This window comes from Vicugna pacos, chromosome 18 (assembly GCF_048564905.1).
Source record: "Vicugna pacos chromosome 18, VicPac4, whole genome shotgun sequence".
Classification (NCBI taxonomy): domain Eukaryota; kingdom Metazoa; phylum Chordata; class Mammalia; order Artiodactyla; family Camelidae; genus Vicugna; species Vicugna pacos.
The window spans coordinates 46,519,645-46,582,104 of NC_133004.1; the positions used below are offsets into that span (position 1 = coordinate 46,519,645).

At 61.7% G+C, this 62,460-nt stretch overlaps 3 long non-coding RNA genes and 1 other non-coding gene across 5 annotated transcripts in view; 3 read left to right on the plus strand and 1 right to left on the minus strand.

Annotated features, from left to right (window-relative positions):
• Positions 1 to 3,322, plus strand: part of LOC140686989 (uncharacterized) — a 9,112-nt gene extending 5,790 nt beyond the window's left edge. The window contains exons 2-3 of the long non-coding RNA XR_012061001.1: positions 1,752 to 1,904; positions 2,782 to 3,322. This is a non-coding gene — a long non-coding RNA (uncharacterized lncRNA). The remainder of the gene's footprint in view (positions 1 to 1,751; positions 1,905 to 2,781) is intronic.
• Positions 3,323 to 36,279: 32,957 nt separating this feature from the next.
• LOC140686990 (uncharacterized) lies at positions 36,280 to 36,966 on the minus strand. The gene is made up of 2 exons (XR_012061002.1): positions 36,895 to 36,966; positions 36,280 to 36,697 (listed from the first exon to the last, which is right to left on the minus strand). It is a non-coding gene; the product is annotated as an uncharacterized lncRNA (long non-coding RNA).
• A 1,043-nt stretch (positions 36,967 to 38,009) lies between these two features.
• On the plus strand, positions 38,010 to 60,625 carry LOC140686991 (uncharacterized). Of its 2 annotated transcripts, none has more exons than XR_012061003.1 (10): positions 38,010 to 38,398; positions 38,725 to 38,808; positions 47,907 to 48,360; positions 49,588 to 49,685; positions 50,461 to 50,984; positions 52,920 to 53,053; positions 53,442 to 53,555; positions 55,955 to 56,207; positions 59,548 to 59,628; positions 60,265 to 60,625. It is a non-coding gene; the product is annotated as an uncharacterized lncRNA (long non-coding RNA). The 2 variants fall into 2 exon arrangements; XR_012061004.1 differs by having other exon boundaries at positions 49,619 to 49,685.
• Positions 45,221 to 45,292, plus strand: TRNAT-GGU (transfer RNA threonine (anticodon GGU)). The gene has a single exon. It is a non-coding gene; the product is annotated as a tRNA-Thr (tRNA).
• Positions 60,626 to 62,460: the final 1,835 nt, after the last annotated feature.

Genomic DNA, 62,460 nt, shown 5'->3' on the forward strand with positions numbered 1-62,460 from the left:
AAAGACCCTCCTAGCACGTTGCCCTCCCTCTGCGTGCCCCAAGGACGTTGGTGGGGCAGGAGCTGGGTCCCGTCTGTTCACCGATGTGCCTGCCCCCGCAGAGCACAGAGCCAGGGGGGAGGGGCCGCTTGCAGAGGGTGTGATGTGTGAGTGACCAGCACTGGGGAAGCAGGTGGCCGCTCACTCGCAGCAGCAGACATCAGAGGACTCTGCCTGCAGGCTGCCTGCCTCCGTGGGCACCCGGTGCCCCCACTGACCTTCCTCTGCTGCCAGAAGCTTCCTCCACTGATGACCAAATCTCCAGGTGGGCAGCGGGGCTCTGGGGACAGGGGGCTGGTGGCTGTGCTGCTCAGGCTGGGCCTACTGACCAGAGGCCTGCTGATCGGGGGAGGCCTGGCTCCGCCCTAGCCGGCCTGCTCCTCCTGGCCTCAGCTTCCCTGTCTGTACAGTGGGCGCGTCTGTGATCCTCACCTTGCCGGGCTGCACAGAGTCAGACCTGTGGAGGTGCACCTGCTTTGCAAACTATAAAGGGCTGTGCACGGGGCAGTACCACCGATGGGCCATAGCCCGTTTCTGAGGGTAGGCCACCTCCTACGCCCACTGCCACCGCCACTGAGCCCCGGGCAGCGAGCCCTTCGCACCCCTCCCAGCCCCTGCAACCCTGCTGCCGGGCCCCCGGGGGGGTGGAGGGAGGGCAGGAGGAGGGCCCGGCACCCCCCGCCCCGGAGCGCTGCCGCGGGCAGTGCTTGCGGGCGGCCTGCCCGGCCGGGCTGGCGGGGGCTGCAGGGCGCGCAGCTGTTGGCGGGGCAGCGTCATGAACCAGACACGGGAACTGTTTAACGACTGAGCCACACTAATGAATATTGGGCCAGATATTTTCGAGGCCTGTTCCGACTGATTACTTGGAGAGCTGAGTGCGTCTCCCAATTACCCAGGCAATTAGGCGACTAATTAAACACTTACCCTTCGCTTCATAAACAGGCACAAGCGGGTGGGAGCCTGGCTCGGGCGCCTGCGGGAAGCCGGCTGTCAGGGCCCCGGGCCGCGCACGCAGCGGGGACCTCGGCCCCCGCGGGATAGGAGTCCAGGCCTGTCCACGGGTCTGTCTGGACCCCCGGGGGCAGCGCCAGCCTTCCCGGTCTCTGTCCGGCGCCCCCGGCTCGGGAAGCCCTCTGGCCTGCCCTGGCCCGGGGACCTCAGCGTGCTGGCCGGGGCCTCCTGGTCTGGCCCTCAGCCCTGCCCCCTGGCCCAGGGCGCCTCTCCCTTCCCTGGCCTGCTGTTTGCTCCCCTGCAAAACCTGCTCTGATCTGCTCAGAGGAGCAATGCTAACAGGCCTCCCGCCTCTGGCCTCCACTCCCGGCTCCCAGCCAGAGGGACTTTTCTGGCAAATCTGCCCAGCCACGTCAGCTCTGGTGGTTATGAGAGTGGCCCTCACTGCTCTGCTGTTCCTCAGGGAGGGTGTCTGAATCCCCTCCCCTTGACCCGAGCTGGCTTGTGACGGCTCCGAGCCCCCGGGGATGCAGGAGTGATGTCTGTGTCTCCTGGGGCCAGGTCGGATGAGGCAGGCAGCTTCTGCCCTGCTTCCAGGCTGTTCTGCTTGAAGCTGAACACACGTATGCCCACACGCACAGGCCCCCACTCACACATGTACGCACACCCACAGTCGTGTCGGCCGCCAGCAGACCTGGCCCTCTGCTCTGTGGGACCCTCTACAGCGCTCCTCAGGGAGCTTCTCATTCATTTGTCCACAGGCCCGTCTCTCTTGCTGGATGGACCGTCGTAGCTGGACCCCAGACACTCCAAGGCTGAGCACTGCCCCCTCAAGAGGAAACTGCCCCCCAGGAAGACCCCAGGGAGGCTCACGTGGGCATCCATCCCAGCGGGAGACACCCAGGAGGAAGAGGGTGAGGCCTGCTACGTGCCGTGATGGCCCATCGCAGAGGCTTTCCAGGCGCTGCCGGGAGGCATTTGGTAGATGTGGCTGGCGCGGACGGGCAGCTGCCTTTCAGGCCAAGAGATTATTCTAGACCCCTGGTGGGCCAGGTCTCATCAGTTAAAAGCTTTAGAGCAGAAGAGAGGTTTTGTGCCGGGGAGTTCCGGCTGCCCTCCTGGAGGCCTGCCTGCAGACTGCAGGCTTGCCTGCCAGCCCGGCCTCACATCAGCCGATTCCTTGCGATACCTGTCCACCTGCCCGTCCATCTGGCTGGCATCCGTCTGCCTGCGTTAGACGCAAGGTAACCTGCACTGTCGCTGGTGGGCCCTGGCTGGCACAGTGCTCTGCTCTCCTTCACTTAACAAGTGTTTACTGAGCGCCTCCTGAATGCGGGGATCCACGCTTAGGACCGGAGCCTGTGGTCTGGGGTGGGGGAGGGGGGTGGAGACTTCTGCTGAATAATGAACTTGGACATCATGCAGAGCCACAGATGGGCCTGTGCTCTGAAGGAGGAGCCTGGAAGCCTGGAGAAAGGCTGATGAAAGGGATGGGGTAGGGCAGAGAGGTCAGGGAGGGCTTCCCTGAGGTGGTGACCTTGGGCAGAGCCCCGAAGGAAGGAGAGTGGGTGTGAACCAAGAGACAGTGGTAGACGCATGTGCAAAGTCCCTGTGGCAGGAGGGAGGGTGGGGCGGCCAGGGCAGTGAGGGACGCTGGCACACCGGCAGGGCAAAAGTCAGGGGTCAGGCCTCACCCTGTGGGCCTTAAATGTCGGCTGATGCTTCATGAGACTGGGTGTGCTTCCCAAGGATGGCTGCAACAGAATTTTCTGGAACTCTCCCCTCCCCTAGGATGAGAAGGGGTCTCCAGGAGGCGAGGAGAGGCAGGACGGGGACCAGCACCAGGGACCCGACTACACCGGTGTCCTGGGTGGCCAGCCAGAGCAAAGCCCTGCACACTGGGCGAGTGAAATCAACAGGAATGTCTCCTCCCCCAGCTCTGGGGGCCGGAAGTCCGAGAGCCGGGTGTGAGCAGGGCTGCGCCCTCCCTCAGGGCTCTAGGGGAGGGCCCTTCTGCCCCGTCCAGCCTCTGGGCATGGCCGACAGTTCCGGGTGGCCCTCGTCATGGCCGCATCCCTCCAACCTGTGCCTCCGACATCATCCGGCCCCTCCTGTGTGTCTGTGTCCAAATCCCCTTCTTACGAGGACACCAGTCCTTGGCCCGGGCCCTCCCCACCCCCGTGTGGCCCCATCTTAACTCATTACATCAGCAAAGACCTTCTTTCCAAGTAAGGCCTCATTCACAGGTAGCAGGACTAGGGTTCTGATGTATCTTTTGGGGGATATGATTCAGCCCCCAACAGCCACGCAGCAGCAGGCATCCTGGGCCCGGCCTCCCTGCACCTCTGTTTTCCCAACCCTGTAAGGCTGAGGGGAGTGGGCCCCCGCCCCTTCTTGAGAGTGCCAGGAGCCCTGATCCCAGCCTTGATTTCATGCTCAGCCTGGGGTCCCCAGCCTCTCCTGTCTCCAAACATCCGTCACTTGGATCCATACCTCCTCTCCTGGGTGCCCACCCCGCACACCAGCCCTGAGGGGGCTGCATACCCAGCTAGGAAAACTCAACCAGTCCCTTCCTGGAGGCCAAGTGAGGACTGGGTGATAGAATGGCCTCCCAAGGAGCCAGGGAACAGAGTGCTGATTGAGCAGGAACTCACTGCAGCCACTTCCTCCAGGAGGAACGCCTGGCTTTCCTCCACGCCTCCCTGACCCCTCGACATCCCCCCTCCACCCCCACCTTTCCATCTCCGTCCTGCCTGCAGGAGACAGTTCTGGACATCTTGTCCTGGCATCTGGGCCTCCAGCACGCCGGCCCTCAGCCCAAGTCCTCCAGCTTTCCTGCTTCCAGGCCTGCCCCCTGCCCAGATGCCTCCGTGAGCTGCCACAGAGGGTGCTGGGGCCCCATTGAAGAGCTCCCTGTCCTGGGGCCGTGCCAGACCTGTAGGTACTAAACACAGCAAGGAGGGAAGGAGGTGGGGAGTGCGGGCTGGTGTGAAAGGAGCATGAGGGTGAATGAATGAATGGTGAGTGAGGGGGGCGTGGATGAGACTGCGGGGCCAGCAGGCAGCGCAGGGCTGTTCCGAGAGCTGGGCCTCCCTGCAAATCCAGGTGACTCAGAAAGTCACTTCTCACCCTGAGCCTCAGTTTCCTCATCTCTAAAATGGGCAATATTGTCCTCACTTCAAGGGTCCTTATGACCTGGTGAGATGGTCCAGAAGGGGCTTGGCAGGGCCTGGTGCCGGGCCCTCGGGGACGTGAGACTCCAAGTCGCCCCTGAAATGGGAGAGGGGTCCGGCCATCCCGGGAGCCGAGGTCCAGGGCGGAAGGGAGGCGAGTGGGCCTGGTGCTGGGCCATCACTGGGGTGGGCATGGCCCCTGGGCCGCTACTCCTGACCGAGGTGCAACCCTGCCTTCATTTTTGGGTTGTGCTTCTGGTCCCTCTTGGGCTGGGGAGCATCTGGGGGCCCCGGCCAGGGCCAGCCCACAGGCCGGGCAGCCAGGAGTCCCAGGGACAGGCCCTGCCCAGCCCTGGGGGCCGGCGGAGGGACGTGAGGCCAGACAAAAGGCTCTGTGTCGGCCCGGGCACGGTGAGGCCGGTCTTTACAGTGGCCGGGAGTTTAAGAAAACAGGGGCCTTCCGTCCACGGGCGAGCGCGGCCGGCGGGGGACGCCCGGAGCTAATTAAATCTGCGCGGCCGGGGCCACAGAGGCCGATTGTGCAGCGAGAGGATGTTAATGTGCATTTTAAATATTTATTGTAACTGAGGTAGGTTATGAAAACAGACATTCCTCCTTTCAACACTCCGCGCGTCAGATTTAGGGCTTGTCTGGCCGCTGAGTGATTTCGCAGCAGCCGGCGAGGCTGGGAGCCATCCATCACGCCCCACGAGGGGCCGGCGGACGGTGAGAGATTAGCGGGCTGATTTATGGGGCGGCAGGCCGAAGGTGGGTGGGGCAGCCGCACACCTGTCTGGGCCGGTGGGCGCCCGGGTGCCCGGCCAGCTCTGGGCCACAGAAACGTCGGGGAACCGGGCCTCCTGGCGCCCTGGTGATGGCAGCAGGGCTCCACGGCCACCCCAGTGGGTCCTCCGCAGCCAGGCGGGGAGACCAGGCTCTCTGCTCCCTTCTGGGCTTCAGTTTCTCTTCCAGAAATTGGGAGCAGAGTAGCACCAGTCACATTTATTGGAGGTGAAGTAGGACGGGCATGTTGGGGAGTGTTCCCACCAAGGCTGGTCCTGACTGCCATCATGACATCTCGGCAGCCAAGCCCTGGACAATGGGCTCTTTGAATGGTGCGGCCGGAGCGTCCAGGTTTGGAGCATCCAGGGTGGAGCCTCCCAGTGTGCAGACAGGCCTCAGCCAGCGGCTGCCTGGTCCTTCCTTCTGCGCCAGAGGTCCTGGATCACCCTGAGTGAGCAGCGTGGAGGACCCGGGGCCAGATGGGCTGTGGGCATGAGGCACACGTCCGGGGAGAAGTGGGGTCGGAGCAGTGGGGACAGGGCAGCAAGGGCTAGGCTGGGGGCCCTGGGGGGGCCAGGTTGGTCCTGCCGGCCTCCGGGCATCAGGGTCCCCCCCAGGACTGGCACTAGGGTGGGGGCTGCCTTGTGGGAGGCAAGGCCGGGTCCAGGGTGTTGGGGGATTGGGATGGGGAGCCCCCAGCCAAGCAGGCGGTGAGCTGACTGCAGGGTGAGGAGCCCAGCTGGTCCTCCAGCTTCAGGTCATGCCTTTAGAAGGGTCTCTGGGGACAAGGACCCAGTTTCCTGCATCCACCTTAGCTCTGCGCTCAGCTGAGCAGACCCCCAGGGGACACTCCTGAGGTCCACTGTGTCTACTCGAAGAGCCCTCTGCCTCACACAGAGCAGGCATCCTCTCTCAGGCCTCTGGCTTGCACACCCCCACTGACGGGTGGATCACTACCTTTCAGGCAGCTGTAGTTCACTGTCCCTCATTTACCCAAGTCCACAGCAGCTCCCCGAGGGAAGCAGGTGGGGCTTCATCGCCACTGGGGCAGGACACCGGAGCTGACAAGGCCAGTGCACCTTCTTGCACCTGCAGCTGCATCTGCCCCCGTCTTCCTTCCTCGTGCCAAGTAACCCCGGGTCCTCCTTTGCCCTCCTGTGCCCGAGGCCCTCGCCTCCCCCACACTGCCCCCCACTGGGGGATGGCTCCAGGCTGCCTCTGGGCTTGTGGGGTGGGGGACCAACCCGTCCTTCAGGCGCCTCATTAGTGGCCCCTTCTCTCCGCTGACATCCCTTCCTTTGGGCGTTTCTCCCAGATACCAGGTAGCCTCAGCCGGCAGCCTGAGGGGCAGGGCGCAGGCGCGGCGGCCCAGCACTGCTGCCCGCCTCGAGCTGGGGTGGCCGCGGCAGCCGGGCTCCCAGACAGACACACACGTGCCGGTCCTGCCAATTAGGCCCGCAGCACCATCGGATCAGCTTGTTAGGCAGCGCAGAGGGAGCCAGCAGACAGCGCGGCTGGTCGATGGGGGACAGTCTGCCCGCCTGCATGGACGGCACCCCGCCTTGAGGATCAATGGTCCCCCCGGCACAGGGCCGAGGGAGAGCGGAGACTCCCTGAGGCTCGGGCCCAGTGGGAGGCAGCCTCGCAGCCCCCAGGCCAGCCCTAGCAGACAAGGCTGGACCATGCCCCCGATTTACAGAAGGCTGGGAGACGCACCTGGCTGCCCAGCCTCTCCTCAGTGGCCAGCGTGGACACCTGGGCTCCGCCTTGGGCACAAGCCTTTCCTCTGGTGCCAACAGGGGACCATGCTGCCGGTGGGAGTGGGCATGGGGGAGTGTCGGGCTGCTCAGGAACCTGGGGAGGCAGGCCTCCCCTTGCTGTGCATCCTTGGATGAGTCTTCCAACCTCTCTGGGCCTCTCAGGCGCCTCCTGCTCTCCCTGGCTTGGACCTCGGGGGGCTGAGCCCAGCAGGCAGGGCCTTGGGTGATGGGCCCCTCTGGAACCACCAAGAGACCCCAGCCTGCCCTCTCCCAGCAGCCTGCCCTCTCCCAGCAGCCACGTCATGGGAAGAGTCCTTCCACACCTCGCTGTCCAATTTCTAGAAGCAGGGGGGGTGGCACCCCACAGTGTAGGGGGCTCTAGGTGCCACAGGGTCATGTTCTGGGCCCCCCAAGCCCTGGAGCTTGGGGACAGTAGATGGGTTCATCACAAGGTCCCTTGAGGGGTTGAGGGATGCTGTGCACCCTGGACGGGTCACACTTCAGGGCCCACTGACCCCCCCAGCCCTGAGCAAGTCCTGCCTCGAGGTCAGGAGAACTGAAACTTCTGGAGAACCCAGGACTGCAGCCCCCGCCGCAGGATCTGCCTGCCTCCCCCATCCTCAGTGCTGGCAGAGGCCTTGCGAGGCCGGGCTGTCGGGAGGGGCAGAGGCCCCAGTGTCCCCCAGGAGGGCGGGGCCTGGGGATCAGTGTCTTTTGGGACTGGAATGTAGTGACTCTGTGGGATCTCTAGCTCTCACTCCCCCCGCCCAGCATCACTGCACGTGTGCACACGTGTCACATGTATAGACACACATGTGCTCAGACACAAACTGAACACCTCCCACCCTGGGAATTACCTGGGGGCCACACATGTACATGAACATGCATGCACACACCCAGAGGTGCACTCCACGCCCAGGCCCACATGTGAACTTGCAGCCCCAGACATGCGAACACATGGGCCAATGCACACAAGCACGTGTACTCGAGCTTTCACCCTCTCTCAGGCACCCTCCGTGTACCCCAAGACCCTCAGCTCCCCCACAGTGTGGGCATGGACACAGACCACAGGTGTGTGGAAACCCACATGGCAGACACACACACGTGCCCTGGGACGGCTCGCGTGAACCGCGGCCCCCACCGCGGCCCCCTGCAGAGCCCCGGACTTGTGTCTGGGCGTGTGCTGGTGGGCTGCCCACTCAGACTGGGCGGCTCCCAGGCCCGTCTTCAGGACACCATCTGGGTCACCCATAAATCACATTCTGTGACACAATTATGTGATCAGTTTCACCTGCTCTTGACTTTTCCACCATGGCTCCTAGAACATTCTGAATGAGATACCTGTGTGGTCGTGTTGTATACTGGATGACCATGGACGGAAGTGAGAGCTGGACCCCAGAGGCTGGGTCATGAGAAGGCTGACAGCTTCTTCCTCTCAGGACCCTCTCTCTGGGAGCCTGAGCTGCCGCGGAAGAAATGTGGTTCCTCCCGGGGCCGCCGTGCTGGGGGGGCCGCGGGTGGGAACGCAGCTCCACGTCCCATCTGAGTCCAGCCTTCCGGCTGCCCCACCAGGGCACCGCCTGGACCAGCCCCATCCTGGGCAGCTGAGAACTGCCGAGTGACCTCGGATGGTGACCCGTGAAACAGGAGAGCCTGCTGGCTGAGCCCTGCCTGAATCCCTGACCCACAAAATAGGGAGACACCGTAAATGATTGTCTATCACATCTACTGGCCACCAGATTCAAGGGGAGGGAGTTCGCCTCCGCCTCTCACAGGACCAAGCTCCAGCCTGGCGTTCCCGGCCGGGGCAGCCCCCACCCCTGGCATCCCACACAGTCCTACCCACCTGTCCGTCCTGCAGTCCTGCCCTGGTTTAGATCATTGAAAGCAGACATGGTAACGTTACCCGTAGCGGCACTGTCCCAAGAAATATAGCACAAGCCACACAGAAATTGGGAATTTTCTAGAAGCCTTAGTGAAAAAAGCCAAAAGAAGCAGGTGAAATTAACCTGAACAATATTTACCGTAGCCCGAAAGCTCCCAAGTGTTGCCGTCTCCACGCGTGATGCGCACGAGCAGGGCTGCTGTGGGGCCTTCCGCGTCCTTTCCCTGCCCTGTCTGCGGAACCACTGTCTCCCGCACGGTCCGCGCGTCCCAGCTCACACGCAGCATTGCTGCGCTCAGCGGCCGGCAGCCCCCACTTTAGACAGGGCAGGCCTGAGAGTGACCCGTGTGTGGTCAGCCCCCCAACCTCCGCTCACCCCCCCGGGCCCGCAGGCTGGGTGCCGGGCGAGGCTCAGTGGAGGCCGCAGCGTGTAATGAGCTGGGCCGAGTCTAGTCCTTGGGAAAATAGCAAACCTGGCTCGGCGGGCGGCACACGCAAACACCCACTTGGCACGACGACCGGGGGTCGGGGTGGGGGCTTCTCCTCGGGCCCTGGGCTCTCGCCAGGGTCTCCCGCAGCACAGCTCACAGACGCGCTGGCCAGGCCCTCCCCGGGCAGTGTGGGGGCTCCTTGTCCGTCCCCGAGACGTCAGAGCAGACATCTGGTTTGCTCCAGGACTGGCTGGGGGGAGGGTGTGGTCTCCACCCGGGGCCTGCGCTCTCTTCCCCATCTGCGGAGACAGGAACTGAGCTGCCCGGGGTCAGCGAGCTGCCCGGGGTCACCGGCCTGTGAGCAGCGATGCTGAGGCTGGAGGCCAGGTGTGCACGATGACGTCCTTCTCCGGGGAGCGTGCAGGCTGGGTGAGGGGAGACGCCCCAGGCAGCTCAGCGCTGGGCAGCAGTCCAGCTCTGGCCCAGGGAGGAGACAACAGCTGGCTGGGGGCTGGAGGGGCTCCGGGCCAGCCTCCCAGGGGAGGGAGGAGCCGCCACCCCAACACAGGGGTCCGAGACAGACCCCAGACCTTCAGACAGGCCTCTGCACCCAGTGTGAGCCCTGGACACCCAGCAGGTGGCCCTGGGGGCAGGACGGGAACGCCTAGACCCTCCCCTGACCCCAGCTCCTCCAGAGGACGGACAGACAGACAGACAGACGGGACGGGCAGGCCAGCTAGACCGTCCACCTGCCATTCCCACAGCCCCCTGAGCTCCTGGCTTTTGGTCTTTGCTCCAAAACCAATCAATTTCTCGCCACTGCTGCTTAACAGGATTTCCTGATGTGGCCGTCAGCATTAGAAATACCCAGGTATCCCCAGCAGGCCACCCCTGCTCTGGCCTGTCCCTGTCCCCAGGTCCTGGCCCAGTGTGTGGCTCCAGCCCCAGGGCCAGGCGTCCCCAGCCCAGCAGACCCGAGGGCCTGCTGGTCACTGAGGGCCCTGGCGTGGCCGTGGGCAGCAGGTGCACTCAGCCCCTTCCCTGCAGAGAGAGCAGGGCGCCCAGAGCCCAGGGCATCAAACGGGCACTGGCCCGCCCTTCCCCAGAAACCAGCCACACCCATCTCCGCCTCGGTGCTGCTTCTGTTTGATTTCTTTATTGTGGTAAAATACATATGACATAGAATTTACCACCGTAACCATTTTTAGCAAACAGCTCAGGGGTGCTAAACACATCCACCTTGTTGTGCAAACATTCCCACCGCCGTCTCCAGAATGTTCTCGCCTCCCCAGACTTCGCTTCTGTCCCCAAAACACTGACTGCTCCCCTCCCCAGCCCCCGGCCCCGCCCCCTGCTGTCTGTGTCTGTGAATCCGAATCCTCCAGGGACTCACAGAAGTGGAGTCACATAGTGCCTGTCCTCTGTGCCTGGCTTATGTCCCTGAGCAGCGTGTCCTCGAGGTCCATCCACGGTGCAGTAGGCGTCAGTCTCCTTCCTTTTTCTGGCTGAATCACATCCCACTGTGTGGATGGACCGCACTTTGTTCATCCGCCCATGGACACCCGGGTAGCCCCGCCCTTTCTGGTGGTTGTGCGAAGCACTGCTGTGATGGGTCTGCACGGGAGTCTCTTTGAGTCCCAGCTTCCAGTTCTTTTGGGGGGCAAACCCAGGGATTTCTGGGTCATATGGCAGTTCTGTTTTTAATTTTTTGCAGCATCTCTGCACTGTCTTCCACCCTGGTTGTACCAGCTTACATTCCCACCAACAGCCACACAGGGTCCAGTTTCTCCACATCCTTGTCAATGTCTGTATTTTCTGGAGATACACAGAAGCCGGCCCGATAGGTGCGAAGCAGCCCGTTTGATTTCTGAGATAACATTTCTTCCAAAAAAAGTTCTGGTGCCCCTGCTTTTTGAGGGTCTGCTTAGCGGGCTCCCAACCCTCTTCTCCAGGCTCCGGAGAAACAGCTCCTTGCAGCCCCCCTTGCGTCTGGTGGGGCCTGTCCTCTCCTCCCCCGCCTCCCAGCGGAGTGCCCCAGGTGCTACCACACCACACCCGCGGTGGCCGGGCTGCCCACCGGAAGGAAGGACCCTGAGGGCGTGCAAGGCAGCCGGAGCAGAGCCCCAGTCAACTCGGACAGAACTCAGACAGAACTGGGACAGAACTGGGATGTGACCAAGAACTCACCCTTCGGTTCCACTCGGCCGCTGAGATTCGGGGGATGTTTGTTACAGCAGCTGGTGTTTCCGGCAGCCCCTGCCGTCAGGCATTGGTCTGCAGGGCTTGGACACACAGGCACAGCAGGTCACATGAGTCATGTGTGTGCATGTGTGCGTGCACGTGCTCAGAGCCACGCACACCTGTGCCCAGAGGAGCCCAGCTCCCAGGCTGAGGACCGGGGGGGGCAGGGTGTCCCTCTCTGGGACAGCCCTATGCCCTCTGCCTGCCTCGGGGGCCAGGGCTGTTGGGAAGGCGCCAACCCTGGCTGAGGATGGATGGCCAGAGTGGTGCCCGCCTCCTGTCCCCTGCCCCGCCCACCTCCCCCGCAGCCCACTAGGGGCGTGTGGGCCCCCGGGAGTGGCTTAGCTGCGATTCCCCGGGTCAGCGTCTCAGCCCAGCCGCCGGCCCGTCAGCCAGATGGTCGCTTCAGTGGGGAGAGAAAAACCTGACACGCCATTTCAAACCGATTTCACGGCAGGCCTCCGGAGAGCCCGGCGAGCTCCTGACAATCCGATCTGTTGTGAATAAATATGACAAAATTGCCAATTACGGGAGGGACGCTTCAGCGTCGGGCTGCCCGGGCTGGCCATGGCTGTGCGCTCGGGGGCCGACGCTTCAGGGAGACGGCCCAGCGGACGGGGCGCACCGGGGCTGGATGATGGGGAGCTGGGCTGAGGCCAGACACCGCGCCAGCCGGCACAGGGGTGAGGTGGCCGCTGCCAGGGGCTCTGCCAACTGGGGCGGGGGGCCCCCCGCCTCACTGCCCAGCTCTGGCTACTGCTCCCCTCGCCCCGCTGGCAGGACCACAGCAGGCCCCTCTCGCTCACTTCTGCTCACCCCCGTGAAGAGCTGGACCACAGGCTGGCGTCAGAACCCCGATTTGCCGTGTGACCTGGGCCCGCCCTTCCTGTCTGAAAATGGGTGCCAGGGATGGAAGGTGACAGATGAGGAGACCACGGCCTTGGAAGGGGAGTGGCACTTTTCTAATTCCCCAGAGGAGGGGGCACAGCACGCAGGGCCACACGGCGGGAGGGCAGGAGGCAGAGGGGACATGGTGGAGGGGGGACGCACCCAGAGCCTCGACTGTGATTTTCTCGGGAAGGGACGGGAGTGGTAGGGTCAGCCGTGGAGCTGGCTTAGAGCTGGGCAGACGGAAGAATCTGGGTGGGCTCTGGGCTCTAGGGGTCTCCAGCTGTCTGCTTCCTGGCCTAGGTGACGCCGGGCAGGGAAATAGCGGCTTGGGGGTGTATGACCCTGAGAGGAGGGTGGGGCGTGGGTTCTGCACTGGCTGGTTTGCATTTGGCAGGTGGGCCCACGGGGGAGCACCTACCATCTCTAAGGTGAGCTAACCCTGGGGGGCAGTTTCTTCCTGGACTGCAAGGCCCCAGGATGACAGAGCATCAGAAAAGACAGAAAACAGGGGACATGACGGTTACGGCCGCCCCGGTCCAGGACTCCACAATCTGCAAAAATGGAACACGGAACATGGGCCCCCGCTTCCCAGCTGCAGGCACCTGCCCCCCTGAGGCTTTCTGCCCCAGGGCTGTCTGTCCCCTCATTGCTGGCCTGGCGTCACCCTCCGGGGGGGCCGCACCTGAGTCCCCTGCCTCATGGATCAGCCCTGCTGCATACCCCGGGCCTGGCCCCTGTTGCCCAGCCTCCCTCGGGCCTCCCTAGCCCAGGGGCCGGAACCACGTGGACTTAGGTTACGGTATCAGCCCTGCCCTTTATTGGCTGAGAGACCAAACAGGCAGGAGAGTGTCGCTGCCCAGATACTTCATCTGAAAGACTTGCCTGGTGCCCAGTACCCGGTGCACCGAGAGCACTGAATCCATTCTAGCCCCTGCAGCCACCGTCGCCTCCACCACCAGGGGCATCAGCGCCTTTGTCACCACCGCCACCATGTTACCACCTTCTCGTCGTCTTTCCATGTCCTCCTCTCTCCCCTGAGGTTCTGAGCTCCCCTGATGGCTAGGACAATCTCTTCTCATTTCTGTGGTTCTGGCACAGGGCCTGGGGCCACACGGGAAAGCCCAGACTCCCAGCGCGGGTTGACTTGGGTTTGAGCCCTGATGCAGGCCCTGGACGGTGGTGTAAGTTGTACACTGCACGATCCTAGGAGAGCCATTCCTGTGCTGCTCACCCACTTCCCAGCCACGTGGTTCTGGCCAAGTGACTTGATGGCTCCGAGGCTCCATTTCCTCCTTGGAAAACAAGCTTGTTTTTCTCGGCGTTCCTGAGGCTTGAATGAGTGGGTGCAGGTAACACCTGGGCAGAGCAGGCTCAGAACCACCTCCCGCTGATTCCCCTCGTCCGCTGGAGTCCCACAGCCCTCCGACCGCCCCATCCCCCTTGTAGAGACCCTTCCATAACAGCCCAGACCCTTTGCCTGAAGCCTCGCGGGGATGGGGCCCCTCTGTCCCCAGGGCACCCGGCCCTTCCTTTGGGGCAGCCTGTGATTCCTGCCAAGGGCCAGTCCACCCTCAGACCCTGTGGGCACATCTGCTCCTCCACCCTGACGGCCCCTCTGGGGGCAGGCATGGCGTCCCTGTGCCAGTGACCCCACGAGAGGTGGCGTCCCCCGCGTGGCCACCCAGCATTCCTCAGCCCCACCCCTCCTCTCCATCACAGAACCAGAGCAATCCTCTTGGTAGGAGAACCTGCAGAAAATCCAGGCAAGCGCAAAGAGAAAAGCACTTCCCCGCAGCCCTGCTGCCTGCAATGACTCTGCTTGTTAAGCCCGGGCACACAGAGACGTGGCAGGATTGGCGCCAGACCACCAGAAAGGAGCGCGTGCTGCAGTAAACTGAGCCACCCCAACCTCGCGGTTTCCCAGGACAGAGAACGGCGGTGTTTACACGACGCTGTAGTCTGCTAAGTGCAAACAGCGTCATGTCTAAAGAAACAGTGGACAGACCTTAATTAAAGTTACTTTATTGCTAAAAAACACTAACCACCCTCCGAGCCTTTACGTCGTGGTCTTTTTGTTGGACGACGGTGGAGGGTCTGGAACTTGCGAGACTCACCAAGATGTGACCCAGAGACACGAAGTGCGCAGATGCTGTTGGAACAAGGGCGCCGACGGCCCTGCTCGACGCGGGGTCCCACAGACCCTCCATTTGCGACAGATGCGGGGTCTGCAAACCCTGCAGAGCGAGGTGTGCCTGCATGTCAAACCGCCACCGCGATGCCCCGCTTTGCAGAGAAGTCAGAAGACAGAACGAAGCAGCGGCTCTCCGTCCCCCCGCTCACCGTCCGCTGCCTCGTGCCTCCGGCCCCGTCCAGGACTTTGCCTGCTGCATAAGCTTCTTACACCCCTGCACCCCTAAGGTACACATAACCCTGTACGCAGCTCCCCGCCTCGACACTACGCTGCGGGCACGTCTGCATCTTACCACCCGGTCTTCGCAATCAGCGTTTTTAATGGCGCCTAGTGTTCCGGTGAGTCTCTGAATGTGATTTCCTAACTTCTCCCGGACTGTGGGACATTCATCTGCTTCCAATTTTTAGGTTTTTTTGGGGGGGAGGGGTCATTAAAAATAATGTCGCCATGAATGTCTTTGGGCCTAATGCTCTCCCCATATTTTGGGTAATTTCAAGGAAGAGCATCCCAGATGCGGCATCGCTGGGTCAAAGGCGCTCAGGCCATGCTGCCAACTTACTCCCCGGGGCCCGCCCGGCTCCCGCCCCCACCCCCGGGCAAGGCGGCCGTCTCGCTGCGCCTCCGTGAACCAGGGACTTGCAGTTCCATGAGCTTGTCAGCCCTCGAACGCTGGGGTCCGGCCCACACAGGGGACCCCATCGAACACCACCCAGTCCACTCCCACTCTCCCTGTGGGCCTGGGTCAGATGGCTGGGCAGTTGCAGGCTTGGAGCTCCTGGAGGAGCGGGAGACGGAGTTGTGGCGTTCACGGCCCCTGGGTGTGCTGGGGAGGGGGCGAGGGGGTCTGTGTGCACTTGGTTCCCGGCTTTGTAGCCACAACCCCTCCTTCCACAGCAGTCCACCCACAGCCGGCGGCTCGCTCCCGTCTCCACCTGGACCCTCGAAGGGCCCCTGGCGCTGAGTCAGGCCCTGGTGCTCCCGCCGCCTTTCTCTCCCTGAGTCCACGCCCTCTTCCCCTCCTCCCCCCTCATCCCTTCCTTTGTGTTTAATTCACAGGTTTCTTGCGGGCTTGCTTTTCTCCCCACTGGTGCCTGAAGTCCACGGGGCCAGGGGCCTTGTCTGCTTTGCTCATTACTGAGCAAGAAACCGGAGCAATGCCCTGCACTGAAGCTGCGCAAAAGGACAGTGAATGGATGGAGGGAGGAGGGAGGGAGGATGGGTGGGTGGGTGGAAAGATGCATGGGTGGGTGGAAGGATGCAAGGGTGAGTGGGTGAGTGGGTGGGTGGGTGGAAGGACAGATGGGAGGAGGGAAGGATAGGTGGATGAATGAACGAAAGAACTTAGAGCCTACAGAAAACGAAAGGGACTGAGGAAATGAAGGAGACCAGAGGGCGAGGTGTCCCAGGGGCTGAGGGAAGAGGGTGTCAGACTTGAGTGTCCTGATGTCTCTGAAGGACACAGAGAAGCTAGTGGTTTGCCAGGAACTGAGTCTCTGGTTTTACAATTTTTAGAAAGACTTTATTTTGAAATAACGTCAGACCCGTGACACTGCTGTGGAAGAACACGTGGCACCCCAGGCTCCCTCCCCCAGCCCCCTCACGCCAGCGCTGACAGAGCCGGCCGTATGCCGGCAAGCTCTCCCCCAGCCCCCCAGAAAGCTCCGCCTCGTGCCGCTTGCCGATTTCCATGGTGTAAACACTCCGGCGCAGCCGGTCCCGATGGTTTACAGCTGGTCCGCAGAACCCAGCCTGTGTGCCTGTCGCCCCTGCCCGCGGCCCGAGCCCACCCCAGCACACTGAGTGTAGACAGGACTCCTGTCCCAGGACCTCACGTGCACGTGGCTGTCACGCCCTGTCATCACCGTCATCCCGGGACAGCGTCTCAGTCCTTTTTACGACACTGGCAGCTTGTCAAGAAGGCTGGCCAAAGGGGGAGGGTATAGCTCAAGTGGTAGAGCACATGCTTAGCATGCACAAGGTTGTGGGTTCAATCCCCAGCACCTCCTCTAAAAATAAGCAAATAAATAAATTGCCTCTAAAAATAAGCAAATAAATAAATTGCCTCCACCAAGAAGGCTGGCCAGCTGTTTGGCAGGACGCCCTCGCTTTGGCTTCGTGGGGTCTCCTCGTGACCCCGCACGTTGGGGAGTGCGATTTGGGCAGGAAGATCCGGAAGTGATGTCACGCCTTCCCGGGCCTCGTGTCAGGACAGGGGCGTGTGTCCCGCCCCAGGTGGTGCTAACCTGACCACTTGCTGACACCTGCTGCCTTTCTCCCACCTGAAGGTACTGTTTTTCTCCTGGGAATTAATCAGTATTTTCAGCCTTAAAACGGAACGAGGTGTGGACCCTGCTGCAGCGCGGGCGAGGCTGGAGGAAACGGCGCTCAGAGCGGCAGACCAGTCCCGGGTGGACACTGGGTGACCTCGCCCACGCGAGGGCCTGGAGGAGTCACGTTCACAGAGACAGAGAGTAGAAGGGGGAGCTAGGACTTAATGGGGACCGAGTCAGACTGGGGAGACGAGAAAGTTCCGGAGACGGATGCTGGTGAACGTACTTAACGCCCCTGAGCTGTACACTTAAAAGCGATTAAGGTGGTAAACGCTACGTATTTTTTACCCCCCAAAAAAGTACAAAAAATGTAATAAGTGTCTTGGGGGAGGCGCTCGGAGCACTGTGGTTCCTGCATCCTCATCCTTCCGCCCACAACTTCCGGGTCCATCGCTCAGTCTTGCACGACCCGTTTGTGAGGACATCTCGAGGCCAACCTGCTTCCTTCTTCCCGAGGACGCGACTGCTGATGCTGACAGCGGACCCTGAGCAGCGGGAGTCCGCGGATGGATGGCGGCCACAGCGCGTGTGCTCCACACCACGGCCCCCTGCACCCCCTGAGCGGCCGGGCGGCCGGGCTCCTCACACTCCGCCTGCCCGGGCTCGTGCGACATGGCCCTGGTGTGCGTTCCAAGGAAGCCAGGCCCCCGTGTCCTCGGGAGGTAGGCCAAGGCTTGTCTCCAAACGAGCCAGAGATGTCCCCTGCAGGAAGGAGGGGGTGGAGCCTGCAGACGGGACCGCTGGGCCTGGCCCCCACGGGCCCGGCTGCACCCCGGACATGGCCGCCTGTGGGCGCCTCTGGGCATAAGACACTGGTGGCCCCATCCATGGGTTTCCTCTCACGCATCCAAGTATTTCAGAAAGTGTGCCTAGAACCCCTCACCTCACCCCCAGTGCGCATTCCAGGGAGGACGGCCTCCCGGACAGAGCGGTAGACAGACCGACAGTGGCCCTTCCCCCTTCCACGCCTTGGAGCTGCTGCCCGGTTTCTCTGGCTGCCTCCCTCCCCCAGGCCTTCCAGCCAGAGCTGACAGCCGTTCATCACGGCCCGATGAGCGCTGTCCAGAGCGGGGGGGCCGGAGGCCCAGGTGATGAAAGGCCCCAGGTGCCTGGCCCCCGCCCCACAGGCCACCGCCGTCCCCGGGGGCCGAGCATGAGGCTCCTCCTGTGACAGGCATGACAACCATAACACACCTTGTAGTCTCATCTTTGCTGGCCGGGGCCGGGGCCGGGGCCGGGGCTCTCCCTCCTCCCACAGCTCCTGGGGGCAGGGCGGGGACCTGCTGCCAGCCAGGAGGAGAAACTGAGGCCCAGAGTGGCAAGGGCCGACCTCTCGGGCTCCCAGCAGGGGTCCTCCTCCCCGGCTGCCGGCCACTGCCTGGAGGGATCCCCGAATCCTGGCCTGGCAGCTCTGAGGGGGCCCGGAGACGTGCCCACCGTGCAGAGGGGGGCTCCAAGCACAGTGCGGGTGAGGACCGGGGTCCCCAGTCCCCTTCCTGGGGGGCGACTCAGGCTGCAGCTGGGCCACGTGTGCCCAGACAGCCCTCTGCTCTAAATATCGGTTGTCAGTGGCCACGGGGGCGGCGGGTCACCCCATTTGCCCGTGAGAACTTCCCGTGGCCGGCCTTCTCACCTGCCTCTGTGGCCCTCCCCCAGCCCGCCCCCTCCCCCGCACCTGACCCCCTGTGCCCACCCTCCCAGCTGCCAGAAACCTTATCCACTCAGCCTGGCCCCGGGGGACAGGCGGGGGGGGGGGGGGCGAGCTGCACGGCCCCAGCACAGAGGCCCAGGCTGGGGCCGGGGGCGGCCTCTGTCTCTGCTCCGCTGCACCAGCTTCCTATGTGCCCGACACAGGCCCCAGCCCTGCTCTGGGCCATGGTCGCCCATCTGAGAAATGAGGCTGTGGCTCCGGGCTCTGCAGCTCAGACAAGCAGGGGCAGGCTTCCTGGGGTTGCAGTCCCAGGGGAGCCGCTCCCTCATTATCTGAGACCCCCGCAAGCCCCTCCCTCCCCAAGCCTCAGTTTCCTCATTGGTAAAATACGGTGAGTCCTTTGGGGGCCTCACGGGAGTCAAGGAGTCTGTCAGACTCCCAGGGGACCCACTCCGGCCTGGCCCCCACCCACAGCCCTCACTGGGGGCAGAGTTGCGGCCTTGCCCAGGGGCCTCTAACCCAGACTTCCCACCTCCCGGAGCCCCAGTCTCCATGCCGTCCCGTCACCTGACCTGCCCGGTGCTGCCCCCTCCCCACCACCCGGCTTCTCTGTTGTGAGGCCTCCGGCCCACCTGCTGGGCTCAGATGAAACCTGCAGTGTGTTTTGCGGGGGGGGCACTAATCTACTGGAACAGCGGCCTCTCAACCAGCCTGTTCTCCGAGCAGCCAGAGGTCAGGGGTCAGGAAGGTGAGGACAGGGTGGGTGCTGGGACTCTGGTCAGGGGTCTGGGCCCTAAGGCCTGTGACTCCGGCAGTGTGTGCCCAGAACTGTGCACAGAGCCGCCGGCCCCCATCCCCGGGGAGGAGCCTCCCAGCCCATCTCCACCTGTGGCCTCCTGTCCAGCGGGCCTTGCACTCTTCCTGGGACAGGCCACTCAGCACCCTCCCCATCACCCTCTGAAGGGGTCAGCTGAGCGGCCCCCCACCCAGGAGTGGACATCTGGGGGTCCTGCCCCCACCCCAACAGGCCCACTCTGTTCCATTCTCCCTCTTGGTCCCTGTGGCCTCCACGCACAATCCCAGACCTCGGCTCAGCCCGCTGGCAGGATACTTCCACAGCCTGGCTGCAAGCAGTTCTCTGAAAAGTCGCACAGGCGGACTGGTCTGCCAGCCTCCTCCATCCCTGAGGCCCAGAGGAGGACGGGGCAGGGCTGTGGCGCCCCGGGCCTTCGGGGCAGGGTCCCGGTGGCCACGCACCCGGGGCTCAGCTCAGGTCAGGGTGAGGAGGCCTCGGGCGGGCAGAGGGGCGTGGGTCCCCGGCTGTGAGAACCTGACCCCACCCCGTTTCCTGTCTGTGGGATGGAGTCCGGGGAGGGAACGCACTCTGTAGCCTACAGGGTGCTGTCAGGATGTTTGTGGAAAGGGCTCTCTCCTGAGGAGGCCTGGGGCCCCTCTCCTGTGCAGCCTCAGGACCCCACGTGAGCTCCAGCCACTGGGAGGGGCCCCCTCTGCTGGTCAGCTCCCGGACCCAGCTTCCCTCTCCCGGGCGAGGGCCGAGGAAGGACCCAGCCTCCCTGCTGCTGCTGCCTCCCGTTTACATTCTCACTGACCTGCCTGGTGGCCAGGCCTTCAGCACAGCGGGACTCGCGCCCCCACCACTCCTCAGGGGGGCCCAGAGCAGATGGGAGGCCAGCTCCCCGCAGACAAGCATTTCCTAGCTGGTGTCACGGCCACCATGATGCAGGGAAGCCCAACAGCCCGTGGGAGCCCGGGAGGGGGCTCCTGGCCTGACGGGGGAGGGGGGTCAGCGCAGCCTTCCTGGGCAGGTGACCTCTGCGCCACGCGCCAGAGCGGGAGAGAGGGCAGAGCGCGTGCGGGGCCCCAGCGGGGCCCGAGTGCCACCGACAGAGGGACCCGCGGCCTTGGGCTCAGGCCCCACTGCCCCAGCCCCACTCCAGACGCCGAGTGCCCTCTGCCCTCCACCTCTCGCTCACGCCCCCTGCCCCACATCTGAAACGTGTGTGTGGAGCGGGTTTGGAGTAAGCTCCTTCGGCCCCGCAGCGCTGGCTGAGTCCAGGCGGGCTGAGCACAAGCCAGGTTTGCTGAGCAGGCTGCGTGTCCACCCAGCCACCACCTCCCGAGACACCGGGACTCACTGCCTTCTGGGCCTCAGCTTCACCTTCAGTACCAGGTGAGGGTGTGTCGCCTGGCCCCAGGGCCCAGTGCTGGTCATCAGAACTCTGCAGGGACCGATGGGGGTGCCGGCCCAAGACGGGCTGCTCCGAGCCCCCTCCCCCACTCCCCAGGGCACCCCTGCCCTTGGCCCATCCCACAGTGAGCACTCAGACACTCACTTGGACCGAATGCTCATCCCCAGACCTTGCTTCTCCGCCCCTAGGGTCACTCGATCCGGAACTTTGGTGACTGAGGTCGGCCCTGCTTCCCTTCCCTTGGTGTGGTCCATGGGTCTCAGCCCAGGAGAAGTGCTCAAGGCGGAAGTGCTCACTGGGGGCCCGCTGTGGACCTCAGGCCAGCTCCTGGGCTGCCTGAGCCTCAGTTTTCTCCTCTGTGAAATGGGGACGAGAGCAACCCCTGCCTTGCAGGACCGTGGGGAGGGCTCAGTGGGACCCCTGTTCATCCGCGGCTGACGCTTAGTGAGGGCTCCTGGCAAAGGCCCACGACAGCAAGAGGCACACACTCAGTCATGACCTGGAAGCCACCTCCAGGCGGCCCTCCACCTTCTCTGTACCAGCCGCCCTCGGGGGCTGCTGCTTCTCTGCAGACACATGCCACCTTCGGTTTGACTTATGGGGGCCCAGCCATGCTGTGTAGGCATCCCCTAGCCTGCTCCTGTCACCTCTGGGGGGAGAGCTGCTGGCACCCCTCGACACCGCCTGGGAGAAGGGATGCTGCGAGCCTGGGAGAAGGGATGCTGCGAGGCCGGGGCCGTCCTGACGCTGTTCCCTCCCACGCTACCTAATAGGTGTGCTTTCACGCCCCTCGCCACCGCTGGGAGGTTTTGCATCAGCTTCCAGGGAGGATGACAATCTCACTATATGGAGAATGGGCTGGTGACGGCTAATTGATTTTACAGCAGTACCGAAGGACAGACAATGAAAGTGCCATCAATTTAATCCACTATTTAATGGTTCCAATTTAGCCTCTGTAAATGCTCACTAAACTAATTTCTCTGGGTTCAGCAATCTGAAAAGCTATCATATCTCTAATCTCCTTCAATATATTCATCTGGAAAAGGGAATTTAGCCAATTCTGATGTGCGGAGATGATCTGTTAGCACAGTGTAAATGTTTATAACACGGCAATCGAGTTCGTTTATAAGGATATGAAAAGTTTTATTGGGGAGGGCACTGGAGTGGAACCGGCGGATAATAGGCTGTTACCCAGCAGGCTCTGGGCGCCCGGGAGCGGGCAGGCATGCAGAAAAATACTCGGATTTGCTCTAATCCCAAATTGTGAGCTAAAGTTCGGCCCAGTACACAATGCGCCTGGAACTTGGCTGCACAAAGGAGTGGCTGCCGTCCCCCCAGACCTCGGCCCTCCCACCAGCACAGCGTGCCCCCACCACCCACACAAAGGCGGCAGCGAGTGGGGGGCTGCTGGGGGCTGAGGTCCCCACTTGGGTCTCGCTGTCTGACTCCAGAGCCCTGGGCCTCTTGGGCCAGGCTCAGCCAGACCACAGAGCCGGTGGGTCCCTCCCCGGCGGTGCAGTCGGATGGGATTTATTAGAAGACGAGAGATGACCAGCTGTTCCCCATCCTCACTGCGGATGGAGCAGGAGGAAGCAGGCTTGAATTACCAGGCAGGGTTTAAGTTGCCACAAAGGGTTTCCTCCCTCGGAGGGGCTGGGAGGCCCCCCCCCTCTGGAGCAGCACCTCCGGGTGACCTTTCCCAGGGTGGGCGCCCAGCCCAGGCGGCAGAGGACGGCAGCCCCCTCGGAGAAGCCTGTGCCCTTGCTGAGCAGGGACCCAGGGACCCAGGCACCGGGTGCAGAGTATGGGAGCCCCCGCCCCCCCCAGTCTCCAGCGCTCGCTCGGGTGGGCTGTTTATTTTTGCTTCCCAGGGCGGGCCTGCAGTCCCGTGACTCAGCGCTAACGAGCCAGCCCGGCCCACTGTCAGGCGTGGTTTCAGGGCATTGTTGTTTTTCTCACACCCACCCTGTTTTTAAAGGAAACACTCCCTGCAGGAGCCGCACGTAAATTAGGGGGCGTCTGGAGAAACGCGGGCCTCCTGCAGCTCCGAGTGACCAGGCGGCTTGTGGGCAGGCAGCGGGCACGGCCCTGGGAGAGACAGCGGGAGGATGGGTGCCAAGAAGGGCCGGCACTGTGGACCCTGACAGGGCTGCCCCAGAGACCCCCCATCCTAGGCCCCGGGACCCAGGTGGCCCATCTTGGGCCCAGCCCCTCCCCAGGGCCTGGCTGATGAGGACAGAAATCGATTGGCCACACAACCATGACGGCCTCTTCTGTCCCACTCCCACGATGGGAGTCCCCAGAGGGCAAGGGCCACATCTGGTCCTGGGGTCCCAGCCCCAGCTCTGGGCCTGGCACACCATGGGTGCTCAACACAAGCTGGTGAGCGGGCGGAGGGATGCCCACCTGTGTGCACTTGGAGGCCGCTGAGAGTGGAGGGGGCAGCGGTCAGAGGTGGGCAGCCGGCGCTGTGATGCAGGCCCTGCAGTGCCCCTCTGCCAGGTCGGGGTAAGGATGCCACTTCCCCTCAAGGTGGCGCTGGCGGGTGCACGCAGCCTGGCACCTGGTGGACGAGGACGCCGGCCGACGACTCTGAATCCGCCCAGTGGGTTCCCTACGGGGCCTGAGCCTGGGAGGGCAGTCCGGCCTGACCATGTGCCAGGTGTGCTGCTGACAAATGGGGACTCTCCCCACCATCCTGACCCAACTACCCGTCCAGGTGAGGGGAGCCCATCAGGCCCCTCCAGCCTCAGCTGTCCTGCCTAAGACCCTTGGCCAAGGCTGGCCTGGGGGGAGGGCGGGGCCTCATTTCACACTGAGCTGTGACCACAAAGGACAGACTCAGCGCCCCTCCCCACCCCCCGCCATGGCCCGCAGCCCTCAGCAGGGACTCCTGGCCAGGAGGGGTGCCCAGCTGGGGGTGGCAAGGCCTCTGTCCGTCTTCAGTAGCCCTGGGTGCAGGGTGCCAGGAGAGGTGCCCCGCTCCACCACCCACACCCCCCGGGCTGCCTGCCAGGGCAGGGTCACCTCACAGCTCAGGGAGGCAGGGGCCACGCTGCCCCGGCACACACTGACCCCTTCCTCGCTCAAGCAACACACAGACATACTTACATTCACACGGACACACTGGGACCCCCATTCAGATGTGTGTCCCACAAACAGCTACACATACACACCCTCGCACACATACCTGCACGCACACCCCTAAAGTGCAGGCTGTGGTTCTGGTCTGGGAGGCCGCTGCTCTGGATAGACTTGCCCACAGCCAAGAACCCCAACTGAGAGCAGCTGCTCTGCCCCGAGGCCTGGAAGACCGGCCGGGAACTCAGACTCTAGTCAGAGCTCACTTGGAATCGGGTGTGTGACGCTGGGCCACTCCCTCCCCCTCTCCAGCCTCTCTATGCCTGCAGGTTTCCAGGGTCAGCAGAGACTCCACAGCATTAGAGAAGACACCTGTCCTGGGAAGGGGTACAATCAAGGAGCCCTCTCTCACTATGGTGTAAATGACTATCCAAGGCTCCCTTTCTGTGAAGGATTTGACAGGAAGCAGGGGCGGCACAAGGAAGCTGGGTGCCTCGGCCCCCATCCCCTGGCCTGGGGCTGGTTCTCTGGGTAGGCGCTCCCCAGACCTAACTGTACCTGGCCGTGTTGGCAGGCGGGGCCCCAGGACCAAGACCGGGTGGGACCAGGAACCAGCCAGCCTCTGGGTGGCCAGTTACTGCCTGCTTTTCTGTTTGGAGAGATTTCCTTCCCTGAGCTCTGCCCAGTCTGAGCTTGACAACCGTGCCAAGCACAGGACCAGTTTGGCTGCCACCACCGGCTCTGGACCCGCTGGTGGCACTTCCCACTGGGGAGGGGAAACACAGCCTGCCAGCAGGGAGCGCCCACCGCCCATCGGGTCCCAGCCCTGCTGCCCCTTGGCAGGCTGTGGGCGCCCAGCCCACCCGTGCCGGGCCCAGCAGTGAGGCCAGCAGAACTCAGCCCCCTGAAGCCCGGATGGTGACATTGCGCACGCAGGTTTATGATGGCAAAGAACATTCTTTCCACTGTAAATTATATTTAACATTCCACAGAACTTTATTGCATTTTGTGTTTGGGTTTATGAAAAAATCTGTATTTAACTTCAAGCCCTGGTAAACATCTTTGCTTATGTTGTTCTGAGATTCTTTATTTGAGTATTTCGATTTAATTTCACAGTTCATATACCTTAAAGTTTTGGCTTTCCCCCTCCCTTCCCACTCACTCAGAGATGCCAGCCCGGCCTCACCCGGCTTAGGGTGGCTCCACAGGGAGGCGAGGAGAGGCCTGGCCCAGCCCTGTCCAAGGACCCTGCCACCCCAGGGTCTGGGCAGTGAAGCAGCTCACTGCCTGCGGGCAGAGTATTCGGGCGGAAGTCCTCGCTGGGCTTCCACCAGGAGGAGGAGCTAGAGGAAGGGCCGGGGAAGCCAGGAAGCTAGGCTCGGTAGCATGGCATGCCTGGCCCTAGCTCCCATGGCCACAGCCTCGGAGGGAGGGGAGAGGCTGCAGGAGGTGTTTTCTGCAGAACCCACCGCCCGTGGTCTTGTGGTCTCAGCTGCACTGCCGAGTGAGGGGTGAGGAAGAGGAGGCGTCCAGAGAGAGCCCGGCGGCCCAGGACCCGCACATCCAGGAGATGCCATGGGCCCAGCGCCCCTCTTGCCTGCCCAGGAGGCGTCCAGATCGCTCTGGCGGTGCGACCAAGGCAGGTTCCGCCCCTCTCTGGCCTCTGCGTCCACCAGGGAGCCATTGTCCAGCCAGGCTAGCATGGCTTTACCGAGGCCTGCTCTTCACCCCAGCCATTCTGAGCCTCTCGGGATGGGCAGGGACGTTTGGAAGAGTGGAGACCCTAAGAGCCTCTCTGCCCAGGCTGGCCCAGCCCAGCCCCCGCTGTCGTCAAGGAGAGCAGACAGGGAAAGTCACTGGCCATGTTCCTCGGTGGTTCACGTCTCAGCACCTCCATTGGAGGCCTGAGTAGGAAAATCTCCTTGCAGAGCTTTGAGGTCTGGAGACCCCCAGGCAAGGTAAGGACACTCATGCTTTGCCTGTCTGAGCCATGCTGACCTGCCGTGGGGCACCCCTGGCAGAGGGCCCCCACCCCAGGACAGGGGCCTCCAGGCAACCCCCTCTCCCCATGGATGCTCAGGCCAGGAGCTGCCGTCCAGACACCGTGTGGCTCTCCAGGAGCAGAGGAGGCGGCCGGGGGCCCTGAGGCTCTGACAGGCCACTTGCTTGTCCCGGATCCCACCACAGCTCACCCTCCCGCACTGGCCCATCCCTTCAGGGGCCCATCTGCCCTTGATGGCCCTGTGCCGAGCCTCTTCCCCCTGGACCTCCCAGGGGTCCCTCAGAGCCCAGCTCTGGCCCACCCTCGCTGCTTTGGGGGGCCTCTCACGTCTGGTGATCTCATGTCACAGGCTGTCCCCATCTCTAGGGCCCCTCTCAGGCTCAGATTCCTGTTCACAGGTGGCCTCAGCTGCCCACGTTCAAGGCCTGCAACGAGAAACCCAGCAGGTGCTGGGGGGCCGGCCTCTCTGAGCCCCGCTGGTAGCGCCCCAGACCATCCTCTGCACAAGGACAGGGAAGAGCAGCCCTGGGGAGGCGGGTGGTCAGCGAAGCAGGACCAACGACCCCGGCGCCCAGCAGAAGGCAGCACTCAGAGGACACGGCCCTCTTTCACAGACAGGACCACAGGATCCTGCTTAACACAGTGCTGGAGGCGGCTGCTCTCCATCAAGAATGGCAAAAGAAATGAACTGGTTTGCTGACCTGGACTTTAATCACCCCACAGTTTCTCTGTGGTGTGCTGGGGAGCTGCCCAGAGTAGGTCCCCACCACTCCCAGCAACACCAAATTCCCCTCCTATCGAGGCACCTGCCCTGACACCAGCCCCGAGATGGGTGCTGCATAGAGCCCTTGGGGTGGGCACACAGCAAGTGGGCCCATGGAGGCCCCCCAACACCAGACCCACCCCTTCACTGAACTTCAGTCACATCGTTCCCTGAAGGATTTGAAATAGTGAGAAAAAGCCACCACAACTCCATCGAGTGGCTATGGAGAGAAGGTCAGCATTCAGGAGTGAGTCCCACGGGTGCCACAGACTGTGGTTGACCCTGAGCTTCCCAGGGCCCAAGGCAAAAAGGTAAACACTCCATTGCCTGGACCCCTGGCAACACCCATGTGAGAAAAATAAGCCAGGCAGGCGGGAGGGACGTGGGTTTCCCACTTAGGAGGCCTGAGGAGCTTCAGGCCTTCGTGCCATAAAATGGGCTTCCTGAGATGTTCAGGCAGCCTGTGAGGGTGTGTGGGGCTGGACATCTAGGCTGCAGGCCCGACCGGGAGACCTCAGTTTCCCCACCTGGAAAACGGGCGGTGCTCCCTGCTGCGTGTGAGCTGGGGAGCCCTGGCGAGGTGCCGGGCTGCGGGAGGCTGGCTGCGTCACTGCAATCCAGGAAGGCTGCTGCCTGCCAGCCGCAGGCATGATCGCTGCGCGTGTAATTTAACATCATTGTTTCATCAGTCACAAATGCAAATGGAAAAACAGAGACATAAATACCCTTGCCCGGGGAGCTGCTGGACCGTGCGTTGGCCCAGAGGAGGGAGTGTGGGAGCTGCTCGGCCGTGGGGATTCTGGTCCCCAGGGCCGCCAGGTCAGGCGGGTCCCGGTGGGGCCGGGGAGACGTGAGAAGGGCAGCCCAGCTCCGAGCAGCTGGCCTGGCAGGAGAGCCCGGAAGGGCAGCAGGAGGGGCCCTGCGGGGGCCTTTGCTCTGTCTCTTCACAGACTGGCTCACTCCCCAGGAGGCCCCAGAAAATCTATGGCCTGAAAAACCAATTCACATTTCATGGGCAGCCTGGGGGTCGGCCGTCCCCGCTGGACAAAGGGTGGGCCGCCTCCGGGGCTGGGGAGGCCGGCAAGATGCAGACATACTTTCGGGGTCACACAGTGACCCAAGTGATGTTTGGAGGCCGAGCCCTAAAGGAGGCCCTGTGCTCTGGCTTTGGGACCCTGGACAAGCCGCCCCTGCGCTCTGGGCCTCGGTTTCCCCTCTGCAGAACGGCGATCACAGGTGTTTGGCGGGCGTGCTGGGAAGGGTGTCTCCAGCTGTGCAAACTGTGAGGTGGGGGGCAGGGGCCGCGAGTGCAGCCCACAGTCCCCGTGAGGGCGACGGTGGCAGCGGCGGCAGTGGAAGGTGGCCGGCTGCGCCTGGAGCGGTGCTGTGAGTGCGCGACGGCTGTGTGACACCCACACTCTGCCAGACTTGTTTTCAAACGGTGCTTTGTTAGCCAGCACGAGCGGGTGCCCGCCTCTCCCTCCCTGCCAACCTCAGGGGTGGCACTGCAGCTTCCAAAATCTCATTACCGCCACCATTTCCCGTCCTCCGCAGCTCCCTCCTCTGCTGCCCCTCTCTCCTTTTGGAGGATAAATTTCTGTAGCAGCCAATTACAGCCGTTTGATGTGCGTAATGATGAAGCCGTGGAAATTGGAATTGACACCTCCGAGGATCGCGGAGGGGGGAGGCCACCGTGAACACAGATCCGGCATCTTCTTAGAGGTTTCGCCCGCTGACGGAGCTGGCGGGGGCTGGGGCTCGGCCTGGCCAGCGGGCGGGGGCGCGGCCGGGCTGGGGGGCTGGGGGCAGCCCGGCGCCCGGTCCTAAGCACCGATCAATTACAGCGCAGACAAGCCAGTGTCACATGTGATTCACAATGTCAATTTCATGCTCGTGGTAACCATTTAAGAAAGAGCCGGGCCGGTTTTACATTTGATAAGAAATCAGCAGCGTTTGTGTTTGTAAAAAGACGGATCACAGAGTGTGACAGGTCCCGGAGATTGCCAGCCAGCGTGGACGGCCCGTCTGGAGTCTGTCAGGGACCCGCAAGTATTTATTTCAAATGGGTTCCTCCACCGCCACCCCCCACAAGCCGGGACGTGAAAATAAACTGTCAGTCTCTATTTACAGCTGTACAAGCTGGAAATACAGAGGATTTTAGGTTAAATTGTCAGTTAACAGAATTCAAAATAGAAAAAAGAAATGGGCCTCGCTGCTTTCATCGCACACTTTGATAGGGAGAGTCATCTCTGCATTCGGAGGGCGGAAGGAGCGCAGACCAGGGAGCCTGGGAAGGGCCGAGGGTTCCGGGCAGGGGGCTTCCCCGTGCTAGGGAGAATTAGGGCATTACAGGGCTAATTAGATGGACACGAAGCTGAAAGAGTGTCTGAGCCTCGCCCTGCCCCTGCCAATTTGCAGATTCAGTGTCTTCGGGAGCGTGGCCTCGGCTAACCCAGCCAGGAGGACATCCTTGGGTGCCCTCGGTTTCTGCTAAGGAAGGGGAGCTGTCCCGGGGCCTGCCTCCCAGACTCGGGTCTGGACAGGAGCCCACAGGTTCTGCCCCAGGTGGGCATGGTGCGTCCTGCTGGGTCTGTGAGGCTTGCAGGGACAAGGGGTCCTGCTCAGCTCAAGGGGCTCGGGCACTCAGGTGGGCCCTGTGTGCCCCCTCCGGGCAGGCAGAGCAGACTCCCAGGTCATGGGGCCGTGCCCACAGGATCCGTGATTTCCTACCAGCCCAGTCCAGGATGGGGTCCCTGGAGCTGGCATCACAACGGCCCTATTTAATTACCAGATCCGTGTCTGGCTGGACACGGGTGTCAAGGAGCCTGGCGAGGCCCTGGCACTGAGACAAGGAGGCAGCTCCCCTTGCATCTCCAGGGCAACAAGCGGACAAGCCGTCTGGCTTCTGCAGTTCCTAGGCCCGAGGCTCCTTGGCACGAGCTGGGTGGGTGGGTGGGGGAGGGGAGGGGGCTGCAGGCCCTCAGGGGTCTCACTGCTCCAGGGCACAGCCTGGGCTCGGAAGCCTTGGTTTTCTTATCCGTGAAACGGGGACAAAATTGGAGCTAAGCAGTGGGGCCTCCACGTGCTGTGTGACCCTGAGCCTTCCCCTCCCCTCTCGGGTGCCGGTTTCTAACAAAGCGGGTGAGGCTTGGGCTGTGTGTGGCAGAGGCCTGATTTCTGCCCGTGGGAGGGCCCCTCCGGGCTCTGCTGAGAACCAGACGGCTTCACCAGCACAGAGGAAGAACTCTCGACCGGAAGCACAGAGATCTCGGTACAGCTGCTTTCTCGGTGCTTCACACACCGAGGAGTTCCACGGAACAAGGGCCCGGCCTCCAAGACTCCCTGGGAGGGGCTTGCACGGATGCTCCAACGTCCAGAGCGACCTTACACTCCTCTGCCCATCGCGTCTCCACAGCGTGGGTCCCAGCTCCTCAGTCCTGGGGGCTGGAACTTCGGGAAGGAAGCTGCCTGGGGCATCCTGGGGTCCCTGCCTGCTGGCATGGAGGTGCCGAAGGCACAGAACCCACCTGGTTCCTCTGGGGCCTGTGGGTGGCAGTGTGGCCCCAGATGTCCAAGCAGGGCCCTGGGCGGATCACCAGGCCAGGCTGGCCCAGCGGCCCTGTGTGCGGGGGGGGGGGGGGTTATGTGTCCTCCCCTCCTCACTGTGCAGGGGAGGGGTCAGGAACCACAGGAGGTGGGGGCGTCCAGAGAGAGACAAGTCACACCAGATGGAAAGCAGTCTGAGCGCCACGTCCTGGCCACGTGGTGTCCCCTGAGGCCGGCCGGGCAGGCAGCCCACCACTCTGCCACTGGCAAGGGAAGGGGATGGAGGAGGCCTGGATCTGGGCAGACCCACTGCTCAGCCATGCGCATGAGCTCCTACACAGCTCTCTGCAGTTTGCAGCCAGGCCAACAGCCCGAGTTTCCCTGGCTGCTCCCGAGCTCTCCAGGGTGCCCGATGCCCAACAGACAGAGGAGGAAACTGAGGCTCAGGAAGGCCAGGACCCCGGGGTCCCGATGCCCAGTCAGCCTGACACCCAGGCTTCCTACCCCTACCCAGGCATGGAGAGGAAAGCGCGTTCAGATGTCCTGGAACCCCGCCCCACCAAGGAACAGAGCTGGGGAAGAGCCTCGTTCGGAGAGTGGGAGGACTGGACACACCAGCTCCAGACCACACCAGCCCCTCCCCCATCTCTCAGCTCTTTTTTGCTGCAAACTCCTCCAGGAGCCGGACTTGCTGATCTTAGAACCCCTCTGCACTCTGGCTGCGGGCCCCGCGGCCACAGCAGCCCTCACTTGGTGGCCAGTGACGGTCAGTTCCCATGCCACATCATGCTTGGCCTCTCAGTAGCCTCTGACCCGGTCAGTGGACCCTGCCTCCTCACTGCTCATGGTCATCCGCCAGGGATCCCCTCCCGGCTCCTGCCCCCTCCTTCTGGGACAGTCCGGCCTCAGCCTCGGCCCTTCCTCCATCAGCCATCCTCTCCCAGGGAAAGGCCATTGTGACCTTAAGCACCCTTGACTGTCTGCTGGGCTCTGCCCGGGGCAGCAGGAGCTGGACTGTGGCCAGTCAGCTGAACGTCCCATTGTATTTAACGTGACTTAGGTTTAAAGTCTGGGGTGAGGCAGGAGCGCCCCGACTAAACGGAGCTTCGCCATGTTGGTGGGATGACGGCTGTGTGGTCCTGAGGACGCGCACACGGCTCCAGAGATGGCACACACGGAGAGCTCCTCCCGGTGCTCTTCACACAGATGACACGCTCGGGCGAGGCTGCTCTTCATGTGTCGCGTTAAATACAAAATACCATTAAAATGAACGTTCCCTGTTGGATCTGACTTTTTTAACATGGCTTCTAGCAAGTCAGCGATGCCGCAGGTGGCGGATTCAGTCCCTCTCCTGGGTGGCAAAACATCTCCAACTTGAGCGCAGGAAAACAGAATTCTTACTTTTCACCCCTCCTTCCCCCAAATGCCCCTCCTGGTCATCCTCCTTCTCAGTAATGGGCCACCCCCTCCCCCTCACTTCTCTTCCTCTCTCTCCATCCCCATCTCTCCTCCATCCCTCCCTCTCCCCTCCCTCTCAAGCCCCCTCCCCGGTCCTGGGGACATCTCCCCTACACCTGGAGCCCTTGCAGGGCGGCCCTTCTGCCTGGCCCACCCTCCCCAGATGGTCCCTCTGTCTCTGCTCAGTGTCACCTCCCAAGGGCCCCTCCCTGCCCACCGTGCACCTCACTGCACCCCCTCCTCCATCACATACCGAGCCCCGGTGTCTCTCCCCCGCTCACTCCTGTCCACCGCAGCATCCTCGATCCCAGGACAGCACCAGGCCCAGGGTCAGCCCCCAAGATGTCTGTTGAACAACTGAAAAGCCATCCCTCCCCCCGCCACGTGGCCGTGTGGGTGTGACGGGACCTCTCCTGGCGGTCCAGCAGGAAGGAGCCTGTACTTCGTGGGGAGGAGGTCAGACTGAGCTGGGATCTGGGGAGGGGGCAGGGGGGCCCCCCGGAGGAACCCAGGGAGGGAGCAGGGTGGGAGGTGGAGGGGGTTGGGGGAGCCACGCCAGGGGCCCAGAGAGATTGTTCCTACAGCCAGGCTGGAAAGGGGAGGTGGCAGCTGGAAGGTGAGATGTGAGCCCCAGACCAGCAACGCTGCCCCCAGACCCTCAGAAGCCCCTGACTCTTTCCAAAGGGCCCCCCGGCACAGTTGGATTGGACCCGGCTGGGCCCCTGCCGCCCCCACTATGCCCACCGGAGCCCCTGCTTCCTCGACGACCCCCGCCCAAGAGAAGGGGGCGGGCGGGGGCGGGGCTCCCGCCTCCCACACAAGCTCGGTGGTTTATTGACTGAATGCAGCTATCGATTTGTTAAGAGCTTCTGCACTTCCCTTCGATGGGAAATATTGTCCTCTTGCCCTGTCCAGCCGGAACCCAGGCGAGAGGCTCTCTGCTAGACACTGTAAATTTCCATCTGGGCCTCGCCTGTAAACATTGTCTACCCGGGGCCTGGGCGAGGGGCGTGCTAACGGCCTGAGGGCTCCTCTGCCAGGCTAGCTTGGGGCCTGGGAGACACAAGGCCAGACCTACCAGGTTTCCAGCTCATCAGAAGGGAGCCCTGTTGGTTGTCTGACCCCAGGGAGCCTGGGCTCCCCCAGGACCCTCCCGAGCCACCGGCCTGTGTGTCCAGCCCCAAGCCTTTGACCAGAGAAACAGAGGCCTGGGCTGAGATGGGTCTAACCCCAGGCCCCATGCCTCAGCCCAAGGATCCTCTGTACAGAGGCAGCTCCTGCTCGGTTCCAGGCAGATCTGGCTGGTGGGTGTCCAGGGGGCCACTCTGAGCAGGCAGGGGTTTGGGGCTGTGTCCTGACCTCTCCAGGCCTGGCAGAACCATCTGGGCTGGCAGGTGCCTGGCTCTACCCCTAACACTCCCTGGGGCTGGTGGAGGCTGGAGTGGTGGGGAGCCCCAGATGCACACACCCTCAGGAGCAGAGATGAGGCTGGAGGGTGGCCAGGCCAGGCCAGGCCCCTGCTCCCCACCCACCCTGGCTGCCTGCAGGCTGCACGAAGCAGCCGGAGCCACGCCCTGGGCCAGCCTAACACCCAGGCCCCCACCAAATGCCTCCCTGTCAGGCTGGCCTGGGGGTGACCCACAGCACCCGGGGTGCTCCATCCTACTCTTTCCGACGTGAAGCTGCGGGTCTGGTGCACACGTGACCCCTCCCACGCACCTGGACGGCACTGGCCGCGTGTCGGGCGCCCCGTAACCGCAGGTGCACAGTCCCCTCAACACTCCTGTTGGGTGTGAGGTCACTTGTGGGCTGTCCGTGGTCTGACCCTGTGTCAGGTGGGGAAGCCCCCCACCCTGCCCTTCCCCATCTTCGGAGACGTTCGTTCTTCCACGACTCCAGACATCTCGGCCAGCTGAGGCTGGGAGAAAACTGGGCACAGAGACAGGCCGGGCTGTGGGCGCTGAGTGTCAGCGCTTCTCCACCTAGGGCCCAGGACCTCTCCCACTGGCCCCCTTGAGCTGCTCAGACCACCTACGGCCCCCACCAGGACTTGGTGATTGAGAATATCACCGTCCCGCAGGCCCCACGGCGGGAACCTGTAGGCACAGGTCCCACAGGTCCCAGGCATCAGGAACCCCTGATGGCCGAGCACTCCCACTACCCCCACCTGCGGCTTCAGCCCCAGAGTGAGGCCAGAACCAGGCTGGGCCAGGGCTTGTGCTCCAGTCCTGCCCTTCCACCAGCAGTGGGACCTTTTCCTCTCCAGTCTTACTGACATCCACTGTCTGTGGGCCTGTGGGAGCATGGTGAGGTCCAGGTCAGGACAGAGCTGACTGCTGGGGTGACAAGGACTGAACAGAGTCCACAGTGAATTACTGTCAGGGGGGCAGGCTGAGGAGCAGGAGAGGCCTCGGAAAGGAGATGCCCTGAGACTGACATCTGGAGGAACCTCACGTGCAAAGGCCCAGGGGTTCATATGGGCCAGATGCCCTCAAGAAACGGATGATTCCTCGTGGTGAGACCAAGGACATGCATTTTCGGCAGGAACATCACAGGGTGATGCTGTGTCCTTGGGGTGTCACAAAAGGGCACATACAGATCTGTCCCAGCTTTGGTGAGGCTCCCCGAGATCTGCCTGATTTTCTACCGTAAAGTCACTCTCCCTCATGAGCAGTGAACGCAGGTCGGATGGGGCGACACTTTAAAGCTATGTAAAATTGCGTCCCTCATCCAATGTTGGTTCTTGTTGGAATCGACTATTACTGTGATGGTTGATGGTGGCGATTTTCAAACCGCATCCTTCCCTCCTCCGGCGTGTTTGTTTGTTTATCTGCATCACGTGGGCCTGTGGTTACTATTCCATTCCATGCGTTATAACCCTGCTATTTATCTGATGCTCAAATGGTCCCCCTTTGACTAGCAGGCACCCCTTCGAGCTGGCTCTGGACACGCTCCCACGTACTGAGCGCGGCCCTGCTTCCTGAGCAGACGTGCTGGGCTCGTCCACCTTCCTGCCCCGGCCCCGGCCTCGAAGCCGCTGCTCCTTCCAGTAGAGGGTGGTGGTAAGGAGCCAAGACCTGGGCACAGGGGTGCTCACTGCTGCTGAGACGCTGCCGTGTGCAGGCCTCCTGGGGGACACGCAGAACAGGGGACATGCACACGGGCGTTCATGTTTATTCCCTTATCCATCTACCTGTCACGAAACCAATTCCAACTCCACAATGCGGAGCGCAGAACAGCTTTCCCCGTCCATTTTGTATCATCCTTCTTTGAAAATGAGAGACCTGGCCCCGTTACCTTCAGTTGGCTCTGTCTCCATGAAGTAGCCAATCTCTCAGCTGCACCTAGACACCCTTCTCACAGCGGCCTTCCCGCTAGGAGAGAGGGTTTGGAAAAAAGGAGGGGGAGGGCCCAGCCAGGGCTCGGATGCTGCCGGCCCTGGGGGCTGGGAGCGGGCTCCAGTGCACGGATCTGCTGTCCAGCTCAGAGGAGTGGGGCTGACGCATAGGGGGAAAAGGCAGGGCGGCTGCATTTTCAAAACCCATCGTGTTCTGTGAATGATGGTGGGGTGGGGGGAGGCAGGGGGGAGGCAGGGGGTGGGCAGGAGAAGATTGAAGAGATGGATGCTCATGGCACCAAAGACACATTTGAGAAATGTTCACGGGAGACTGAATACTCACAAGAGCCCCAAGCTGGAAACCACAGTGGAACGCGGACCCTCATGAAACGGATTACAACACAGCAATGAAAAAGAACCAGGCACGGGTGAATTCAGCCAAAAACCCAGTCCCAGAAAGAACACGCTGTGTGACCCTATGGACGTGAAGCTCAAAATCCAGCAAAACTAATCGGATCAAATCGGAAGAGCCGTTGCCCTGACTGGCCGTCCTGAGTGGGAGGGGGCCGAGGGCCTCCGGGTGCTGGGCCGTCCTGGATCGGGGTGGGGGGGTCCGTGGGTGTAAAAACTATGTACGTAAGAACGCGTCTCAGGTTTGTTTCCTGTGTCTGTGGGTCTGTTTCTGTTTTGTAAATAAGTTCGTTTGTGTCTTTTTTTTTTAGATTCCACATGTAAGTGACGTCATACGGTAGTTGTCTGTCTATTTCTGACTTATTTCAATTTTAAAAAAAAAGAAGGAAAAAAAACCCGAATCACGCCGTCCCTGTGATACTTACGGACTTTCCGAATGTACTTCCATCAAGCTGGAGACCGAAGGGTCCCTTTCACCCTGATCTTCTAGGTTTGCCTCACCTACCCTCAGTTTCCCCACCTGTGGAGTGGGCACAGAGTCCACTCTGGAGGCCCCTCCACTGAGCCCCCGCCCCTCAGGTCCCCCGCCCCTGGGCTCCATCGCACCCACAGGGATGCTGACCCCGCAGGCCGGCCGCTGAGCGCATCGCAGGCTGTTTTGTGAGCGAGGGGCAGGCAGGCGGGCGAGGGAGCGGGCAGAGGAAGGGTTATAATGATGATTAGGCCCGAAATTGGCGGAGATTTACAGCGCGGGCCGGGAACGGAGGGAGAGGGGGCCGGCGCTGGGAGCGGCCTAATGGACCCGTCAGCTCAGCCCGTTCCCCTGCTCAGCGGGCCGAGGCCGGTCACCCGGCTTTCCGCTGGCAGCACAAAGCACTTCAATTTCGTTAGGAAATGTATCAATTTAACTGACTTGAGCGGCACACTGAAAAACCTAATGAATCTGGACTCAATTTTCCGCCACACTGCTCCTGAGAACTGTCGGAAACAATGTCTGTGGTCGGAGGTGACGGGGTGGCCGCCGATAGGGCCGCCGGGCGCCGGGGCCTCCCCGCCCGGCGGCCGCGCCTGTCAGGGTTAGTGGAGAGAGACGGACCTGTCTCGGCAACCTGGGGCCGCCCCGCCCGCCGCTTCCCTAACAATGATGTCATTATAGGTAAATTGGCCTCTATTTCAGCAGGATGATAGTGCTAATTGAGTGAGAAAATATAATACAGGGAGCCGTTGTCTGCAGCTAAAGGGAGGAGGGGACGGGCTAAGTGGCCCCGCTTGTCGGCGGCGGGGAGGCAGATGTCGCTTTCTGCTGATAACTGCACTGACGTCCCCAGCTTGTCGCCTCAGCTCCGGCCCCGGACTCTCCGCCCTGGTGGCAGATGGCTTCGCCGATGGCCAAGGAGGGTCCTGTGGCCTGGCGGGGCAGGAGGTGGCAGCCTGGTAAACAGGAGGGGCTCCCCAGGGGCCCGGATGCCCTCGGGGAGCTGGGAGCTGATCCTCCGAGGCCAGGACCAGGGTGGCCGGAGAGTTCTGGGAAGCACGGAGCGGCTGCAGTTGGGTGTGAAGGTCCTGGAGGGGAGGAGGTGGGCTGGAGGGACAGGCGTCTTAGCCCTCCCCAGCACCCCCACCCAGTGCACGGCACGCTGCTGTCCACAGCCAGAGCCCCGGGCTCCTCCTGGAGAGCAGGCCCATTGGCATCTCAGCCCTGTGTCCTTTCTCACCCTCCTCCCCCCCCTTCTGACCCTCCCCCAGACACGTCGCATCACCTTCAGCTGCGTCTAATCTACACCCATCAGCTGGGCCTCCAGGTAGGACTCCAGTCTTTCCGTGGGGCCCCTTAAGCCCCGCCCCTGCCCCACCTCCTTCCCAAGGCCTCAGACACTCTAGAACACACTGACCCTGTCAGAGGCTCCCCAGACGTTCCGGCCTGCAGCAGTCAGCGCTCCCCACCAATGCTACAGCTGAGACCCTTTCTCGAGGTCAAGTGCCCTCTGGCCGATGCCCCCCCACATCCCTGGCCACCGAGCCTCAGGCCAGCCCACCCCCACCCAGCTGGAGTGGCTGGACCAGGTGACAGAGAAGCCACCTCAGGCCCCAGGCTGAGCTGGATGAACCAGAGTGTGAGCTCTCACTGCTGGGTGCTTCCGGCAAAGATTCAGCGAGGCCACCTCTGCCGGGCTCTGGGCTGGGGGCACACAATGAATCAGATGAGGCCCCTGCCCAGGGAAGTCTGTGACAGTCTTGGACAGAGGCCCCCAAGACGCAAAAAAATCCCTGGTCCGCACCCTGGGACTTCGGGGACACCACGGAGTAACCACACCACTATCAAGGGCCTGCTCCGCGCTATCCCCACTCTGGACCACGTGCTGCCTGGGGATTCCCCGCCGTTGCCAAGGAGGCCGAGGCCGCGGGGTGCTCACTCAAGGGCATTCGGGTGGAGGAGTGTGAGGCCCCTGCCGCCTGCCGCCCAAGGGGGAGAGTGCGAGAGGCCAGGTCCCCGGGAGTCCAGTCACTCCTGATCTCCAGGTGCGAGGATCTCCTGGCGTCCAGGGGAGGAGAGGGAAGAGCGGACGTGGGAGCCACATGGCCCGGATTCGGATTCCAGCTCCACACCCCCTGCCAGCCCTGGGCGGGCTGCTTCCCCAGTCCCAGTGGCTCATCATGGAAGCTGTGCACCAGGCAGGATGCTCTGAATGAGGCAAGGGGAGGCCCACCCAGGGATGGCCTGAAGCAGGGGCGGGTGAGGGGCTGTGGCCCTGGATGTAGGCATCCAGGTAGGACTCCACATCTCCCTGTGGGGTCCCCTCAGCCCCGACCCGGCCCCAGGCCTCTCACAAAGCCTCAGACATTCTAGAACATTCTGACCACGCCCCGGGGCTGGGGGTAGGGATCCCACTGTGCTGGGAGGTGCTGGACTCCGGGGCCCCTCCACAATTCCACAGCCTCTGCCCAGCCCTTCCCCCCTCGGCCGTCCCTGTGGTCATTCACAGCACATGACCCCCCAGGAGGGCACACACAGGGTCCAGTGGCCTGGAGACGGGGCACCTAGCGACAAGACAGGGCTCGGCAGGAGTCTCCGGGTCTGTGTTGCAGTCCTCGGCACCTCGACCTGGGACAGGCTCCACTCTGGTCTCCAGCAGGTGACCCTGGAGGCCTCCCTTCACCTCAGCACCTGCACCGCCCTGGGACATGCTGACTGACCGCCTCCCTGGGGCTGAAAGGGCAAACTGTAGAGTGCTGGAAGCACACGAGAAAGCACCATGATCCCGGGTAATGAGCTGGTGGAGGCGGGAGTGGGCAGGTGGCCTGACGGTGGTGGCAGCGGTCAGCGAGGACTTCCCGGATGTTTGGGGTGCCTGGGCAGTGGGCGCTGAGACAGACGGGGTGCCGCCCTACAGAGCTGGGACCCCAGGGACAGCAGTGCTTTGGGAACCAAACCTGGCCCCCAAAGGGCAGGCAGAGGGCCAGGGGTGCCACCCAGGACCGTCCCCAGCTCTTCGGGGCAGGGGTGAGGCCCCGCCCAGCCAGCGTGGCACTTAAAGTCATCAAGAATGATTCAACTGACAGGTTTGTGTGCTGTTTGTTAATTTACTCAGATTCATTCATGGGAACAGCTGGCTGGGTCCCAGCACGGCAGCCTCACCACCCACCTGCCGCCCGGCAGCCGGCTCAGGGCAGAGGTTCTTACAGTTCAGCGGGTGCAGCCTCGGCTGCCCAGGGGCACCCCTGCTTTTCTGAGGGTGCTGGCCAGGGCAGGCTGGGGGATGCGGCCTTGAGGCTGGAGGCTCCCCCTGGCGGGAGGGCAGGAGGGGCATGGAGGGAGTGCCATGTCCCCGGGGAGAGCCAGCAGTGGGTGAGGGTGCCCCACGGCTGCCTTTAGCAGTGAGAGCCGTGTCCCAGGGTCCCCAACTCTCTGGGCCTCCGTCTTGCTGCCCCGCGATCTGAGGGAGATTGAACCTGTTCCCTGTGGTCCCAACATCCGGGAACTGGCGACCTGAGCCTCTCTCCAAGGCCCCTGGGGCCAAGCTCGGGCCAAAGCCGGGGTCCGAGTCAAATCCACCAAGGGAGAAGGGGGTCAGAAGCGGGCAGGGGTCACGGGGGACACAAGTCCTGGGCGCTCCACCCTCCATCAGCTGGAGAGCCCCGCAGGGGTGCGTGGTCCCCCCGAGCCCACCCGGGCCGGCCAGCCTGAGCTTAGGGCAGGGGGAGTGGGCCGGGCAGGCTCGTCCCGAGGCCATCCGGGCAGGTCGGGGAAGGATGGTGGGGTCCGCGCGGTGCCGTTAGCAGAACAGACAGCCTTCCCGCTCTTCATCTCCCGGTCCCCACAGCTTTGTTATTTAAAGTCAGGTTCAGGGAAGAAAAAAACCTGCAGACAGGTTTGGCTGGGAGGCCTGAGGACAGGAAAGTTAGAGGTATTTATTTGACAGGGTCAAGGTTGGCGCCGTCCTCTCCCCTCTCCCCAGGTCCCATAGGTGTTAGGCTGAGAGACATTTAATCGCGGGAGTAGCGGTTTCATATCTATAACAAAAATCAAATAATGCAAGATGATTTACTCCCCCTAGCAACCGCGGAGCTCACCCTTAGCAACCAGGCTAGCCTCGGGCTGCGGTGTAATCAGCTTGAAAATATTTCAATTATTGTGTTGATTTTAGTGGATTTGAGAAGCGCTGTGTGGAGAGCCGGGCACATTCTCCCCGCGACCTGGAGAGGAAGATATTGATTTAAACAGGTGTCAGGGAGGGAAAGTGGAGTAAATTTAAATGCAACGGGAGAGCAGCACACTGCACGCGGAACGGGGCGGGGGTGACATTTTGTGCGCTGCCTTGAACGAAAGTGACTCAACTGAACTAGAAATTTCACCTTGAAAATCATCTCCCATCGACACAATCAAGGCAACGCCGCCACCTCCCCTGCGGCCCCGGCGGGCAGCTGGCGAGGGCTGGCGGGGCAGGAGAGGGGCCCAGCCTGGCCCGGACCCGGCCTGTGGGTGTCCCGAGGCTTCAGAGCCCAGAACACGGTCTCTGAAGAGGCCCCCTTGGAGGAGAGGAAGAGATGGAGAAGGGTCCGGAGACTAGTCATGGTCCCTCCTCCAGACTCAGTTTCCCCTCCACAAACCAGGCAGGTGTTTTCTGAGGGCCCTGCGGCCAGACTGTCCTCTCTGAGACCTGCCACCAGGGTCCCAGGCCTCTGCCCGGGCTGCCTGGTCCCTCCCCGACCCCTAGACGCAGCCAGAGCTCCAGCCTCAGCACCCACGGTGAGCAGCGCCCTGCCCGCCCCTGTCTCCCCTAGACCAGGCTGTGCCTGGCCCCCCAACACCCACCTTTGTTCCCTGTGCGAGGAGGGCCGGCTCCGGGCGCCCTTTGGTGTCGGCCACAGGGCCCTGCCAGCTGTGCTCCGGAGTCCCGGCTGTCCCCTTGAGAGTCAGGGTGGCCCTGGGAGGAAGGCTCCAGGGCCAGGCAGGGAACCCCAGGCTCTCAGGTGCCTCCTCTGCTCAGGCCAGGTCTGGCGGTAAAATCACCGTGAGCCCCCGACCCCGCGTCCCGGCTGGCACAGAACTATCCCGAAGCCCCACACTGGACTTGGGCTCTGCCCACTCAGCCCCCGGGGGTGGGGCTGACTTCAGCCTCCCCCCGGCTTAGGTGCCCCACCCCCACTGCCCGGGGCCTCTCCACAGCGGGAGGGGGCGGGGAGAGGAGGTGGCGCAGGACCAGCTCCCTAAACTGGGCTCCCTGGACTGGACCATGGCCTTTGGGAGCAGGGCTCGGGGAGGGGCTCCCAGGTGTGACCTGGGGTTTCCCAGAGCCTGAGAGCCCAGATTCCCAGGATGGCGTCCAAGTCAAAGGGAACGGGACTGAGTGCCTGGACGCATGGGGACCCAGGTGCAGGAAGAATCCAGCCCCCTGGGATCCTGCGAAGCCCCTGATCTGGACCATCCTCAAGAAATGCCCCCCACGTAGGCTCTCCCTCACACAGGGGCCACAGTGACCTTCCACAGAGACTTCAAGAGGGGTGGGCGTGCCGGATGCCCCACCGGAGGCCTCGCAGGCAGAAAGCCCTGGGCCCATCTCCTCACCAGGCTCTGAGTCCAGTCCTGGCTCTGGCCCGCCTCACCCCGGGGCTCTTGGGCCACGTGTCACCCCTGTTGAAAGCCCTCTGGCAGCTTCCCACTGACCCAGGAAGGAGACCCCAGACCTCACACAGTGTGACCCATCCCCCTAACCACGTCCCCACCGTCACCCCATCTCACCACCCTCCCCACACAGCCTCCTGCAGCTGCCCACTTCGGGCACAGGCCAGCCCCAGGGCCTTTGCACTTGCTGTCTGTTCTGCCTGGAGGGCTTCTCCCCAGTTCGCATAATGTCTGTGTCTGTCCATGTGTCACCTCCTCCCACAGGTCCTCTCTGACACCCTGGGCAATCCCTATCCCTCACCCTCAATTTTATTTCCCACTCAGCACCTGGGAGCTCAGCACCTGGAACCACCCAGTATTATCAAGTGTGTCCACTTGTGAGCCCAGGGGCTTTGTCTGCTCTACTCACTCCTACACCTGGCCTGGCAGGGCTGCTGAGTGAAGGGCAGGAGGCCCAGGGGGTGGGCAGGGCTGGGGTCCAGCTCCCCCTGTGCTCCCCAAGCAGGCAGCCCCTTCTCCACACCTACACATGGGTTCCCCAGTGCCTGGCCCCAAGTCAGCTGCACAAATGAACTGAGTCACCTACCCTTTCTGAGCCTCAGTTTCTTCATCTGCACATGGGGGCCATAACTCCCCCTCTGCCTCCCTCTCGGGGCTGCTGGGCAGGCGGGGGGTGCTGGGACCTGGGGCCTGGCATCCTTCTGCGAGCACCTCCTACCTTGGGGGAGAACCTGTGAATCTGGTCAATATCTGAGAGGTTCACCCAAACCCTCCAACCGTCCCCAGAGACCCAACAGAGACGGCAGCATAGGATGCTGGGCCCCCGAGAGCCCCCACAGCATGGGCAGGGGAGCTGACGAGCCCCGGGGGCTGGGGTGCTGGGACTCGGGGAGGCCAGGGGCAGGAACGCTGGCTGTGTCCCCACTCTGCGGGGCCTCAGGTCATCCCTCTCTTCAGGACACCTCAGCTGCTCATCCATAGGTGGGCACATGCTGGGTCTTGGCCATAGCCAGCAAGGTGAAGGCCTAGGGTCCACGAGGGTGCCTACCTGCGTGACTATCACACCCAGAGCTTTGGGACGCCCAGACATTGTTGCCAAGTGCCACCTGCTTGTCACTTCTCAGGAGCGAGGATTTCCAGCTCTCATCAGGGTGTCTCCAGCCTCTGTAGGCTACACCCTACAGGTGGCCCCTCAAGACTGGGAGCAGGAGATCCCACTTCACAGGCAGAGAAACTCGGGTCAGATTTACAAGGACCAGACTTGTCAAAGCCACAAACGGGCCCAAACCTGCCGGCCCCACATGTGCACCTACCCGGCTGCTGGGCCACCGGCCGCAGCCCTGGCCTGGGCTTCGTTTGAGCTCTGAACATGCAGTGGAACTCAGGTCTCCCCAGGTTTCCCCGGCCCCTGTAGAACAGCTACATGCTCGTTAAACGTGCGTTTTTATCACTTTCTGTCCTAGAAGTAAAGACAGCGCAGCTCAGCTGGTGATTCGCCAGCTGTCCGTGCGGGAACGGAGGCGCGGCTCGGAGGTGGAGTTCGGGCGGGAGAGGCGTTTGGGTTTCTGCTTAGGCTGGCCCCACATATGCCAGGCCACACGGTCCCAGCCTGGGAGCCGTGTAATTGCGCCCATTTATCTTGCTGTAGTTGAAAGTACAGAGTAAAATCACACCAGCGCCGGCGGCAGCGGGCAGAGACGCGGGCACAGACGCACCGCGCTGGCAGGAGTCAGGCGGCCCGGTCCCCTCGAAGGCTGGGGTGCCGGAGGACACGGCGGGGGCGGGGGCAGGCGGGTCTCAGCCCCTCCCCCCGGCCGAGGCGGGTGCTCACCCTGGCCCGGGTGAGCCGAGGGCGTCACAGTGAGGCCGGTGGACTGGGCGAAGGCCAGACAGCCGCAGGCGCGTCCTCGTCAGGCAAACCCGTGCCTGACGGTGAGCGCCCAGGGCTGCTCCCGGCAGTGGGAAAGCACCGCTTCTTCGTCGAGACCAGAACTTGCAAACCGAGCCTGTTATAGGTGAACCTGGCCAACAGATTTTTGGCCTCTGTGGTATTTTTTTAACCTTTTTGAAACAGCTGCCGACTCTTGGCAATCAGGAGACTCCATAAGCTAGTCTAGATCTCTGGCTTCTCTTGAAAAGCTCAAACCCCTGGCAGCTCTCAGCCTCTGTTTGGCCAAAACTGCCCCATCTGGCCAAAAGGGGGTGACCAGGCTCAGGACAGGCCTGGGGACCCAGAGGGAACCCAGGGTGTCCCTGTGGCAATTCCAGCCCGGCCCCGAAGCTTACTTGCTGCGTGAGCTTGGGCGGCCTCCCAGGAGTGGGGAAGGGGCCCCCAAGGGCAGCTGCACCCCTTAGAACTGCTCTCAGGACCCCGCCCCTCCCCAGCGCCCCAGATCCCATGTTTCTCTGTCACCAAAAGAAGTGTCGTCCACCTGTTGAAACCCACCAGGACAGGAGTTTGGTTTGGTTCCTGCGGCCCCCAGCACCCAGAACAGTGCTTGGTGCACAGTAGGTGCTCAAACAGTGCTGCTGAATGGACGGATCCTTCTTTGGGCTGATGGACCCAGCCGGCCCCTCCTGTCAGGGTGGCCTGGTCCCTATGGGTGGGCATTCGAGTGTATGGCCCTGCTCTGAGCCAAGACACCCATTTATTTTATTTTATTTTTTTAAAGTAATTAATGTATTATTGTATTGTTTAATTATTTTGGCTGGGGGGGTCGGTAACTGGGTTTATTTATTGTTAGAGGAAGTGCTGGGGATTGAACCCAGGACCTCGTGCATGCTGAGCATGTGCTCTGCCACTTGAGCTATACCCCTCAAGACACCCATTTTAAAGATGAGAAAAATGAGGCCCAGGTGGTTCTTTCAGGCTGGAGATGGGGCAGCACCCAGCACAGGCCTGAGCCTCTGAGCCAAGAGTCCCTCCGCTGTCCTCACTGCTCTCCAGAACCCTAGATCAAATGCACCCCACCGGCCCCCTGAACAAAGCTGGAGTTCAGGAAGCCTGGGGGCACTGAGAGTGGCAGGGGGCCCATCTGGCGGCGGAGAGAAGGATGGGAGGGAAACAGTCTTGGCCATCACTTTGATGTTCAGCCCATGAAACTCCTCAAATTATAAAAGAGAATCACTTTTGAGCCTTTAAGTGGCTCCGAATAAACCGACTGTCCAAAGATACAAAGAAAAACCGACACCAGCTCCCGTAACAAGGCAGGGAAATTGTCAGTGCTGAGATGAATATTAAAAGCCCTGTCCGTGGAAAACACCCTGGAAATATGTTTTAAAGGAGCATGTGAGGGAAGGCGATTATGAGGACGATTATCTAAGGCGTCTGGAGAGGCCAGGCTGCCCCAGGAAGCCCCCGCCCTGGGACCAGGGAGAGCACAAGGGCAGTGGAGGTGGGCGGCTTCGTCACACCTGGCCCAGGGGCTGCAGACGCAGCAGGAGGCTCAGGGCCTGCGGGTGACCTGGGAGCCAGCCCTTGCGTCCAGGGGTGGAGCATCAGCTCAGAGCGGGCTAACCCCCACCGGCCCCTCTGCGGGGACGAGGTGAGCCAGGGTCAGCTGGGCTTCCTGGCACCAGTCCCTGCAGACCCAGAGGGAGCGGAGGGGCCCGGAGAGGCAGATATGAGGTGCCAAAGCCTGGGCGGGGGGGGGGGGGGGTTCCTGCCACTGTGGATGTGGGACTGGCCCCCCAGGAGGCTTCTGCCAGTGCCCGCCTCCTCCCATGTTGGGCCCTGTCCCGGGTGCCTGCTGCCCCCACCCCACGCCCCGTCCTGGCCTCCTACAGTGTCCACCCCGCAGTCTCCTTCCTCCAGCCCCACCCCACCCAGCACCCCGGCCCTGGCTGGGGGACCAGGCAGCAGGAGGGGGCGGCACACACGTTGCCTTCATAGACGACCACCTTGAGAAGAAGGACACGTGTCCCTGCTTTAAGGGGCATTAAAAGTTTAACAGTCGTGAGGTGAGGGTACAGCTCAGTGGTAGAGCAAGTGCTTGGTGTGCACGAGGTCCTGGGTTCAATCCCCAGTGTCTCCGTTAAGGGGGAAAAGAAAGTAGTGACACTGGACTCTGAGGACCCCCCAAACAGCCTGCTGATGGCACACCCACTGTGGGGCCCTGAGTGGGTGCTCGGGAAAGCTAGACCATCAGCAAAGGCAGCTGCCAGCTGGGAGCCCCCTCGGGCCCCGCCTCATGCCTGGGCTTGGCCACCCCTTCCTGTGCATCAGCATGACCTCCCTGGGCCCCCTCATGGGTTGTGGGAGGATGCAAGGACACCCCACCTCCTCCCTCTGGAGGGTCCCGCACCCCCAGCCCCTCCTGTAGCCCACGGCTCCCCTGAGGGCTCCCAGAAGGCAGGTATGGGGTCCAGCGCCTCTCCAGGCCCTTCCCGCCCCATCCTGGCCAAGCAGGCGTCTACAGGCCCTCCCAGGTAATCCTGCAGACAACCTTTCCACCAGCACTGGTACCATCTGGACTCTAGAGAGGAGGCCAAAGAGGCTTTTAGAGGTTAAGTCATTGCCAGGGCACCTGGTGGGAAATGGAGCCCTGGCTGGTTCTGGGCCCAGCTCCTTCCACCCCTCAGGGGCTCAGGAGGCCACAGCCCAGGGGTCAAGCTTCTGTCCCAGTGCCTCAGTGCCCAGACTGGGCTCTCATCTGTGGGCTGCTCCTCTGGGAGCCCAGAATGACCAGAGCAAGCAGGCCCTGAACTTCTGGAAGCCTCTGGGCCCCCAGAGGGGGGCCATGAGGGAGGGGGAGGGCAGGGAGGCAGGGGGAGGGGTGGCAGCCTTGTTTTGCCCTCAAAGCCGCTTCCTTGTAATTAAGAGTAAACTTTGTAGCAATGTCTCTCTGGCTGTGGTCTTATGCCGCCTCCCAAATGATAAATTGTTAATGAGCACCTGTTACAATGCTAATGAAAGTGGGATCCGTGCGTAAATAGAGAGAATTTAATAACTTAACAAGGTGGATTAAAATGCCCCAACCTCCTCCTCGGCAGCTAATCTGGGCCAAACAGCAGAGCTGCCGGCTAAGCAGGGAGCAGCGGCTAATGCGTTCACCTCGGCACACTTTCCAAAATATAATTAATATTTTAAAAATTTATAAAACTGAAATCAGAGGTCTTGATTGTAACAAACAATATATCCATCTTTAATCTGCTACCCAAGGGCCAGCGGCGCCCCCTCCCCTCGCCAGTTCCACTCAGAAAACACAAACCACCACCCAGCACAGGAGCCGGAGAGCCGCCGGCCGGCACGGCTCTGGCCGGCCGCGGCTGCAGCTGGGACCTGCCGCTCAGCCCTGGGGCGGCTGGGTTTGCTGGCCTGGTCTCCGGCTCTCCAGCGGACTTGCCCAGCCAGGTCCCCAGCCTTGTGCTGGCCCCCCAGCAGTGGCAGCCTCAGGATGGGGTGTGTCTGAGTCAAAGCTCCACCCTGGACTCTCGCCCCTCTGGAGGGGCGGGCCGCGTGTTGGCAGGAGCGTGGTCTGTTCTGCAGAGGAAGCCACCGAGACCCCGAGGCGCCTGCACTGCCCACTTTCCCACAGCCAGTCGGGGAGGGGCCAGCCCCGGCCCAAACCAGCTCCTGGCCGCTGACCGGCTAGGGGGCTTGGGGCAAGTCACTCAACCTCTCTGTGCCTCGGTTTTCCCCTCTAGAATGTGGGAACATTCTCCCACCACAGGGAGCCCAGAGAGTGCTTCATGACCCGGGCACCCCTCCGAGGGTCTCCTGGGCCCGGGTGGGGCGTGTCCCCTGGGGCGGGGTCTGGCCTGCCAGGACATGAGTGCAGAGCAGTGACTCCTGGGGTTAACTGCTGGGTCTGATGTCCTCCCAGGGAGGGCACAAGGGTGTCAGGATCTAGGCCCCTGCCCAGCACCTGCCCCTCCATCCTGGCCCCCAGCCGGCAGCCCCCTGGGCAGGGCTGCCCAGCCATCGCCATTCTTAGCCTTGACCCATCAGGAACGTGAGCACCTACAGGCAGGGGCTGGGCTCCCCTGAGGCAACCACCGGCCGTGGTGCCGTCTGCGGCCAGGTAGCGTGCGCCTCTGGCTGTCCCAGGGCAGAGGGGACAGCACAAGGCTCAGATGTGACTTTCAGGGGGAGGGACCAGAGGTCTGTCTTCTGGGTCTCTGGGACCAGGAGGAGGGAGGGAGAGGGGGCCAACACCTGGCTGCCCCCAGGGGAGCGCTGTGCTGGGGAGACCCCCGTCAGGGGACCACTCTGTGCCAGGCACTGTCCTCAGTGCTGAGGACACGGGGACCTGGGAAAGGCCCCACCCTGATGCTCTAGCTGGAGGACGACAACGACTGAGTGGTCAACGGGGTGGTAAGCCAAGGGGCCTGCTGAGCAGCAAGGGGCAGGATGCAGGTCAGAGAGAACAGGCTGGGGCACGGGGTGTGGACAGAGGGATGGGCACGGTGACGTCTGAGCAGGGGCCTGAATGCAGTGAGGAAGCAGGCCTAGCAGATATCTGGGGGAAGAATGTTCCAGAAAGAACACAGGCTACAGCAGGATGGAGCTGGTGTGTTTGGGGAACACAGGGTGGGGGCTGGACGGAAGGGGGCCCCTCAGGGGACAACGGTGGAGGTGCTAACCCTGGGGCTGGGGGTGGCTCTCTGGGTAGCCCACCACCTCTCACTCAGGGACCCTGCCCCCAGGGTGGTCCCCGCTGCCTGCACGGTGAACCAAGGCTGGAAGGTTTGGTGAATGAACTGGAGCCCCCTGCCCACCCGCCTCAGATCTGCCAGCAACTTAATGCATCACCGAGCCACCGACCATCCAGCCATTTCTCATGGCTTGACCTCACTTTTAATTAGAGACTAAATTATTCATGGCGTTTGATGGGAGACGGTGCTGGGGCGGTGCCTGGGCCCCGGTCCGGCTCAGCCAGGCTGAAACCAATCCTTCCAATCAAACGTAAGTGGTCAGGAGGAAAACAGCTTGCCCGCGTGGCTCCAGCTCGGCCCGCATCCATCACCGCCCGCCTGCTGCCTCGCGAGACCCCGAGGGGAGGCCGACTCGCCCCAAGGGCCCCACAGCTCCTCTCCTGCACCCCAACCTGCCCCACGCAGAGGTCATCTGGGGCTCGGCCCTCCGTCGTGCAGAACCCAGGTTGGTTCACATCTTCACCCCGGCTCTGCCGCCTGGGAGAGGGCCCCTCCAGAGGGTGCCGGGGAGGTAAGGAGGCTCGCAGGAGCTGACGTGAGCAACCCTCAGCACCCCAGGTCCCCCGGGCCTCGGGTTCCTCAGCCCCAGAGTGGGAAGCATTTATCCCGAGATCCCTGCATGGGCTCAGCCTCAAAAAAGCCAGGGTGGGGTTGGGGGGGGGACATCCATGGACGCTCCTTGGGGCGCAGGCAGACGGGAGGGACTGCTGGGTCCCCAGTAGCCTGGCTGTGGGGCAGGGCGGGTGGGGAAGGCTGGTCTCTGCCTCCCTTTCTCTCTCTCTGCCACACCCATCCCCACAAAGGGTCCCCAGGCCGGCTGGCAGCTCTCAGGTAGCCGGGAGGGCAGGGCCTTGTTATTTCAGAAGAGCAGAGTTGCCTGATGTCAGAGGCAAGATGGATGGAGGTGAGGGTCTGCTCTTAGCCCGAGGCCTGGTTCAGAGACCACTTCACCCCGCAGCCTCGACCAGGCCCAGCCCACCCCCTGCCCCCTGCCCCTCGCAGTACTGGCCGTCAGCCCTCCTGGGGACGCAGAGTGGGAAGGGTCCAGCGCAGGGCAACTCGCATCTGTCTTCACATCCTGCTCGGCCTTGGCCCAGCTGTGTGTCCTCCAGCAAGTTTCTGAACCTCTCTGAGTCTCTGCTTCCTCTATCAGCCTCTCAGGGGTGCTGGGACATGAGGCCTGGAAAGGGCTTTTAAAACACTGGTGTCCCTAAATTTGGGTTTCACTGTCACCCCTGGGTTGGGGACAGACATCCAGACAAGCACTCCCTCTACAGTGCCCTCACCCTGGAGGAGGGGTGCGGTTCCCAGAAGACCAGCCAGGGGAAGGGATGTTCTGGGCTCTGGGTGCTGGGAGGACAGGGATGAGAGACGTGGATGAGCAGAGTCCCCACCCGGCTGGGGGTTCAGTGAGGCTTCTCTGCCTGGGGCCAGCCACCCACACTGGGACTCCGGTCCACCCCCAGCTCCTTCGTCACTGGGGCCTGGGGCGCTGGGGAGGGGCAGAGGAAGGTGTCATCCAGCGTTCCCACAGTGGCCCCTGGCTGCTTTGAAGAGGAATAAATCAGCCTGGGGATGCCAGCCCCTGGGAGGGTCGCGCAGGAGGGTGGGCCCATCCTCCCACTGGGGTGGGGGCTTCCTCACACCACAGGAGCCTGATTTGTCTGCACAGAACACCTGGGAACCTGCCCTTCTCGCTGCAGAATTCTGAAGAAAATAAATTAAATGCAACGGGATTGTCCTCAGCGCCGTCCCCGCAGCGTCACAAAGGTAAACGACAGATGTTTCACTCCGAAAAGTGGCTTTAACACCTGTGTCGTAACTTCGTCTCAAACGGCTTCAGCAGACGTGGGTGGAGGGGACTCAGGACATCTCGCTGGTGCCAGGGGCAGTGGCTGAGCAGGAAGAGGTATCCCAGGATGTCGCGTGCTGGCAAACACTAAGGTCAGTCCAGAAGCACGGTCATCTTAAGCAGCAGGCCCTGAGGGTGACAGTCACAGAGCTCAGGACGTTCGGGAAGGCAGCTGAGCCAGGGCAGCAGGAGGCCTGGGGTCCAGCCAGGCCAGCCCACACAGGTCATGCCCCGCCCTTGGACCCCAGTGTCCTCGCCCGCCCGTAGGATGGGCGCGTCAGGCAACCTCACTTGTGGAATGCTGGCCTGAGCCCTGCGACAGGCGCTGTTGTAGAGGTGCGGACTGAAAGCAAAGCCAGTGGTCCTGCCTGAGGGAATCAAGTGGGCTTTCCAGAGGAGAGGCCCTTGTGTGGGGCCTTAGAGGATGAGTAGGAGTTTGCCAGGTGGGCAGGGAGAGGAGGAAGAGCGTCCGAGGCAGCGAAGGTGGCGTGAGGGCCATGGCTTAACGCAGCCGGGGGCCTGCCGGACAGGGTGCAGGAAGGGCCGGGAATGCCCAGTTTTCACGAGGCAGTGACCAAGAAGCCACGGATGGATTTTGGACATAGGATTTTAAACCAAATCAGGCCCGCAACTCAGAAACTTGAGGGTGGTTTTTTTTTTCCTGTTTTATTGTTCCACGTTTGCACTTTCCAGATTCCTTACAGTGCGCAGAGGATTCATTTACTTATCAGGAGGAAAACAAACATGAAGAATGACTGGAAGGGCATAAAGTTCTCCTCCGCAAGCGGCCTCCACGCTCTCACCCCAAGCCCGCCTCCCGCTGCCCGCCGGGAGATGCCACCTGCCCCACCTCCCGCCACCCTCCCCGCCGGGTCCTGGGGTGGCGGGCTCCCGGATGGGCTTGTCCAGCTCCCTACAGAGGGCAACCCTGGGGCAGGGACACGCCCCCCGTGGCTGGCACACTGCTGGGCACGCCCCCTTCCTTCCCACCCCACAAATACCATGCAGAGAGCAGTTCCTGGGTATGAATTAAGCTTTCTGGGGGCTCCCACCAGAAAGCAGACTTGGAGCCTAGAGATACAGGTTTCTAGCCCCGATTCTCTCCCCAGCAGCCCTCCCTCCGGGCCTCAGTTTCCCCTTCTTCAAGTGGAGAAGACTGGGCTCAGTAATTTGGAAGACCCTCCAGTTCCACACGGGATCCTGTGACCCTAGGAAAGGCAGATGGACAGGGAGACACCCCAGGATGCCGGAGAAGTCTCACCTGAGTAGCTCTGAGATCATGGCGGGGACAGCTCTTGTGTCCCTGTCAAACTATTTATAGCAGCTCCCGCTCACGGATTGCTAGCTTCGGGCCAGGTGTTATCCGAGCATTTCTTAGCACCATCTCACTTAACACACCACAAACTGACTGGACCCCATAGCATCTCCATTTCACAGGTGTGGAAACCCAGGCACAGAGAGGTTAAGTGACGTGTCCTGGGTCGCACAGCTGGCAAGCCACAAGCTGCTGTCTGCCCTCCTCCCCAGGGCTCCCTGGGAGCTGTAAGGTGCCTCATTAAACTTCGCAGGGGGTGGGGCCTCACCAGCAGGAACTGGGGCCACCACCCCGGAGGCCAGTCACCACTCAATCCTGGCACACCGGCCAGGAGACCTCACAGAACCTTGTCAGCCAGCTCAAGGGCTCCCACAAAACTCCCCTGAAACCCAAACCTAGCGATAACGTGTGGAAATCATTTCCAAACAGCTGTTCAAACAAGGCACCCTGTTAGCCAAGAAGCGGGCACAGCCAGGGGAAACAACTGGTTCTTTTTCCTCTTTGCTCAGATTGGGGTCTTACGTCTCAAAGCAGAGCGACAGCTCCTGTCCTTGGCTGGGGTCCCACCCTGTCCTTCAGTCCAGCACCTAATCCTCTCACACCCTTTATCAAATACCCAGGCGTTTAGAGTGCTATTAAATGCCTTTTTTGGATTATAATTTTTACTCTTGATCATATGATGACTATATAATCAAATATTCTTTGGATAATGATGATTAGAATATATAATCCCCCAAAAGATGTTTAGAACAATTTAGGCTACCATTGACTTAATTAAGGGAGTTAGGGATTAGCAGCGGAATGAAGGTGTAATTTTTTTAGAACGAATTTCGTGGTTCTGGTGGCTCTGAAACCGGAGGGAGAAGGGGAGATGGATGGGGAAGGTCGAAGACCAGGGTAGAGTGGTCACCTCCATCCACGGGGCCTCAGCCCTCCCGGGATCCCAGTCCAAATGATCCCAATCCAGCACAGTGGGGCTTGGGTCCCGCAGGTGCTGGGCAAGCTGGGCTCAGCGAAGAGGACGAAGGGCTCAGGGAGTGTGAGCAGGGCCAGCCAGCAAACCTGGCTCAGGCCGCCCGCTGCCCTCCCAGACGTGGCTCGTTAAACTGCAACTTCCTCACAGCCCCGAGGAGGCCCAACGGGGCCCGCGGCCTGGTCCTGCGGGTGGCCCTCTCAGTCCAGAGTCTTCCCAGCAGGGCTGGCTCCTTGCTTGGTGGGGAAGGAGGGCAGTGCAGGAGGCCTGACCAGACCTGAGTTTTAGCTTACTCCACAGCTGTCTCCTGCATCTTTCTAAATCAGAAGTGGTACAGGCCAGGTTCCAGGTGACAGGCTCCCTGGCCTTGTCCCCACCCTGCAGGGTGGGCCACTGTTCCTGTTTCCTTGGATGGGGAAGCAGAGAGACCCACCCAGAGTCAAAGCGCAGGGGGAGGTCGGTGGGGCTGCCCCAGCATCTGCATGAGATTCTCAGATGATGAATCCATGAGAAACCGTGCATAAGGCTCAGAGACATCCCACTTCTGTGGCCTGGCTGCACCCCCTCCCTTCCACCCCCCAAACCCCCAGGCTGAGACAGGGCTGAGCCAGGCAGTCCCTTGCAAATGCCTTAAGCCCACCTCACAGTGAGATAAGTAGACATTTGCCTGAGAATTAAGTGCCACTCATGGACAGGCTGCCGAAATCCACCCACCAACGGGTGCCAATGCCCAGGATGCTCCAGGGAGGGGCGGAGGGACGGGGAGACGGAATTGGGGCCAAATTCCATAATCCACATTTACATAAATCTGCAGCTAAAAGCTGGGAAGGGCCCTCCGCCCCTCACGCCAGCCTCCCTCCACAGAGACCAAGGCCCAGGCCACGCCAAGGCTCTCTTCCACCTGCACGGAGGACCCTGAGTGACAGAAACATCTCCTGGACAGAGACAGCTGCGGACGTCCTGAAGGCCCTGCCCAGAGCCCCCAGCCTCTTCCCCAGGCAAGGCGGGCAGGGGACAACCCTGACTTTAGGATGGGACGTGAGAGACCCCTTTTCTGTCCTGGGCTGCTTGATCTGAAAGAAGCCTAAGAGGTGCTCTGGCCTTAGTCTCCTGGGGGAGCAGATCTGTCCCCAAATCTTGGAGAGACCCCGAAGGAGCCGCCTCCCCAGTGAGGACACCGAGTCTGGGGGTTGCCGGAATCCCCACCCCCAAGTCACCCAGGGCCCAGGTGAGGCTGCCCGTAACAGCTTCAATAGCAGGCACCTCCCTCACAGCGGACCTGTGCCTCTCAGTCCTATGCACTGCATCTGTCTGCTCGGGCTGCTGTAACAAATATCCCAGGCCGGGTGGGGCTTAAACAGCAGAAATGTCTTGTCTCGGTTCTAGAGCCCAGAAGTCTGAAATCAAAGTATCGGAGGCAGGTTCCCCCTGAGGCCTCCCTCCTTGGCGTGCAGACTGCCGTCTTCTCCTGCGTCCTCACGAGCTCCTCCCTCTGTGCATGTGAGTCCTAATCTCCTCTTCTTATAAGGACATCAGTCCTCTTGGGGTAGGACCCACCCCAGCCACCTCATTTTACCTTAATCACCTTTTTAAAGGACCCTGTCTCCAAACACAGTCCCTTTCTGAGCTGCTGGAGGCTAGGACTTCTACATGGGAATTTTGAGGGGACACGATTCAGACCATAATGTATGTTTCCCCCCTAAGTCCTTGCCACCACCCCAGCAGGAACGTGAGCAGTGAGTCTGCCTAAGGAACTCGGGCATAGGGTCATCCCAGGCTGCTGAGACCCCTGGCCTCACCGCTCAGGCCCACCTCCCGCTGTCAGTGGAGGCACCTAGTATCTAGCACAGGTCACGCCCCAGAACCCAGGTCAGAGGGAGGCCATGTCAGGTGGTAGGCAATCAAATGTGAGCACCCACCAACTTTCTCATGGCTGCTGTGAGGCTCCAAGGGGCTCTGAGGGGCTCAGGGGAGAGGGGAGTCCATGCCTCCCTCATGCTCTGCCCAGGTGACCGGCGGGGGCCTGAGGTTGCTTCCTGTAGAGAAGGGGAGCAAACCCCAGAAAATATAAGGCCAGTTTCTTCACAGATGGCTCCCACTGCTGTGGCCCCACTCCCCACCCTGCCAGGCTGCTGCCTGGAAAGATGATGGTGGGGCCTTCAGTCAGCTCTAACCTCAGAGCTGCCGCTGCACTCCCCACTCCTGGGGCAAAGCAACCCTGGGTGGCTGCCCTCACCGGCCCGCTGAGCCACCATGAGGACCCCACAGGATTGTGCACAGGGAGCAGACAGGGCTCTAGGCAGCTTCCGGAGAAGCAGGCCAAGACAACCGAGGGCAGGCTTCGAGAAGCACTCGGCCACACACTCTAGGCCCGGGCACCAGGCGGTGGCTCTGAGTGGGCCCTTCCAGCGTCCAGGCACCCTCCCCTGCACTGTGTCCCCAGCTGGGCGCTCAGGGCTCCCCCAGCCCTCCGCAGTCCCTGCACTTGGCCCAGTGGTTGGTAAAGAGGTTTGAACCAGAGCTCCAGGAGGGTGGGGTCACATGCACGAACAGCATTTTCTCATTTCCTAAGTTTCTGATGCTCTGGCATCTGGGGCCTGAGTGGGAAACACTGCCGCTCCTAGAGCCAAAAAACCACTCACCCCAGGGCTCCGCCTTTCAAAGGCAAATCGAGCACTCACACTGCTCCTCTCTCTGGCTCTCACACTCCAGGAGGCAGGAGGCTCTGCCCCACCATCCCCCAGGGCAGGTACCAGACAACTAGGGACAGCCTGAGAGCCGACCCACATGATTCAAACCAGTCCATCCTTAGCTGGCTCAAACTTGCCTGTCCTGCCCCGCCCACTCCTCCCCTCGGAAACGCCAACAAGGGCTCTGCCCCCCCCGCCCCTCCCTCCCTCTGCCCCCCCGCACCTGCGCCTGCCTCCTGTCCCTAGGGATCCGTGTGTCTACTTCCCTCGTGACAGTCCTGAGTCCCAATGTCCTACCCTTCCTGATTAAAACAAACCCCGGGCACATTTTAACCCCCCTCACTGACCAGTCCTCACAGGCTCCCTGGGGCCAACAGGCCTCCAAAGGCCTGCGTGTCTCCTGGAGTCTGAAGATGGTTGGGGTGTGGCCCCCGGGCACATGGCCAGGAACACGTGAGCGTGGGTGGATGGGCTGGAATCCATTGGAGCAGGAGGAATTTCCACCCCTCAAATCCTAAGTCCGTGATCGGTTGGTCTCCGCGAAGCTGGCTAAGACAGTCCTGCAGACAGGACAGCTTCGAGAGCTGGAGATGACTGTCACAACCACAGACGTAAAACTAATAGAGACGAAGGGGTCTGAGTGACTGATACTGACTTGCAGAAAAGTCCAAAACCAGGCAAGCCCCACTAAGGCTCCGGGGACACGCCCCTCCCGGAACACAGCGCACCTGGGACACGCCCCACTTGGGACACGCCCCTCCCGGGACGCGTCTCAAGAGAGGAGGGTGGAGTTGAGGTGCCCTCTGCAGTGGAGGGCTTCTTGCCCAAGGCTCAGAGGCAGACCCCAGTATTACTGCCCTGCCCTCACTCAGGTGCTGCCCCCAAGTCCCAGTTCAAGCCTCGCTCCCTGGAAGCCGTGCCCAGTGGCTCTAGGGAACCCGCAAGGGTCCACAACGGCCCCTCGGGTTTGGTCGTGGAGGGAGACGCTGGCCGGGTCCTCCTGCCTCAGGCCTGGCCTCAGCGCTGCCAGGGTCTGCGGGGGCACCCCGAGTCGAGCGCCACCCTTCTACTGTGAGCCCCCAGAGGGGGAGGGGCAAGGTCACGACCAGAGTCCCCCGGGGTGGGGGCCGCCTTCCCTTCCCGCCCCAGCCCCTTAGCCGAGAACTCCAGCCCCAGCGACGCGGCTGCTCTGGGCTTTTCCGAGGTTAGACGGAATCCCGGAGAGGGCCTGGCCGAGGCTCAGGGCCTGGCAGCGTGGAGGGAAGGCACAGAAAGGGAGAGAGTGGAATCTGAGCGAGAGGGGCCAGGAGGGAAAGAAGGAAGGGGAGCCCGGGGCGGAGCGCAGGAAGGGAAACACGCCTGCCCAGCGGCCACCAGCGGCCGAGCTCCAGAGACCAGAGACCCAGCGGCGGCATCCTCCTCGTCTCCTGCCCTCCACCTGGGCGGCTGCCCTTGGATCCAGGTAAACAGAATCGGAGCCTGTGTGCGAGGCTTGGTGGGGAGGAGGGAGGAGGCCGGCTGCACGAGGGGGCACTCAAGTTGCACCCGGCGCAGCCAAGGCCTCAGCTGTCCCCTTCCGACGCAGACCCAGGGCGGCCTGTGTAGTCCCCGTGAAGCAGTCCTCGGTGCCGGAGCGCCTAGGAAAGGGACACAACTTTGGGGCAGCTCCCTTCCGCCGCGGCAGAGCTGGGAGGGCCTGGGCCGAGCCGGCACTTGGGGTGGGGGCGGCGGGGACCCGTCCGGCATCCACGGTCCTTCAAGCCGATCTCTGAGATTCCGGTCGGATCGCGACTCTCTGGTGATGGCCTCCACCTGTCCCAACCACCGCACCTCCTCCCGCGACCCCCGCCCTCCGGAAACTCTTGGCTGGGCCTCAGACTGCCCTGTGAAGTCGGTCTCCCTTCCCTTTCCTTAAAATGAAGTTGGGAGTGCACCTGCCCCAGGGCCTCCTGCCCACGTGGCTGAGGCGAGGGACAGAGTCCCCAGCAGACATCCCCTGCTGTCGTCACCCGGGCACCGTCCACTCCTGGCAGCGCCTGTCCGTCCGCAGGGTTGCTGCCGGCCCCGCGCCGGAGCACCAGGCGGACAGAGGCGGGGACCCAGGCCTCGTCACCCCTAGCACGGGGAAGCCGGGCTGGGGCTGAGGCAAAGGGAAGGCTGGGACGCCCTTCTGGAAAGTTCCGGCCTCGGCAGAGTACTCCTCAGTCGCCCCCTCCTGGGGACGTAGCGCCGAGAGGGAGAGGAAGTTGCCTGGCGCTGGGGAGGGGGAGGGCAGGCGGCTGTGAAACCCTGCACGCGCATCCACGCTCGGTGAGGGCAGTGTTGTAGTTACACTTTTTTAATTAAGTGCAATAATTAAAAAGTTGATTACCAATTAGCTAATTGCATAATCCATTTTACTTTCATATTCCCGCCTTTCCCCTATTTTTTTCCCTTACTTTTTGCTTTCCTTTTCCCCTTTTCTCTCTCTTTCTCTCTCTCTCTCTCTTTTTTTTTTTTTTCCGTTTTTGGTTAATCACTGTGGCCGCGGTAATGAGCCGCCTCGGGTTGCCAGGCAACCGGCTCCCAGTTAAACAGTCACAGCTGCCTCCCGTCCGCGCCCTGACGGCTGCGCGGGGGCGGGGACCCCGCCGCAGTCCCTTCTGTGCAGCGACCGGACTGACCCCCACCACGGAGACGCCCGGGCAGCGCAGTGCACGCAGTCCCGGGCCGGAGGTCCCGCACATCCGCCCCACCGCCCCTCGCTGCCCCTCGCGTCCCAGCCGGCGCCCTCTGCTTCCCCTGCGCCCATTCGCGATCTCGGCGCTCGCGACCTGGAGCGCATCTCTGCGCTGTGGGCCTCAGTTTCCCTCCTGCCCGGGCCGCGGGGACCCGAGCGCGGCTCAGGCTGGGCGCTGAACGCAGCAGGGAGCCCACCGGGTCCGAGGCCTTTGTCCACTGCGACCCTCGCACAGGATAGGAAGAGGCGCCCGGGAACCGACTAGGAGAGGCCAGGGCTGCGCGCCCTCCGCGGGCCGCGAGTCCGAGTTCGGGGACAACTGGCTGGCTGATCCTGCCTGGTCATGGCCACCACCAGGTCCCAGGCCGGTCCCATCCCTTCCAAAACTGCCCCCACGCTCCTTCGGCTGACCCGCCCACGAGTATGCACTCCCACGGCGCACACAGTCTTGAGTGGGCCCCAGCGACGCCCCTCAGCCCCACCCGCATCCTGGCACCGGCCGTCGGTCCCTGCCCGCCTCTCCGGGGGTCTCCGGCGCGTCCACCCGTCTGTCCGGCACTCTGCCCTGCTCCTGGCTCGCTCCCACTCGCCGTCCCACCCCCATCTCTTGCTGTGTGTGTGTGTTTCTCTCTAATTCTCCGGAGTTACTCTTTTGTTGCCAATTGTTTCTATGCCCTGAGGCCACGCTGTAAATGAGATGTTACATCTGCAGCGAGCTAAGTAAACACTTTATAAATGAATAAATAAGTGAATAAATAACGAAACAGTCATCCCAGGGACGGGACTGGCTATCAGGGCTCCGGCCAGTGGTCTGCGTCCCTCCGGCACCCAGGCCTGGGGGCCAAATGGTGGGTTTCAATCTGCCCAGGCCCCTGGCCATCAAGTGTTCCTCCTTAGCCCCCTTTTCCTCCATCTCCCAAATTTGCCTCCCTCCTCCGCTGGATTTTTCCCCCGGGTGTTGTCTGGGGTTCATTGCTTCCACCCCTCGACTCTCAAACACAAACGGATTGTCGCTGTGGCTTTTAACCCTGGGTTTGCTGCTGGAAGTGTTTTCTTGGATGGCGGTATGGCTCTGGGTGGTCACTGCAGAGGAAGGTCACTGGGGACCGTCCAGTCACTGCGGCCAGGTCCCCAGACTGGCTGCGGGCCTGTGACAAACTGTCACCAATGAGAAAATACCAAATCCGGGGGGCAGCCAGAGCCCCCCACCTCCCAGTCGGCTGCTGACACTGAGCTGGAGCAACTGGGCGGGTCTCCACCGCGGCCCCGAATCTCAGCTCGGAGAGACTGCACTCCGCAATTATGACGGATAACAAGAAACAAATGAAAACCCACTCACTGAGTAACTGATACCAGTTATGAAGCCTGGCTTTCGAGTCTGGAATGAATGATAGGGGATTGGCCTGAGAGAGGGGCGCAGGCTTCATTATTTACGCCAGATTAAGGGAAGTATCCAATTTGCTGGCCATCTCCCTCCCCTTGGGAATTGGCATCAATTTGATTATTGTTCCTCCAATTTTAATATTCTCTAAATGAATTACTATTGAGTGAGGTAGTTAGTCAATAGTTTAATGCAATTAATTATCTTTAAATCGCTTTATCTTTTTTTTTTTTTTTTGAGAGAGAGCTAGAGAGAGTCTTAACTCCAGCAGCGAGCAGTTGTTTACAGGAAACTCCAGAGCGGGTTTGGCACTGTGGGGGGGCCCAGGTGGAGACCTTGGTGAGGGGCTTTCTCTGCTCAGTAGCAGGGCAGCCTGAGATCCGGAATCCACGAAAGCAAAATGTGAGTTGTGGGTAAGGTGTGGGTAAGACGCGTCACTGAGGTTTAGCGCCCGCCAGAGGCCAGGCAGGTCCGGCTCGGGGTGGAGCCTGGGTGCCCCCTCCGCAGCCCCTGCGTTGTTTTACTTGTTTGTTTTCAGTGAAAGTGAATCAGTGGGGGGGGGGTGAAATTCACAGGCCACTCTCCCTAGTGATTCTTTTCGGACTCTCCTGGTCCTGCCCTGGTGAGCTGGAGGCCGGCTCCTGGGTGTGGCCATCAGAAAGCCAAGCTGGGCTTTTTAGTCACACCTTTCTCCTTCTCCAGGGGACAAGGGAGAGTGGCCTTGGAAGACAGAAGACTGCCACGGGGGAGGAATGAGGAATCTGATCCTGTTTCCAAGTTCATGTATCGAAACTCCTTTCTTGTTTCTAGGGCTGGGGAAGGCTGCCTCTCTCCCCACCAGGCACACACCCTGAAGTAGCCCCAGCCTAGTGTGGACCCTGCGGACCTCCCTAGGGCTCACTTTGGGTCCCCACCTCCCCACCCCCACTGCTGGCAGCTCCCAGCACCTGGGGCAGGCAGCTTGAGCGGCTCTGTAGGACCAGGGCGGGCAGGCTGCTCCAGGTTCAGAGAAGCTGGACTGATCTCTAGAACTCAGGGGCTGGACCCTCTCACTGGTTCCCACTGCCCATTCCTGTCTCGCACACAGATTAAGAAGCAAGAGGGGGCAGCAATCTTAGCTCAAACTGAGGGCCAGAAAATTCCAGAGGCAGCCCTCTTCCAGCATCCTTCCCAGCCCTCCCGCAAACGTCGGAAAACAGAGTTGTCCGCAGGGAGGTCTGGCCGGTCTGAGTAACTTCTCCAGGAGATCAGAAAAGGAGATCAGAACAGGAGCGTGGGGAGGGGGGGACCACGCAGGAGGGATGGGGGCGGAACCGTGCTGGTGGACAGATTACAAGCAATAGATAACCTTGTAAGTAGTCACTCCCTAGGCCAGGCTTTGAGCCAGGCGAGTAATAAAGAATGCTAATTAATGTGCAGGAGCAGGCCGGGACAGCCGGTACAACGTGCTGTGCACGGGCCCAGCCCATCCAAGACGTTTGCTGAGTGTGAGGCAGGTGGTCAAGGGACACCAGGGAGTGACCCAGGCACCAGCAGTTTCTCCGGGATGCCAAGACAACCCCTGAGAATTTTCCTCCTCTTCCCACGGAACCACTGACCAGCCCCTCAAACAAAAGCTGGCGCTTCTCACCATTCAGCGAAAATTGAATTCCCCCGAAGCAGCACGGAGGCCAGGATCTGGTATTTCATAGTGTTTTAAAAGTAATATTCCGTTTGGCGGTGCCGTGAAATAGGGCACCAGGAATGCTACAAGGAAGAAAAAGAGTGATTTCTCAGTGGAGAGGCTGCCTGTTCCCAGTTCTCAAGGCCCGGATCCCTGGAACCTGGCCCATTAGACCAGGGTCACTAGCCCTCGCCCAGGCCTGGAGGCCCAGCCCCTCCCGCCAGCACATCTGGAATTGGCATCAGGGGTGCTGAGGTCTCAGGAAGTTCTCACACTTCACGACTCATTAAACTCAGGGCTTGGATTCCTCGGGAAAGGGGATGAGGGCGGGAGTTGTGCTGGAGGGTTGGGGTGGAGGATTCAGGCCTCAGCCCAGCTCCTGTGGCAGCAACTGCCCTGGAAGGAGGGGGGCTGGGTGGGATCTCAGGGGAGCCCCCTCCCCGAGGCTTGGGAACTCGCTGGGTGCCCACCTCAGGGGAACAGACCTGAAAGCACCTTGGCTGCCAGCCGAGACTTGGGAAGGAAGGAAGCGCCTTCCAGTTCCGGAAAGCCCTGTGTCCGGGAGGGAGGCCCTTGGTGGAGTGGACAGAGGGGGGAGATGGGGCCACCTCTCCACAAGCACTCTGACCTCCAGGGGTGATTTTGCTTGGACCCACAAAACGAAGGGGGTGGTGTCCGCCCCTCTGCTGGAGAGGCCTGGGGGTGCCACTGGGTCCTACTCGGCTGGGCTGTCCCTGCAGCAGGTCTCAGAGGGCCTCAAAGCCTCTCCTCACACTTTCATTTGATGGTTCCTGATACTGCCTTAATGTCTGAAGGGGATAATACTTGGGAGCTTAAAATTACAATTGCTTCCACTTAAATTTATTTGATGGCCGGAGCGTTCCGTTATGCATCCGTATATGGGTTTTCAATATCTTAAATGTTTAAAAAGGTTTTATTCTGTACTTACACTGAGTGAAATTAAAAAGAAACAGTGAAATGTTTGAAAATGAAGTGCATTATGTTTAATAAATTTAAAATGAACAGAGACTGCTGTATTGCCAGCAATATCATTCCCTGCCCAGGGGCATTAATAAAGACTGGAGGTTTGGAAAAACAATATTTTCTATTAAAATTCTGCGCTGTGTTTCAATATTAAAAGGATATGTGATGAATTTCCAGTGTTACCCAGACGGGGTCAGAGATTAATTTCATTTCTTTCTGGTCAGCATTCTGTCGATAATTAATCAAAAGCAGAGTTTCTTAATGAAACACTTTTCATAAGGTGATAATTAGAAGGAAAGAGGCGGCCGCAGACGGTCCCTCGAGCTGTCTAATAACCGGCAAGGCCTGGGGCTGGGTCCTGGGGGCCGGGGGCGGAGGCCGCAGGACACCGGCTCCCCAGGGCAGGGGCTGAGCGGCCTTGCTCGGCCCAGCCCTGAGCTCGGGTGACCTGCAGACCGGCTCGGGCCGTAAGAGGAACCAGCAGAAGCAACGGCCGCGAGGGCCTGGCCTGGCCTACTCCGCCCTGGCCGGCCCAGAGCGGATGCTAGGACGCTGTGTGACCTTAGGCAAGTCCCTTCCCCTCTCTGGGCCTCTGCGCTCCCTCCTATCAGAGAAGCAGCTCGAATGAGAACCTCTTCGGCTCTGGCGCAGAGTCCGGCCTTTATCCTGTCCCGCCAGCCTCTCTGCAGAACTCTGGGGGTTAGGACCCCAAGGAGCCCACGGCCCTCGCCAGACTCCTGCTCACCCCCTGGCTCACCTGCGCCCGGCTGCCAGCGCTACGCCAAGCCAGCGGGCCGGTGGCAGCGAAGCCTGGGAGGCCGCGGGGAGGGAGGGGGAGCGAGCCGGGGAGGGGAAGGAGGAGGGGCAGAGGCGTCCGCAGACAGAGGGGGACTATTAGTGCATTATAAAATTACTAAAAATAAATGGAAAACAATTAAGGGGTTCAAGAGTAAATAAAGTTAATGAAA